The sequence below is a fragment of the Pituophis catenifer genome, unplaced genomic scaffold (genome assembly GCF_029215685.1).
Source record: "Pituophis catenifer annectens isolate HBS135680 unplaced genomic scaffold, rPitCat1.0.hap2 SCAF_1, whole genome shotgun sequence".
In the NCBI taxonomy this organism is placed as follows: Eukaryota; Metazoa; Chordata; class Lepidosauria; order Squamata; family Colubridae; genus Pituophis; species Pituophis catenifer.
In genome coordinates this window covers 354694784-354755731 of record NW_027256881.1, presented here as the reverse complement: position 1 = coordinate 354755731, position 60948 = coordinate 354694784, and the positions used below count along the sequence as shown (strand labels likewise).

At 52.5% G+C, this 60948-nt stretch overlaps 4 protein-coding genes across 4 annotated transcripts in view; 1 reads left to right on the top strand and 3 right to left on the bottom strand.

Moving 5' to 3' along the window:
- Positions 1–1213: 1213 nt before the first annotated feature.
- Positions 1214–4136, bottom strand: ABHD8 (abhydrolase domain containing 8). The gene is made up of 4 exons (XM_070931952.1): positions 3436–4136; positions 2761–2931; positions 2181–2397; positions 1214–1369 (listed from the first exon to the last, which is right to left on the bottom strand). Exons 1-4 carry the CDS (start codon positions 4134–4136, stop codon positions 1214–1216), a joined length of 1245 nt encoding a protein of 414 aa, XP_070788053.1.
- A 12135-nt stretch (positions 4137–16271) lies between these two features.
- Positions 16272–18164, bottom strand: LOC139308424 (C-C motif chemokine 5-like). Its single transcript, XM_070931949.1, has 4 exons — positions 18091–18164; positions 17887–17925; positions 16646–16757; positions 16272–16415 (listed from the first exon to the last, which is right to left on the bottom strand). The coding sequence occupies exons 1-4, from the start codon at positions 18152–18154 to the stop codon at positions 16328–16330; spliced, it is 303 nt and encodes a 100-aa protein (XP_070788050.1). The 5' UTR covers positions 18155–18164; the 3' UTR covers positions 16272–16327.
- Positions 18165–26457: 8293 nt separating this feature from the next.
- Positions 26458–28332, top strand: LOC139308423 (C-C motif chemokine 5-like). The gene is made up of 4 exons (XM_070931948.1): positions 26458–26527; positions 26694–26732; positions 27845–27956; positions 28187–28332. The coding sequence occupies exons 1-4, from the start codon at positions 26464–26466 to the stop codon at positions 28272–28274; spliced, it is 303 nt and encodes a 100-aa protein (XP_070788049.1). The 5' UTR covers positions 26458–26463; the 3' UTR covers positions 28275–28332.
- Positions 28333–43372: 15040 nt separating this feature from the next.
- Positions 43373–60948, bottom strand: part of LOC139308425 (excitatory amino acid transporter 5-like) — a 21651-nt gene continuing 4075 nt past the window's right edge. Inside the window, 11 exon segments of the mRNA XM_070931951.1 lie at positions 43373–43480; positions 43567–43657; positions 45628–45762; positions 48424–48618; positions 50147–50214; positions 50216–50381; positions 51485–51584; positions 53775–53997; positions 54524–54566; positions 55414–55626; positions 59569–59648. Coding sequence (XP_070788052.1) covers positions 43373–43480; positions 43567–43657; positions 45628–45762; positions 48424–48618; positions 50147–50214; positions 50216–50381; positions 51485–51584; positions 53775–53997; positions 54524–54566; positions 55414–55626; positions 59569–59648 — 1422 coding nt within the window.

Genomic DNA, 60948 nt, shown 5'->3' with positions numbered 1-60948 from the left:
CAGTGTTCCAAGCAGAAGAGAAAATACGTTTTTTTGTCTTTTGTGTTTCATTTTTTTTAATGCTCTTGTCTTATGTCAATATTTTTTTTTTGTATTTTAATCCTTTGAATAAAATTGGGGGAGAAAAGAAAGTGGGTGCTTTTCCCAACAGTTGTGGTCATAAATTGAGGAACCAGCTGCATTTCTGCCCAAAGGGGAAGGGGCCGAGAAAAGCTCTCCAAGCCCCCCCCCCATGTGAAATTCCCAGCCTCTGGACTCCGTTCCGGAAAGAGGCCAAAGCCGAAGCAGGAATCCCCAAATGGCACCGAACTCTCCTGCTGATGCCCGGCTGCCAACCCTCCAAGTGGAGAGCTGGCCCCATTTACCCTGCAATACCGTTGGGGAGGGGAGGGGGGTAGATGCAACTTTGCAAAGTTTATTTACAAACACCGTGGGGAGGGGCACAGGTGAGGGAGGGGGCAGGGGTCTGGACCCCCATCTTGGGCTGAACTCCAGCATCTCCTAACTTGGAAAGAAGCGATGTGGGGAGGGGGTGACAGCCTCTCCCCCCTCTGGTGGGCTCCAACCACATTCAGTGCCAGCATTCTTGGGATTGCAGCCCCCAGTCCTTGGGATGGGGGGGGCAGAGGCTGGTGAGGATTCTGACAAGACAAGGATGCAAGGGGTTGGAGCAGCCTGGCCCCCGCTCTGCCCCCAGGCTGGGCTGCTGGGGGGCTTCGGCCCCACGTCCTTCTCTTCCACCAGCAGCGTGGGAGAATTCAGCCTGCAAATTCCCACCACCTCTTCAGACGCAGCTGCGGTGGGGCAGAAAACATCAAACGTCAGCGGTCCACACGGGCACCCTTCCACCCGCATGCCCGCTCCGAGAGGGCACCCCCTTGGCCCAGTCCAGGCATCAGGAAGGAAGCCCCAGCATCCCTTTGCAGAGACTCCAGAGCCCATCATCCTGCTGCAAGAAGCAAAGCAGCTTCTGCCCGTCCACCTCTCTTCTCTGCCTGAAGTTTTGGGGGTGCTGATAGTTGCTGGCTGCTGTCCTTCGGTTCAAGGGTTCCCCGCATTCCAGCTACGTACCCCCCACCGGGCCCCCCAAGCAGGGAGACAAAGCACCGTCTCCCCATCCGTGACAACTCTCGGCATCCACCGTAAGAAACTCTCCTTGGGCAGCCACCAGAGCGTGGCCCCGGGACCCTCAGAATGGACCCCCATCCACCAGCTACTTCTTTCCCACTGGGGGGCCCTCTTCAGAGGGGAGGGGCTCGGGCTCCCAGAGCAGGAACTCGTGCAGGAGGGTGTTGACCGTCTCCGGACACTCCAACATCACCATGTGGCTCCCTTCGTCTATCACCTTCAGGAAGGCCAGCAGCAGGATCTGGGGGCGAAAAGGGCAGGGAGGGGGGTCAGTCAGGTGGCCTGCAGGTTGGGGAGCCCTTGGGGAGGGGGCTTCAGGAGCACCCCAGCTGTGTATGGGGCTGCTCTTCTGCTCTCTCAGTGCATCTGCATTCTCCCTTGAACTGCAGAGGACAATATCTTGTCTCTCTGTGTATGTGTGTGTGTGTGTGTGTGTGTGTGTTTCACTTGCAGCTTTGTGCAAGCTGCCCTTATCTTGCCTGAAACCCCCCTCCCCCCCAAGAAAGGCAGTTGATGCCCCCCTCCCGAGACTGTCATGCGCTGCTTTGCTGCTCTGAACCAATGCAGCTTTTCTGACCCACAAGCTGGAAGTCGTGACCAGCTGGCAATCTGCCCCCCCCACCCCAGTGAGACCTTGACTTAAATTTTAATTTGGGGGGGGGAATTGGGAGGGCTGATGTGCTTCCCACACAGATTATCCAGACTGGACAAACTTCACCTCCACCGAAATGGCCCTCAGCCCCCCCCTCCTGTGTCCCTCCTGCAATCAGGTGAACAGCATCTCCGCCTTCTTCGCAAGCCCCTCCCTCTCTCATAGGCCCCTCCCTGAATTCCATCCAGCCAATCTTGCTGTGTCTGGGCCCATCTGCCTGAAGGGGACCCTGACCCCCCCACACCCTTCCTGGGCATCTCAACCGAGCAGCCTCCCAGGGCAGCAAAGGAGACCCTCCCCTTGGAGACGCCTCGGGTGTCACTCAAGGGGAAGCCATCAGGGGCTCCCTGGGGGCTAAGAGGGTTTGGGGGGGGCGTGGGACAGGGCCCCGTAGCTGTACCTCCGCCATGCGCTGGTCCTCCTCCACGGGCACAAACTTGTCGTGCATGCCATGTACCAGCAACACGGGCACGGTCAGCTCAGCGTGGTAGACCTCGTCCCCCTCCGGCCAGTACTGCCCGCTCATCATGGCCCTCAGGACGAAGGAGGAGACGTTGAAGGCGTTGCCCTCCTTCAGCAGCTGCTTCTCCTTGGCACCCTGGCGGGCAAAGCCGGCTCTGCCAGGGAGAAGGGCACGGGATTAGCATGGGGGGCAGGGGGAAAGGGGGTAAGCCAATGGGGAGCCCGGAGGAGAGGGGTGGTTCAAGGCCATCTGGGCCCCCAAACAGACGGGCAGGGCCTGGGAGGGTCCAGGGGGGGAAAGATGCCCATGGGGAGACCTGCCCCCCTCGTCCCTGACCCCAGAGGCTCCCTTGCGGAAGCTCCAGGCCAGGCAGGGTGAGAGAGTGCCTGGAACGGGAGCTGCTGCTGCCGCCATCACCATCCTCAGGGCAGCCACGCAGGTCCGGTGGGCAGCCCAGTTGTGGCAGGGGAGCTCTGCCCACTCCCCCCCCCGTCCCCATCCTCCCCCGGAGGCTCACTTGAGGAAACTCCAGGCCAGGCAGGGCGAGAGGCAGCGCAGCAGGCAGGGGGGCATGTTGAAGATGGAGCAGAGGCTGGGCTCCAGGGCGGTGGGCCCCCCTCCGTTCACCATGATGACTTTGTGCACCAGATCCGGGTATTCGTGGGCCAGGAAGGTGCAGAAGGAGACCCTGAGACGGAGGACACGCAGGGCGGGCAATGAGACGCGGCGAAGGTGGCCTCTCCGTCCCTTGTAGGGAAGCGGAGAGCCTCCATGTTCAGAGGCACTCTACGCAGGTCGTCCTCCACTTCACTTAGTGACCGTTTGAAATTACGACAGGGCAGAAAAAAGAGACCTAGGGCCGTTTGGCACCTGTACGGCCACCGCAGTTTCCCCCCACGGACATCATGTGATTAAAATTGGGATGCTCTTGCAGGGTCCCGGGACCCCCTTTTGCGACCTTCTGATGAGCAAAATCAATGGGGGAAGCCAGATCCGCTTAACAACCATGCAACTAACAACTGCATCGCTTTGCTTAATGACCGCAGCAAAAAAACCCACTGTAAAATCAGAGGTAATGCACTTCATCGTCTTGCTTAGCGATGTAAATTCTGCTCCCGATTCTGGTTCTAAGTCGAGGACTACCTGCCCGCAAGAAACCTCCAGGAGAGCCCCTGTCCCCGTTCCCTCTTACCCGTAGGAGTGTCCAATCAGGATGTTCCTTTTCTTGGCGTATCGCTTGAAGAGGCTGCGCAGGTCTTCCGCCAAGGCGTAGAAAGTGTAGGCGGCCGCGATCTGGGGGGCAGAGCTGGCCCCGTGCCCAGCCAGGTCGGGGGCCACCACCTCGTAGCCCAGCTTGGTGAAGAAGTCCACCTGCTCCTTCCAGATGTCCGAAGAGCCGCCCACCCCGTGGATGAAGAAGAGCACCACGTCCCGGTGGGTCCCCTTGCAGCTGCCGATGTACTTGGTGCAGTCGATGTGCACCACTTTCTTGGGCTTCTGCCGGCGGCGTTTGAGAGCCGGTCCCCCGCCGGCTGTGGGGGTCCCTGCGGCTGGATTCGCATCTGAGACTTCTGCCTCAGCTGCGGCCTGAGCCTCAGCGCCATTCTGCGGGACGTCCGGCTGCACCGCCTCGGCCAGGTTCTCGATGACCATCTGGCCATTGCGGTACACGGCGATCCGGCGCTTGCAGTGCACGGCGCCCGTCTTCTGGGGTTCCTCCTCTGTGCCGGGGGGTCGGGAGGGGGCCACGTGCTTCACCCGCAGGACCCGCCCGGGCTTGACCTCCACGAAGCTGTAGCCGTCGCTGGACTCGACGGGCTCCAGGGGCCCCACCACGTTCGGCGCCTTGCCCAGCAGGCAGCAGAGGAGCCCATCAGCGATGCTGGTCAACATGGCGACTCCTGGGGTCCTGGGGGAAGAAGGGATCAGGCAGATGTTCATTGGGGCATCGCATCCCAAAAGGAGACGCACAACATCCCTGGCAGGTAGGCTACCTTTGCTGCTGTTAGGGCAGTCAGTGCCAGGCAGGCAGAAGGGCCACTCACGGAGAATATTTGTAGCTCGGGGTGGAAACGAGGAGTCCTTGGCGCTCTCTGAGCTGGCTTGTTTTCTTCCAGACGTTTCATGACCCAGCTAGGTAATATCATCAGTGCTAGAAGGGAGTGACCACACTCCTTACTAGCACTGATGATGTTACCTAGTTGGGTCATTAAACATCTGCAGGAAAACCATTCGCTGAGAGAGCCCCAAGGAGCCCTCGGAGGGACCTTGGCACCTTTCTCAGCTGCCACCAACCTGTTGACGTCCCTGTGGGTGAGCCGCTGCTCAAAGGGGGCCCTGGGGCCACACGCCTCCTCCCCCCTCTTCAATGGGTGCCTTTCCCATACAGGAAGTCCTCGACTTACGACGACAATTGAGTTCCTAAGTGAGACATTTGTTAATGAATTCTGCCCCATTTTATGACTTTTCTTGCCACAATTATGAAGTGAACCGCTGCAGTTGTTAAGTGAGTCACATGGTTGTTAAGTGAATCTGGCTTCCCCATTGACTTTGCTTGCCAGAAAGTTGCAAAGTAGGATCACGTGACCCCGGGATACGGGCAACGGTCATAAATATGAATCGGTTGCCAAATTTTGATCATGGGAACATGGCGAGACTGCAACGGACGTAAGTGTGAAAAACGATCATCAATCACCTTTTCCAGTGCCGTTTTAATTTTGAATGATCACTAAATGAATGGTTGTAAGTCGAGGACTACCTGCACATGCAAAATGCCCAGGGGGTGTGTCAGCGAGAGAAAAGGGAGCCCCCTCCCCGGCTGCCACAGGCCTGAGTGGCTTTTGGGTCTCCAAAATGACCCTCCAGGCTGCAGACTCAGATCAGAAAGATGGAGAGAACTTGGCACATGAACCTCTCTCTCTTTCTCTCTTTCTGACTCTTTTTCTCACTCTCTCTCTCTCTCCACTCTTTCTCTCTTTCCCTGATACTTTTTCTTTCTTTCTTTCGTTTTCTTTCTTTCTTTCTTTCTTTCTTTCTTTCTTTCTTTCTTTCTTTCTTTCTTTCTTTCTTTCTTTCTTTCTTTCTTTCTTTCTTTCTTCTTTCTTTCTTTCTCTTCCTTACTTCCTTTTCTTTTCTTTTTCTTTCTTTTTTCTCTCCCTCTCTCTCTCCATTCTCTCTTTCTCACTTTCTCTCTCTCTCTTTCCCTTTCTGACTTTCTCTTAATGACTTTCTTTTTCTTTCTTTCTCTTTCTTTCTCTCTCACCATTCTCTCTCTCTCTCTCTCTTTCTGACACTTTTTCTTGTTCCCTCTCCCTCTCTCTCTCCATTCTCTTTCTTTCTCTTTCTGACTCTCTTACTTTTTCCTTCTTTCCCTTTCTGACTCTCTCTCTCTCTCTCTGCTGCCCCTTATTTTAACTTAAAAAAACTGAGCTTAGCGGCCTGAGTGAATTGGGCATGGAGTGGGCGGAGAAGGGGGAGGGTTGCTGGAGGGTCCAGGCCAGACCCCCACCCCCTGCATCACCCACTTCTTGACCTTTGCAACTGAGGCTTTCTGTGTCCAGCAGCACCATGGCTGCGTTTGAGTAGCAGGCAGAGGGGTGCCTCTCTTTCTGTCAGGTGGGGGGACACAACTCCTGTCACAATGCACCCGGGGACGCAGGTGGGAATCACCCAGGCTGGGCCATCAGAGGGGGAATCCTCGGCACAGAGCTTCTGCTGGACATCAAGAAACCCCCGAGGACACCCCCAGCCCCAGGATGGGTCTGCAGACCAAGAAGGACCTCCGGGGATCTCCCCCTTAAATCCACTCCTGCTTCTCCTATTTGAATCACGGAATTTGTGACATAGTTAAGACAACTGTTGTGGTCCAGCAGCAGCCTGAGGAGCTGGCAGCGGAGTCGGACAGCGGTGAGGCTGAGGAAGAACATGGGTCACTCCGAGCGAGCCCCCCCTTAATTCCCAGGAAGCGGCTGTCCACCAGGACCCCTCCCTGCAAGATATGGATGGGAGTGATTCCTCATGGTTTGGCTCTTACACACCCACGTGCTCCTGCTTTGTGCCCTGCACTTACAGGTGTGAAAGAGGCAGCCGTTTTGTGATGGTGGCAGATCGCAACCGATGCAATGTTGGCAAAAGGACCAGAACGAGAGCCGGTTTCCATGCCAACAGGATGAAGCCTTGAAAAAGCACCAGGATCAAAGTGGGATAGGCCCTGTTGGGGCTCATAAAAGCAGACGGGAACTGTAGTCCTTGGGAGACATGCCCTCCAACAAGTGGGCTCCCTCCTTGCTCCTTCTGGTCTCCAATCCAGCCAGTGAGGCTCGGGGTGTGAGAGAGGGAAGGAGTTAAAATGTTTGTTCCAGAGCAGGGGTCTCCAACCTTGGCAACTTTAAGACTTGTGGACTTCAACTCCCAGCTTTGCTGGCTGAGGAATTCTGGGAGTTGAAAACCACAAGTCTTAAGGTTGCCAAGGTTGGAGACCCCTGTCCCAGAGAGTATCAGTCAAGGAGGCAAGCAGGTTCCTGCAAGTTCCTAGACCTCTTGAACCACAGAAGTATCCTAAAATGTTATCTTCGCCTGGCTCAGAGCAACTGGGCAGCGGATAGCTTCTCCCCGCTCTCTGGGGGTGTGGCGGGAGTGGGGCTTGGACCTGGGCAGGGAGAGGAAGGGGCGTTTCCCCTGCCTTTCAGGCAGAAGGGCAGAATCGAGATATCAGGAGAAGGGTTAGTGCCACTTTATAAGGCCCTGGAAAGGCCACACGGAGTGGCTGTTTACCTGCTATCCATCCCCTTCCATCCCTTTGAGGAAAGTTAGCACCCACCTCTCTCCTAGAAGAATTAAATATTTTGAGAAATATTAAAAACACAGAATATTATATTTCCCTGGATGAGAAATGGAGAAACATGCCCTTGGAAAGCAGCCCCCACCTTCCTTAATAGCACACAGCAGATGTCAGCACTTAAGAGATAAAGAGATGGCTAGCTCTATTCATAAGCAAATCTCCTCGCCCAAGATCCAACAAAGGTCGGATTAGCACTCAGCCACAATAGGAATTGCCCAAAGCCCCTTCATTGCGCCACCCCCAGCAAACTTCAACCAAACTTAGCTCAGACAAACATAACCCCTACATGGCCCCATGGGAGTCTGACAACAACCAATAGAATGCATGTTCTTGCACAGGAACAGGAAGCTCAAGTGCAAAGCCCAAGAGAAGGTATAAAAACCCCTCACTCTCAATGCAGGGTTCCAAGTAACACCCCCAACGAAAAGAAGACTCCGAGGCTTGAAGTTCCTCAAAGTTCCATTTTATTAGAGATGTCATATTGGCACATCTGGGAAAACCCGAATCTGAAAGCTTCCAGGTTTCCCCCACCCAACAGAAAGTCCAAGTCCCTTCCCTCTGCACCCACATGTCCATCACGTGGTCCAATCAAACCACTGTCCCAACTGGAGATGCCTCCCAGTCACACCACGCCAGGTGCAGGGCAAAATGTCCTTGACTCTCCGAGAAAGGAATGTTATTATGACTATATATCACCCATGCTCCAGACAATCCCCCCTCCCAGTTTCCCACAGCAGGATATGTGGCAGGCCTGAAGGCTCAATGCAAAAGATGGCTTCCAGGCCTGACACTCAACTCCATCTGGTCAGCTGTCCAGAATCACGCGTACTTGGTGGTTTGACTTCATCAATAAATGGACCCTCTTTCCAATCGTTTTGTCTCCAGTCCAGTGCCTTTCTCCTGGCTTGGAATGGAACCAGGTGGCTATTTCTTCCCACACCTTCGTCCTTTCAAAGCCAACCACAAGTCTAACCTTTGATCCATCCAGCAGCTGCCACGCTGGGTGGGATTTTGTGGGAGGTGCCACGGAAGAGAATTCAGGCCTGGCAATATGGCTGCCCGTTGCCTCTGCCAACCCTGTCTCCCATCTGGGGCACCTTCTGAACCCAGCCCCCCCGAAATGCAGGAGACCATTGTTAAAAGAAAACAGAGTGGAAGAGGAAGAGGGGCGGATGCTGGTATCCATGGAGACCAGGGCAGGCTTGGGTACCACTCTCTCCGGCTGGAAGGAAGAAGTTGCCAATTGCGATTGCATAACCAGCTGGTTGAATCAGAAAGGGGGTGAGTTGCATAAGCCTCCCTCCCCATCCTTTTAGGGGGGGGTCTTCAGACCCCCAAAAGGGAAAAACCTAGCGATTCTGAGGGGTTTCATGTTTCGTTCAAGTGACCTCCTCAATGCCAGTTGGGTCACGAAACATCTGCAACAAAACAACCAAGTTCAGAGAGCATCAAGGACCCTTCAATCCTCCTCCTCTCTACAAGCCCCCTCCCTTCTAGCACTGAAGATGTTACCTAATTGGGTAATGAAACACCTGCAAAAAAAACTTGCTGAGTTTAGACAGCCCCAAATACCCACAGCTGTCCTCTTCCCCCTCCTCCAACCCATTCCCTTCTGGTCCTGATGACATTACCTAGCTGGGTCCTGAAACGTCTGCGAGAAAATAACTAAGCTCAGAAAGCACCAAGGACCCTGCAATTCAGCCCTGAGCCTCAAAGGTTCTCCTGTCTTGGTACTTCAGAGGCTAATTAAGAAGCAAACGCTGGCATTAAATGTCACCTCCTGGCTAGGAGCCATTTGCATTCAGGGTCAGACTACAAGCTCCAGGGTGGGTCTCCGGTTGAGGTCATCTTGGGCTGGTGGGTCTGGGATTCTGCTGAAGAAAGCCCCACCTTTCTTCCCCCCCATACATCAGGGTTCAATGGGGCTCTGAGGGTCTCCACCATGTACAGCTGGGAGAGGGAACCACCAGCAACCCTCCCACGGTGAAGTCCTCTTCCTGAAGGCCCCCCCATTGGCCCCCCAGATGCCTCAGTGGCCCAAATGGGAACAGGAGCAGCCCCGTTTCCTCACCCCTCTCCAGGCCTGGGAGGGGGCTGCAGTTGGGCAGCTTCCAGCAAGGACCCCCCCCCCGCACCTCCCTACCCTGCAGGCTTGGTATCATTTTTCTCTCCCCTCCATCTTTTTCCAAGCAACGAATAAAACTTGGGTCAGCAAAAGGAACCAGAACAGAGGCAGCAGGCTTTGGATCTCCCAGGATGCTTTTCTTCTTCGGTGAGGTGGGGGACATCAATAACAATTTTGTGCTTCTTTCTTACCCCCCCCTTTCTCTTCCTGACCCCTCAAATATACTGGTGGCCATGAGCAAGTCTGCAAATGTTTCACACACCTGCAAATCATTTTTTTAAAAAAAGAACTGTGGTTTGGGTACTGATTGTAATTTTATTTTATTTTTTATTATTTTTTGCCATTTTGAGATTTGCTCTGGGCCTCCTTCCAGAGTTAGGTTTTTCTGCAACGGAGCAATATCCAATTTCAGTTCAGATGCCGAAGGAAGCGCTTGCAATGCAGCCCCCAGCTTTTTAGCAGATGTTTTCAAAACATTGGCTGTCTGGGGACGAGAGAAACGGCCTTCATTGGATTCATGAAACCGGTAATTAAGTGCCAATAATCACCTGCATTGTTGTTGTTAAAAAACACAGGAGCATGGATCTATTAGGTGGAAGGGGTCAGCAAAGCATAGGGCTTCCTTGGAGAATTTAATAAGTGCCACTTTATAAAACCTTAGTAATGCCACACTTGGAATACAGCACCCAGTTTTGGTCACCACACTATAAAAAAGAGGTTGAGACTCTAGAAAGAGTGCAGAGAAGAGCAACCAGGATGATGAGGGGACTGGAGACTAAAACATACAATGAACGGTTACAGGAACTGGGCCTGGCTGGTCCAGTGAAGAGAAGAGAAGGACCAGGGGAGACAGGATAGCATCTTCCAATATTTGAGGGGCTGCCCCAGAGAGGAGGAAGGGGGTCAAGCTATTTTCCAAGGTACCTGAAGGCCAGACAAGGAACAATGGATGGAAACTGACCAAGGAGAGATTCAACCTGGAAAGAAGGAGGAATTTTCTGACAGTGAGAACCATCAACCCGTGGAACAGAAGTTGCCTTCGGAAGTTGTGGGAGCTTCATCACTGGAAACTTTCAAGAAGAGACTGGGCTGCCATTTGTCAGAAATGGTGTAGGATCTTCTGCTTGGGTGCGGGGTTGGACTAGATGACCTACAAGGTCCCTTCCAACTCTGTTAATCTGTAATCTGAACTGGGTCTGGCTAACTAGTCTAAAGAAAAGAAGAATTAGGGGTGACACGATAGCAGTGTTCCAGTATCTGAGGGGCTGCCACAGAGAAGAGGGGATCAAGTTATTTTCCAAAGCACCAGAGGGCAGGACAAGGAACAATGAATGGAAACTAATCAAGGAGAAAAGCAACCTGGAATTAAGGAGAAACTTCCTAACAGTGAGGACAATTAACCAGTGGAACTGCTTGCCTCCATCACTGGAGGTTTTCAAGGAGAAATTGGGCAGCCACTTGTCAGGAATAGCCTAGGGTCTCCTGCTTGTGCAGGGGGTCGGACTAGAAGACCTCCAGGGTACCTTCCAACTTGATATTCTGATGTGTTTTGATGTAAATATTGTTCCAGGACTGTGGGATGCCTGGGGGAAGACTGAGACATGCTGGGGTGTAGGATACCTAAAGGATGGAGAAGCTGTGGGTGGTGGAGGGGAGCCCCACAACGCCTTGCCTTGCGAGGGAAGATTTTATATCTATTCATGGGCTCAACATTATTTTGCGGTTCCAAGCCACCTGGGAAAGAGGCTCCTGGCAGTTTGAATGGGCGGCTCAGTTGCTCCTTAAATCCTAAACCTGCGGAGCCCCCTCGCCCCCTTCAAAGCTGCCGCCAAATCCTCCTTGGAGGAAGTCAGTGGGAGCCCAAGGACACTTTCACGCAGGACGCATCCCGGTGCCGGAGCCTGGCTCTCCCCAAAGCAGCTGGTAGCCCTTCCAAGGACCGAATTCAGGAGCCGGATCGAAGCGGCTGCAATTACAGCAGCCCGATTGATCCAGCCGCCCCAGGTATTGATTTTGGGGCTGGAACGGTGAAACTCAAAACGTTAAATCAGCCATGCAGCTTTCCAGTCGGCCCGGGGTTGGAGGGTCCTCCAAAGCCTCCGAGGAAGGTCGAAGCCCCCTTGAAGCGCTTGCAAATCACAGACGCCTCAGCCACGCGCAATCTCCTTGACGGCTCTGCAAGCAGCAGCAGGTTTGGGACGTGCGAATGGAGCCCCTCATCGGAGATCACAGCCGCCCTGCGGGGGTCCCCCCCTCCCCCCTTCAGGGAACAGCAGGGACGCCCGACCTTGGAGCCTTGTGGACTTCAACTCCCAGAATTCCCCACCCAGCGATGGCATTTGGATCGGCCCAGGGAGGGGGGAGGGTCGTCCCTGGAGGAACAAAAGGTCTTTAAGGCAGGATTCTTCTCATCCGATGGCAGGAATAGGGGTCATTTGGCCAGGTGAGACCAAAACGCCAGGCCCTCCAGGGGAGAGGAGAGGAGAGGAGAGGAGCTGGAAGGGACCTTGAGGGTCATCTAGTCCAACCCCCTGCTCAAGCAGGAGACCCTAGACCATTTCAGACAATCTCTTCTTAAACACCTCCAGTGTTGGAGCCCCCACAACTTCTGGTAGCGAGCAGTTCCAATGATTAATCGTTCTCCCTATTTCCAGGCTGTTTCTCTCTCCTTGGTTCGTTTCTATCCGTGGCTTCTTATCCTGCCTCCATGTTCCCCCTGAAAGGCCCTGTCAGGTTCAGACTCCCGAGCCTTGTATGTGTGTCTCTGTGTGTGTCTCTCTCTCTGTGTGTGTGCAACGCCCCCTCCCCCTCCCCATTTCCCCCATCTCTTGAATGCTGGTTGAAGCAACCAAGGAAACCATTTTCCCTGACCTAGATTTTCCCTGCCAATGCTGCCTTTATGTAACTGAATGTCAGCTGAAGGGGAGGGAAGTGCGGAGGCAGAGGCAGAATCCACTTGCAGGACGGGTTTGTGCTTGCGTGTCTTTTCCTCACCCCACAGCGACTTAAAGCAGGAGCATCTGCCCCCCCCCAAAAAAAACCCACCTTGAGGCCTTCCCAGCTGGCAGTGAAGAGCAGGTGGGCCCTCTCTGCTCCACTGGTTTTGAAAGAAGCTCTTCTACAGAGACAGTCAGCTGGCAAGGACACTGCAGGGTCAGACCCAGAGGCTCTCCCACCCACAGCAGCAGCAGTCAGCCTGATCCCCACCCCAGGAGCAGGACACGAAGGACCACCCCTTCCCCCCTCCTGCTGCCCTCTCCAGCTGCTGGGATGGGGCAGCAGAAGATGGGCCCTTGAGGGCTCCTCTGAGCAACCTCTGGGTCCTGCTCTCCTGGGCTGGCACCTGCCCTGCCCTCCCACCCTCCTGCCTGCCCTGGAGGAGATGCTTCCTCTCCTTGCAGGCTTCGCACACACACACACACACTCCTGTCCCACAGGAGAAGGCATGCAAAATATAAAACCGGATGGGTGCAGGGAGAAGAGGGGGTGCACGAAGCAGGGTTTTGGGGATCCCTCGCCAGGGAACAGCAGAGCCAGGATCTGCTCTCAGTGGGTGGCATCAACCAGCATGGAATTAATTCAGGGGTCTCCCACCTCTGCCATTTTAAGACTTGTGGCTCTGCTGGCTGGGGAATTCTGGGAGTTGAAGTCCACACGTCTTAAGGAGGCTGAAGTTGGAGACACCGCCAGCGAGGACTGGCTAAGGGCCCCTGGAAAGGAGAGCCGGGCAGATGCCTTTTCCTGGCACCCAGGCCTGGGTGGCTAACCTGGAAGGCATTTGGGGGAGACCTGCAGGGGCCTTCCCTTCCCTGCTTCCCTCGGAGGGCCACGCAGGAGGCCGGGGTGCCCTCTGGGTCCCTCTTCTGGGCCCCCGGACTACAAGGCCCAGGCCAGGTGCCCAACCTGCCAGGATGGAGGGATGGAGTTCCCACGGAATTAATGACTTTCACCAACAACTCAAGGCAGTGAACGCATCCAAGGCCTCTTCCTCCCCCTATTTTCCCCACAACAGCAACCCTGTGAGGTCGATCGGCCTGAGAGAACAGGACCGGCCCAAAGTCACCCCACAATAAGAGGCAGCCGATAAGATAGTCCTTGACTTACGACGGTCCACCTAGCGACTGTTCAAAGTTACAATGGCACTGAACGGCACTAGGACCCTTTTCCGCACTTATGACCGTTGCAGCATCCCCGCGGTTACATGATTTACATTCAGTGACAACTGACTCACATTTATGATGGTCGCAGCATCCAGAGGTTCACGTGATCTCCTTTTGCGACCTTCTGACAAGCAGAGCCAGTGGGGGAGCAGCCACGTGGCTCTTCTCCCAAAGGGGCTTCATGCCCCAAGGCCAAAGCAACGGGAATGCTGCAGTTGGCACTCGCTGGGCACTCCTGCCATTTGCACTGGGGCAGAGCTGCCAACGCTGCACAATCTGTTCAGTGGCTGCCAGGCAGCATCAATTATGCAGGAGGCTTGAAGTTCACTCACAGTCGGCAAACCTCCCTCTACACACACACACACAGACACACACACACATACACCTGCCCCCAGCAGTTGCTTAAGGACTAGAAACTTTATGTAAAGCATGAAATCGCAGGTTGCAAAGCCCAACCCCCAGCTAAAACCAGGAGATTCCTCAGGCTGTTCTGCTTTGCCTTGAAACCCCCGAGGGATGGACTCTCTCTCTCTCCCCCCACGGGGGCAGCTTTTCTATGGATTCACACAGGGAAGGAAATTCCTCCAGATTTTGAATTTAGATTTCCAGAAAATTTCCATTCCATTCTCTAGCTTCCAAATTGAAGCCCCCGCACCCCGATTTTCTGTGCACCAGCATCTGCACAGTGTCCCATTCTGAAGGGGGCAGCTTCACCTGCCCTTTTTAAGCCATGCAGCCAGGTGAGGGGAAAAGCCCCCCAAGACTCCAGGAAGCCCCCCTACCCGTGCAGGGCGGGAGTGGGGTGCCTCCTCTGGGGCTCTGCAAAGCCTCCCCGCACCTAAGACCAGGCCTCCCCCCGAATGGGGCAGAGGAGAGAAGCGGAGAGCCCCCCCCCTCGCGCAGCGGGGCCAAGGACGGGTCAGTGCTGGGCGCTTCTTATGCGCTGATCCGCTTAGCCAGCCTCGGAGGAGGCGAAGGAGGCCGCTCCGGTGGGGAGGGGGGGGCGGGGGGGGGCCTGCAGCGCCCGGGGGTTCATCCCACCCTCAGCCCAGCCGGGGCTCCGCCCACCGAGGGACACCCCAAGGCCGGGGGCGGCCGAGGGACCGGAGCCGGCTGTCCGTTCAGCACCCGCGGCCGAGGCGGATGGGCCGGGGGGCTTCTTCCCGCAGCAGCCCCGCCGCCTCTTCCCGCCCCGGGCATCGACCCTCCGGGCTCCGCAGCCGCCGCCAAGCCGGCTGGAGGGCTCTCGGGGGGCTCCGGCTGACGGTCGGGATGGCCGTCGGGGAAGGGTCGGCGTCTCCCCCCGCGCTGCCCGTCCGCCGCCCTCACCTCTGCTCCGCCGGCCGGTCCCTTCAGCGCAGCGCCGCCGGCCCGGTCCGCCCCCTCCGGGCGGCGGGGGTCGAGCGTGGGCGGGGGTCCCTCCGGCCGGGCCGGCCGCTTGCGAGGGGTCTGGGGGCGGCGGCGGCTGGAGCTCTGCCCGCGTCTCGGCTCGGCCCCTCCGCAGCCATAGCAATCGCCCGCAAAGCCCTCCTGGCTGGGGGAGGGGCGGGGAGGGCGGCGCTTCCCGAGAGCCTCCTTCTGCAAGCGGGCGCCCGCCGGGGATTGCCTAGCGCCGCCTTCGCAGGGTGCTCGCTCGGTCGGCTGCGAGCGGGAGTCCGGAGTCCGACGGGGAGAAACGGGCGAGGGGCCGATGGTCTACGGGGGCCAGGCCATCCCGCTGCCCCCGACCGCCCCTCTTGGCCTTCCCGGGCCCGACTCCTTGTCCAGGGGCTGCCCAGACCCCCCTCGAGTGCCCCCCCAGCTCTGCCCCCCGTGCATCTGCCCCCACCCCCTGCTCCCCCAGGCCGGGAGGGCTTTAGGGCAGCCGGCTTGCGGGGAGGGCGGGGCAGCTGCTGGGGAAGGGGCTCTGCTCTTTCCCGGGGGCAGCACCTCTCCCCGCCATGCCAAGGGCCGTGGAGCAAAGCCAAGATCCCTCCGGAGAAAGGGGGCCACGAGGAGATCCAACTCGGCCGGTTTCCCGGCCCCGCGGAAACGAAGCGAGCGGCGCCAGCAGGCGAAGGGGGGGAGAGAGAGAAGTCTTGCCCCCCCAAGGGCGCCGCTTGTGTGGTGGGGTCAAGTGGTCGCTCTTCTTGGCCACTTCAGCACCCTGGACTTCAACGTCCCGAATTCCCCAGGAAGCCACTTCTGAAAGGCTGCATTTCAGGGTAAGGGTCTGCCGGTTCTCCCCCTGGACCTGGAGCGCCCCCAACCCAATCCCGCCTCCTGGGTTTCAGGGCTCTGAAGAGACCCTAAAGCCCAGCTCGATATCCTGAAGGGTACTGGGGGGGGGATGGAGATATTGCCCACCCCTGCTTTTCTCTTACAAGCCCCCCTTTAAATGGGGAGACGGGAACTCTGGAGGGGAGGGGCCTCCGACCAAGGAGAAACCCCAGTTGTTCATCCCCCCCATCTGTCCACCGCCCCCCGACCGCCCCCCCCCCCCGTGTAATCGTGTGACCTCCGAGGTCCCCTTTGGAAAGAGACCCTGGAGAGCAGCGGAAGGGAAAGGAAGCCCACGCAAGGGAGGGGTGAGAGGGGAGCCCCTGGGCCCCTGTTTCTCCACCTGGGAAACTGGAAGAAGGTTGGACTTCAACTCCCAGAAGTCTGTGCTGGCTGTGGAATTCTGGGAGTTGAAGTCCACCCTTCTCAAGTCGAGGAGGAAAACGAAGTTCTTGGCAGCTTCTCGCTCTCTCTCTCTCTCTCTCTCTCTCTCTCTCTCTCTCTCACACACACACACACACACACACACACACACACACACACACGTTAGCCTAATTCCGCTGGGTGATAATAAACAGAAGGCACTCTGCACATGCTTCAGGGTACAGCACTCCCTTTAATAATGGTTTTTTTTCTCCTTTGATTATGGGCGTCTGCCAAGAGGGGGGGTTGTTTTGCTCTCCCCTCGCACGGAAAACGTTTAGTGTGGGCTGAGGTCACGGATGCGATCCTGGACCCATTGCTCTGAGGGATTGGCGCACCTCTCTAAATCTCTTTTTGTCACGAACCTGCAAAGGAGAAATGTCTGCTTTTAATCAAGACTAGCTCAATGCATCTCAACCGTGGGCGTTTTAAGAGGGGTGAACTGCAACTCCTGGCTGGGGAATTCTGGGAGTTGAAGTCCCCCCCTCTTAAAACACCCAAGGTTGAGACACACCGATTTAGCCCTTGGGTGAGAAAGAAGTTCAGAAATTCTGAATCTCTTGCAAAGTTGAACCACGTTTCCTGGGAAACTTACACGACGGCAGACTTGCTGCATCTCCCGTTGGTGTAGTAGAAAGATTTCAAGTTTTTCAGTGGGATGGGGCGTCTCACGAAGTCAAAGCAGCAGGAGTTGGGCCCCGGATCCACTGGGGAAGGAAAGAGAGAAGAGAATGGAGACGTTCTCCAGCCACCCAGGAGTGGGCAGGAAACTCTCTGCCTTGAGATTAGCAGCTCAAGAGCAACCAAAATGGTTTATTTATTTATTTATTTTATTGATTTATTTGTTTCCATTTCTATACCGCCCTTCTCCAATAGGACTCAGGGTGGTGAACAGCCAGAGTAAAAACAGAACATACAAAATTTAAAAGCAATTTAAAATAATTAATTATTTTGGCCGTAAATTAAAACAACCCAATTTAAAATCAATTTAAAATTTTAACTCAAGCCAGCCCAGCTAGTTGAAATAAATAGGTTTTCAGGGCCCGACCAAAAATCCGGAGGTCTGTTATTGTACGTATCTCTGGGGGGAGGTTGTTCCAGAGGGTGGGCGCCGCCACAGAGAAGGCTCTCCCCCCGGGGGTCACCAGCCGACATTGTCTGGTTAAGAGGCTGCAGGCTAAAGCATACAAAGAACGTTTGCAGGAATTGGCTTTGTCTAGTTTAACGAAAAGAAGGATTGGGGGGGGGACATGCAGCCTCCCAGTATTTGAGGGGCTGCCACAAGGAAGAGGGAACAATCTAGCAGTGGGACTGCTTGCCACCAGAAGCTGTGAATGCTCCAACGCTGCAGGTTTTCAAGAAGAGATTGGAAAGCCACTTGTCAGGAATGGTACCCAGGTCTCCTGCTTAGACGTGGGGTTGGACTAGAAGACCTCTGAGGTCCCTATGATTATATTCTTTAAGTGATAGAAAAAACGTGTGCTTGTGTGGAGACCCTCCCAGCAGGAGACCTTCCCCGCCACAAGCAAGGATGCTGCTCAGCTCAGACCCTTCTGCACAGCTGGCCTTGCGTTCTCGGGGTCCCCAGCTGTGCCCCATTACACGGGGACAGGGGCCAAGGCCTGCCATGGGGGACCCTGCCTTCAACCCCACCTGCCGTTGGAGCAGCAGCCCCCTCCCCCATCTCCCCCCGTCTCTGCCTGTCTCAACCCTGGTCTGGCCCAGCAACATGGCAGTGGGGCAGGAGGCACCCCAGAGGGAGAGGCTGGGCTAGGAGCGCCCAGGTCAGGAGGCAGAGTTGGGGTGATTTTCGGATGCTGGAAAGGGGAGACTTACCATTCCGGTCTCTGGGCTGGGTGGGTTCGGGGGCTGCACCTGAAAGAGAGAGGCGGAGGGGGGCCTTGTAACTCCTTCAGCTCCCCCCCTCTTGCCCCCACGGCTGAGAGCGGAGCTGCTGGTGCCAGGGGAAAGCCCTTCAGGGGGGCTCTGGGGGTCAAGAGAGGGTGGGCCGGAGGGGGCCCCACGGAATGAAGGACTCACTGGGACCCTCGACAGCCAGGGCGACGGAGACCACCAGGAACAGAAAGGCGAAGAGGCTCTTCATCTTCAAAGAGGGCAGGAAGGGCAGCTCCGGTCTGATCTCTCTGGCATCGGCACTGGCGCCCAGAGGCCTCTTTATAGAAACCGGCAGCTGCAGCCAGGGGAAACACGTGGGGGGCTCCACCAGCAGGGTGTGGCCACGAAGGCTGTGTTGCCAGGGAGACGCCCGGATGCATCCCTCCCTCCCTCCCTCCCCCCATCCCTTTATCCATCCATCCATCTATCCCTCCATCCCTCTATTCCTCCATCCCTCTATCCATCCCTCCCTCCTTCCATCCCTCCCTCCATTCCTTCCTCCCTCCATCCCTTCCTCCCTCCATCCATTCCTCCCTCCATCCATCCATCCATCCATCCATCCATCCATCCATCCATCCATCCACTGACCTCAGAGACGGTGTTTGCAATGTTCTGAAGAAGAATCCGTTCTGGTGGGAATCCATTTCCTGCACACCCTCATTTCTGAATATGAGCCAAGGCTCCAACGTTTTCTGCAAGAGCCACAAAGATGATGAGGGGACTGGAGGCTAAAACTTATGATGAACGGTTGCAGGAACTGGGCCTGGCTAGTCTGATGAAAAGAAGGACCAGGGGTGACAGGATAGCAGTCTTCCAATATCTCAGGGGCTCCTCCCTGTGGCAGCCCCTCAAATATGGAAGACTGCTCTCATGTCTCCCCTGGTCCTTCTCTTCACTAGACTAGCCAGGCCCAGTTCCTGCAACCGTTCTTCGTATGTTTTAGCCTCTGGTCCCCTCATCCTCTTGGTTGCTCTTCTCTGCACTTTTTCTAGAGTCTCAACCTCTTTTTTATAGTGTGGTCACCAAAACTGGATGCAGTGCTCTAGGTGTGGCCTTACTAAGGCTTTGTAGAGCGGTATTAGTACCTCCCTTGAACTTGATTGTATCCCCCTGTTAATGCAGTTTAGGATTGCATTGGCTTTTCTGGCTGCCGCTGCACACGGCTGGCTCCTATTTAGCTGGTTGTCCACTAAGACTCCCAGATCCCATTCACAGTCACTGCTATTAAGCCCGGTTTCCCCCAGTCTCTATCTGTGCTTTTGGTTTTGGGCTGAACTGATCTAGGGACTGAAATCCCTCCAATTTCTTTGCCGCTCCCTTTCAGAGGGTGACAGGGCTGGAGAAGAACCGAGGCTCTTGGGGCTTTTCCACCAGGACCCTGCCGAGACCAGGACAGCCACCTTCTCTTTGCTTCCCTTCTCAAAGGAAGGAAGGATCAAAGGCTGAAACACAAAGGCTGAGGAACGGCTGCAGGATTTGGGTCTGGCCAGTCGAAAGAAAAGAAGAATCAGGGGAGAGGTGATAGTAGCATTCCAGTGTTGGAGGGGCTGCCAGAAAGAAGAGGGGGGTCAACCGATTTCCCAATGAAGGCGAGACAAGAAACAATGGTTGGAAACTAATCAAGGAGAGAAGCCACCTCCTGACAGGGAGCACAATTCACCAGTGGAGGAGAAGTTGCCTCCAGGAGTTTTGGCTGCTCCAACACCGGAGGCTTTTCAAAAGAGATTCGGCAGCCATTTCTCTGGAATGGGAGAGAGTTTCCTGCCTGAGCAGGGGGTTGGACTAGAAGACCTCCAAAGGCCCTTCCAGCTCTATTCTGATTCTAAAGAAAATTGTCAGGTTTTATTCCACTGCTTCCAGCCCAGATCTGCAGCTTATTGAGATGGTTTTGGGGTTCCTCTCTGTCTTCTAGAATATTAACAGTCTCACGCAATTCTGCCTGATCTGCTCAAGCGGACACCTCTCCTCCACCTTCTCACCATTCGTGGAAACGTGGGAGTGCGGAGGAGCCGAGGGGAACGCCTGGCACCTGCCCCCTCCCCTCCCCTCCCCTCTCCGTGGAGGGGTGCCCATGGAGGGCCTGTTGGGAGCCAGCCAGCCAGCCAGAGGGCTCCTCCTTAGTCCTCGTGCCCTGCAGCCCACAAAAACCGAGCCTGCAAAAAAGGATGCTGCGAGATACTTTATCGAGGCCTTGCTCAAGCCAAGATATCTTTTATTTACAACCATTTCTCAATCTTTTCAGGAAGCAGTTTGATCCAAACGGGAGATATGATAAGGCAGCAAGATCAGTTCCTGGCAACCCCACTGAACCCCCCCTCCCCCCATGACTTCTGCTAATTGTGGTGCTGTTTTCAAAGTTCCTTTCTGATTGAGCAGCTCCAGAACTTTCCACGAAGTCAACATTTTGCTGAAGCCATTTTTTAAACGCCGAGATCTGCATTCCTTGTAAAAGAAGGAATCTGCCTTGCCAACTAAAGGACGACATCCGGGAGGAGAAGAAAGGATTCCAGAAGTGAATCTAGCAGCTCAAGGGTTGGGGGTCGCCAAAACAACTTTGGATCCCTGGACTGTGGTCTCCACGGCCTCCATGATGGGCTGCTGGCAAGGGATGGGCTGCACCTCACAAAGACTGGGAAGAAGGTTTTCTCAACTTATCAAGGGCTCTTGGAACTCAGATTGAGGGGGGAGGGTGACCAATCTGTAGGATCTCATCTTCCTTATCTTCTCATCTTTTCCATCTACCGTACTACCTTCTCCTATTGGTATCTTATGGTTTATCCCTTGCTATTTGTATCGTATGATTAATGATTGTAACTATGATTTATGATCCATAACCTATCACTTTTCTTATCTGTGGAGATTCTCAGTTTATCTCTATGGAGATTTTCTTGTTTGTATGTACACTGAGAGCGTCTGTAGCGGAGATAAATTCCTTGTGTGTCCAATCACATTTGGCCCATAAAGAATAAAGAATATTCCATTCTGCTTTGATCTGGCAAGGTGGACGCATACACTCTGAGTCCTGTCAATCAAGTGGTGCCACCTCTCAGGACCTCAGAGAGATGCCTGCCCTCTGGAAGGAGCTTCCCCTGGGGTTGGGTGGCCTTCCGACAGGCTCCGAGGCTTTGAGCCAGAGCAAACGGAGCCCCTTGAGGGGTGTAAGGTGTGTGTTGCTCATCAGATCTCCAAAATGGTCCAGGTTCTCCTGCTTGAACAGGGGGTTGGACTAGAAGACCTCCAAGGTCCCTTCCAACTCTACTCTGATTGGTTGATTGATTGATTGATTGATTGATTGATTGATTGATTGATTGTAGCCTACTGTCTCCTGCTTGAGCTAGGTTGGACTAGAAGACCTCCAAGGTCCCTTCCCACCCTGTTTATTGCCTGTTTGTTGGGTCTCTTTGTGCCGTAGGTCTCTTAGAGCCAGTCAAAGCCCAGAGGCCTCTAAGACTGATACACCCATAAACAATGTTCAGGTTTGCCTTTATATGTAAAACCTTATTCGCCACCAGACGTTCCAGCAAAATCCACAGAAAGTAACAGCCGTCCTGCCCGTTCAGTGCCTCCCCCTCCTTCTCACCAGATCCCTCTGTGCCAGGATGTGCTTGGGCTTCTCCCTCCCAGCCACTGCCAACAAGGCCCCTGGCCCGAAGCATTTATTCCTGCATTTATCCATTTATAGAGCCGCCCCAACTCAATAGGTGACTCTGGGCGGCAAAAACAGAATTAAAACTGAACAAAAACAACAATAAACAACTATAAAAATTAAAATAACAGCAACTGAGGAACCAAAATCCCCATTAACTACCTGGACGAGGGAGTGGGTCCTTGCACCTTCTGGGGGCCCGAGGAGACCCCTGGGCTCCAGCCTAGAACCGGGGCTTACGAAAAGCCAGTTGGGTTGGGGTCATTCTGCTTTCCGGAGGGAGAATGTCCCCCGAGGTGGATGTCCCCTGCAATTGTTAAGTTAGTCACACAGCTGTTAAGTGACTCGTTGTTGTGACTTAAGGGATCATGTGACCCTGGGACACTGCGACCATCATAAATGTGAATCAGTTGCCAAGCAAACACTCTTCAAGGGCAGGCCTGTGCAGAGCGCACTGCAGTAATCCAGACGAGAGGTGACAAGGGCATGGATGATGGTGAGCAGGGCCTCTCGGTCTCAGAATTGGCGCAGTTGCCAACCAGAAGCTGTGCTGCCATCTGCCTTTTGAGCAGGCACCCTGAGTCCATGAGGACCCCCAGATTATCCTGGCTGAAGCAGTACCCCCCCCTCCCACCTGGTCTTGGAAGAGAAGTGGCCTTCGGAAGTCGTGGGAGCTTCATCCCTGGAGGCTTTCCAGAAGAGAGTGGACTGCCATTGGTCAGAAACGGTGTAGGGTCTCCTGCTTGGGCGGGGGGCTGGACTAGATGACCTACAAGGTCCCTTCCAACTGTGTGATTCTGTTCTGTCTTGCTTGGTTGAGCTGAAGGGGCTGCACCCCATCCAGGCCTCCACAGCACAAGCGCCACTCAGGCCGCCTGCGGTGGAGATAAAACCTGGATATCATCCGCATGTTGGTGGTATCTCACCCCAAGCTGTCCAACATGCTGCCTGGAGCCTTCCGGGAGCTGAAGTCCACCCAGCTTCTTGTCCCTTTGGGTTAGCAACACTGTTCTCTCTCTCATTCTCTCCCTCCATCGTTTTTTAACAGATTAACACAGTTGGAAGGGACCTTGTAGGTCATCTAGTCCAACCCCCCACCCAAGCAGAAAATTTCTCCTTATTTCCAGGTTGAATCTCTCCTTGTTCAGTTTCCATCCATTATTCCTTGTCAGGCCTAGAGGTGGTTTAGAAAATAGCTTGACCCCCTTCCTCCTCTCTGTGGCAGCCCCTCAAGTATTGGAAGACAGCTATCCTGTCTCCCCTGGTCCTTCTCTTCACTAGACTAGCCATGACCAGTTCCTGTAATCGTTCTTCGTATGTTTTAGTCTCCAGTCCCCTCATCATCCTGGTTGCTCTTCTCTGCACTTTTTCTAGAGTCTCAACATCTTTTTTATAGTGTGCTGACCAAAACTGGATGCAGGACTCTAGGTGTGGTCTTACTAAGGCTTTAGTAAGTAAGTGGTATTAGTATCTCCCTTGATCTTGGTTTTTGTAGCAATATAGTTGTCCTTTACATACATTGCAACTCCACCTCCTCTTTTATGCGGTCTGGTATTTTTGAACAGTTTGTATGTTTCTATCAGTATGTTCCAGTCGTGGGTTTCAACCCACAAAGTTTCTGTTATTCCAACTATATCATATCTACATTCATGTATTAATAGAATAGAATAGAATAGAATTTTTTATTGGCCAAGTGTGACTGGACACACAAGGAATTCGTCTTTGGTGCATACGCTCTCAGTGTACATAAAAGAAAAGATACGTTCATCAAGAATCATAAGGTACAACACTTAATGATAGTCATAGGGTGCAAATAAGCAATCAGGAAACAATATCAATATAAATCCTAAGGATACCAGCAACAAGGTTACAGTCATGCAGTCATAAGTGGGAGGAGATGGGTGGTGGGAATGATGAGAAAATTAATAGTAGTGCAGACTTAGTGAATCGTTTGACAGTGTTGAGGGAATTATTTGTTTAGCAGAGTGATGGTGTTGGGGAAAAAACTGTCCTTGTGTCTAGTTGTTCTGGTGTGCAATGCTCCATAGCGTCGTTTTGAGGGTAGGAGTTGAAACAGTTGATGTCCAGGATGTGAGGGGTCTGTAGATATTTTCCCAGCCCTCTTTTTGACTTGTGCAGTATTCGGGTCCTCCATGGAAGGCAGGTTGGTAGCAACTTCCAAGATGGCGCTGCTGAAGGTTGCCTTGGTGAAATGCTCTCTAATAGTTCAAGTTCACTCTGTTTGTTCCCCAGACTTTGTGCACTTGAGATCTTGATGTCTGACTCTGGGTAGGTCTCCTACTTGATGTTTGAGTTTGTCTTCCTTCCCATCCCTCCATTATTTGACTTGATTTCTAGGGGTTTTTGCTTGAAATTAGATCCTGGAGATCCTACAGATTGGTCACCCTCCCCCCTCAATCTGAGTTCCAAGAGCCCTTGATAAGTTGAGAAAACCTTCTTCCCGGTCTTTGTGAGGTGCAGCCCATCCCTTGCCAGCAGCCCATCATGGAGGCCGTGGAGACCACGGTCCAGGGATCCAAAGTTGTTTTGGCGACCCCCAACCCTTGAGCTGCTAGATTCACTTCTAGAATCCTTTCTTCTCTTCCCGGATGTCGTCCTTTAGTTGGCAAGGCAGATTCCTTCTTTTACAAGGAATGCAGATCTCGGCGTTTTACAAATGGCTTCAGCAAAATGTTGACTTCGTGGAAAGTTCTGGAGCTGCTCATGCAGAAAGGAACTTTGAAAACAGCACCACAATTAGCAGAAGTCATGGGGGGAGGGGGGGTTCAGTGGGGTTGCCAGGAACTGATCTTGCTGCCTTATCATATCTCCCGTTTGGATCAAACTGCTTCCTGAAAAGATTGAGAAATGGTTGTAAATAAAAGATATCTTGGCTTGAGCAAGGCCTCGATAAAGTATCTCGCAGCATCCTTTTTTGCAGGCTCGGTTTTTGTGGGCTGCAGGGCACGAGGACTAAGGAGGAGCCCTCTGGCTGGCTGGCTGGCTGGCTCCCAACAGGCCCTCCACGGGCACCCCTCCATGGAGCGGGGAGGGGAGGGGAGGGGGCAGGTGCCAGGCGTTCCCCTCGGCTCCTCCGCACTCCCACGTTTCCACCAATGGTGAGAAGGTGGAGGAGAGGTGTCCGCTTGAGCAGATCAGGCAGAATTGCGTGAGACTGTTAATATTCTAGAAGACAGAGAGGAACCCCAAAACCATCTCAATAAGCTGCAGATCTGGGCTGGAAGCAGTGGAATAAAACCTGACAATTTTCTTTAGAATCAGAATAGAGCTGGAAGGGCCTTTGGAGGTCTTCTAGTCCAACCCCCTGCTCAGGCAGGAAACTCTCTCCCATTCCAGAGAAATGGCTGCCGAATCTCTTTTGAAAAGCCTCCGGTGTTGGAGCAGCCAAAACTCCTGGAGGCAACTTCTCCTCCACTGGTGAATTGTGCTCCCTGTCAGGAGGTGGCTTCTCTCCTTGATTAGTTTCCAACCATTGTTTCTTGTCTCGCCTTCGTTGGGAAATCGGTTGACCCCCCTCTTCTTTCTGGCAGCCCCTCCAACACTGGAATGCTACTATCACCTCTCCCCTGATTCTTCTTTTCTTTCGACTGGCCAGACCCAAATCCTGCAGCCGTTCCTCAGCCTTTGTGTTTCAGCCTTTGATCCTTCCTTCCTTTGAGAAGGGAAGCAAAGAGAAGGTGGCTGTCCTGGTCTCGGCAGGGTCCTGGTGGAAAAGCCCCAAGAGCCTCGGTTCTTCTCCAGCCCTGTCACCCTCTGAAAGGGAGCGGCAAAGAAATTGGAGGGATTTCAGTCCCTAGATCAGTTCAGCCCAAAACCAAAAGCACAGATAGAGACTGGGGGAAACCGGGCTTAATAGCAGTGACTGTGAGAGGGATCTGGGAGTCTTAGTGGACAACCAGCTAAATAGGAGCCAGCCGTGTGCAGCGGCAGCCAGAAAAGCCAGTGCAATCCTAAACTGCATTAACAGGGGGATACAATCAAGTTCAAGGGAGGTACTAATACCGCTCTACAAAGCCTTAGGAAGGCCACACCTAGAGTACTTTATCCAGTTTTGGTCATAAAAAAGAGGTTGAGACTCTAAGAAAGAGTGCAGAGAAGAGCAACCAGGATGATGAGGGGACTGGAGGCTCAAACATGCGATGAACGGTTGCAGGAACTGGGCCTGGCTAGTCTAGTGAAGAGAAGGACCAGGGGAGACAGGAGAGCAGTCTTCCATATTTGAGGGGCTGCCACAGGGAGGAGCCCCTGAGATATTGGAAGACTGCTATCCTGTCACCCCTGGTCCTTCTTTTCATCAGACTAGCCAGGCCCAGTTCCTGCAACCGTTCATCATAAGTTTTAGCCTCCAGTCCCCTCATCATCTTTGTGGCTCTTGCAGAAAACGTTGGAGCCTTGGCTCATATTCAGAAATGAGGGTGTGCAGGAAATGGATTCCCACCAGAACGGATTCTTCTTCAGAACATTGCAAACACCGTCTCTGAGGTCGGTGGATGGATGGATGGATGGATGGAGGGATGGAGGGAGGGAGAGAGGGATGGATGGAGGGAGGAAGGAATGGAGGGATGGATGGAGGGAGGGAGGGATGGATAGAGGGAGGGAGGAATAGAGGGATGGAGGAATAGAGGGATGGAGGGATAGAGGGATGGAGGGATAGAGGGATGGGGGGAGGGAGGGAGGGATGCATCCGGGCGTCTCCCTGGCAACACAGCCTTCGTGGCCACACCCTGCTGGTGGAGCCCCCCACGTGTTTCCCGTGGCTGCAGCTGCCGGTTTCTATAAAGAGGCCTCTGGGCGCCAGTGCCGATGCCAGAGAGATCAGACCGGAGCTGCCCTTCCTGCCCTCTTTGAAGATGAAGAGCCTCTTCGCCTTTCTGTTCCTGGTGGTCTCCGTCGCCCTGGCTGTCGAGGGTCCCAGTGAGTCCTCCACTCCGTGGGGCCCCCTCCGGCCCACCCTCTCTTGACCCCCAGAGCCCCCCTGAAGGGCTTTCTCCTGGCACCAGCGGCTCCGCTCTCAGCCGTGGGGGCAAGAGGGGGGGAGCTGAAGGAGTTACAAGGCCCCCCCTCCGCCTCTCTCTTTCAGGTGCAGCCCCCGAACCCACCCAGCCCAGAGACCAGCATGGTAAGTCTCCCCTTTCCAGCATCCGAAAATCACCCCAACTCTGCCTCCTGACCTGGGCGCTCCTAGCCCAGCCTCTCCCTCTGGGGTGCCTCCTGCCCCTCTGCCATGTTGCTGGGCCAGACCAGGGTTGAGACAGGCAGAGACGGGGGGAGATGGGGGGGGCTGCTGCTCCAACGGCAGGTGGGGTTGAAGGCAGGGTCCCCCATGGCAGGGCTTGTAATGGGGCACAGCTGGGGACCCCGAGAATGCAAGGCCAGCTGTGCAGAAGGGTCTGAGCTGAGCAGCATCCTTGCTTGTGGCGGGGAAGGTCTCCTGCTGGGAGGGTCTCCACACAAGCACACGTTTTTTCTATCACTTAAAAAATATAATCATAGGGACCTCAGAGGTCTTCTAGTCCAACCCCACGTCTAAGCAGGAGACCTGGGTACCATTCCTGACAAGTGGCTTTCCAATCTCTTCTTGAAAACCTGCAGCGTTGGAGCATTCACAGCTTCTGGTGGCAAGCAGTCCCACTGCTTGATTGTTCCCTCTTTCTTGTGGCAGCCCCTCAAATACTGGGAGGCTGCATGTCCCCCCCCCCCAATCCTTCTTTTCGTTAAACTAGACAAAGCCAATTCCTGCAAACGTTCTTTGTATGCTTTAGCCTGCAGCCTCTTAACCAGACAATGTCGGCTGGCGACCCCCAGGGGGAGAGCCTTCTCTGTGGCGGCGCCCACCCTCTGGAACAACCTCCCCCCAGAGATACGTATAATAACAGACCTCCGGATTTTTCGTCGGGCCCTGAAAACCTATTTATTTCAACTAGCTGGGCTGGCTTGAGTTAAAATTTTAAATTGATTTTAAATTGGAATTGTTTTAATTACGGCCAAAATATTTAATTATTTTAAATTGCTTTTAAATTTTGTATGTCCTGTTTTTACTCTGGCTGTTCACCGCCCTGAGTCCTATTGGAGAAGGGCGGTATAGAAATGGAAACAAATAAATCAATAAAATAAATAAATAAATAAACCATTTTGGTTGCTCTTGAGCTGCCAATCTCAAGGCAGAGAGTTTCCTGCCCACTCCTGGCTGGCTGGAGAACGTCTCCATTCTCTTCTCTCTTTCTTCCCCAGTGGATCCTGGGCCCAACTCCTGCTGCTTTGACTTCGTGAGACGCCCCATCCCACTGAAAAACTTGAAATCTTTCTACTACACCAACGGGAGATGCAGCAAGTCTGCTGTCGTGTAAGTTTCCCAGGAAACGTGGTTCAACTTTGCAAGAGATTCAGAATTTCTGAACTTCTTTCTCACCCAAGGGCTAAATCGGTGTGTCTCAACCTTGGGTGTTTTAAGAGGGGGGGACTTCAACTCCCAGAATTCCCCAGCCAGGAGTTGCAGTTCACCCCTCTTAAAACGCCCACGGTTGAGATGCATTGAGCTAGTCTTGATTAAAAGCAGACATTTCTCCTTTGCAGGTTCGTGACAAAAAGAGATTTAGAGAGGTGCGCCAATCCCTCAGAGCAATGGGTCCAGGATCGCATCCGTGACCTCAGCCCACACTAAACGTTTTCCGTGCGAGGGGAGAGCAAAACAACCCCCCCTCTTGGCAGAAGCCCATAATCAAAGGAGAAAAAAAACCATTATTAAAGGGAGTGCTGTACCCTGAAGCATGTGCAGAGTGCCTTCTGTTTATTATCACCCAGCGGAATTAGGCTAACGTGTGTGTGTGTGTGTGTGTGTGTGTGTGTGTGTGTGTGTGTGTGTGAGAGAGAGAGAGAGAGAGAGAGAGAGAGAGAGCGAGAAGCTGCCAAGAACTTCGTTTTCCTCCTCGACTTGAGAAGGGTGGACTTCAACTCCCAGAATTCCACAGCCAGCACAGACTTCTGGGAGTTGAAGTCCAACCTTCTTCCAGTTTCCCAGGTGGAGAAACAGGGGCCCAGGGGCTCCCCTCTCACCCCTCCGTTGCGTGGGCTTCCTTTCCCTTCCGCTGCTCTCCGGGGTCTCTTTCCAAAGGGGACCCCGGAGGTCACACGATTACACGGGGGGGGGGCGGTCGGTCGGGGGGCGGTGGACAGATGGGGGGGATGAACAACTGGGGTTTCTCCTTGGTCGGAGGCCCCTCCCCTCCAGAGTTCCCCTCTCCCCATTTAAAGGGGGGCTTGTAAGAGAAAAGCAGGGGTGGGCAATATCTCCATTCCCCTCCCCCAGTACCCTTCAGGATATCGAGCTGGTCTTTAGGGTCTCTTTAGGGTCTACTGAAACCCAGGAGGCGGGATTGGGTTGGGGGCGCTCCAGGTCCAGGGGGAGAACCGGCAGACCCTTACCCTGAAATGCAGCCTTTCAGAAGTGGCTTCCTGGGGAATTCGGGACGTTGAAGTCCAGGGTGCTGAAGTGGCCAAGAAGAGCGACCACTTGCCCCCACCACACAAGCGGCGCCCTTGGGGGGGGGGCAAGACCTCTCTCCCCCCCCTTCGCCTGCTGGCGCCGCTCGCTTCGTTTCCGTGGGGCCGGGAAACCGGCCGAGTTGGATCTCCTCGTGGCCCCCTTTCTCCGGAGGGATCTTGGCTTTGCTCCACGGCCCTTGGCATGGCGGGGAGAGGTGCTGCCCCCGGGAAAGAGCAGAGCCCCTTCCCCAGCAGCTGCCCCGCCCTCCCCGCAAGCCGGCTGCCCTAGAGCCCTCCCGGCCTGGGGGAACAGGGGGTGGGGGCAGATGCACGGGGGGCAGAGCTGGGGGGGCACTCGAGGGGGGTCTGGGCAGCCCCGGGATGGCCAAGGGGGGCGGTCGGGGGCAGCGGGATGGCCTGGCCCCCATAGACCGCCGGCCCCTCGCCCGTTTCTCCCCGCCGGACTCCGGACTCCCGCTCGCAGCCGACCGAGCGAGCGCCCTGCGAAGGCGGCGCTGGCCGATCCCTGCCGGGCGCCCGCTTGCAGAAGGAGACGCTTCGGATGCTGAGGGGACTGGAGACTAAAAGAAAGGATGAACGGTTGCAGGACCTCGGCATGGCTAGTCTAGAAGAGAAGGACCAGGGGAGACAGGAGAGCAGAGTTCCAATACTTGAGGGGCTGCCACAGAGAGGAGGAAGGGGGTCCACCTCTTCTCCAAAGCACCCGGAGGCCAGACAAGGAACAATGGATGGAAACCGATCAAGGAGAGATTCAACCTAGAAATTAGGAGACGTTTTCTGACAGTGAGAACAATCAACCCATGGAACAGAAGCTGCCTTCGGAAGTTGTGGGAGCTTCATCCCTGGAAGCTTTGAAGGAGAGACTGGACAGCCATCTGTCAGAAATGGTGGAGGGTCTCCTGCTTTGGGTGGGGTTGGTTGGTCTAGATGACCTCTAAGGTCCCTTCCAAGTCTTCTGTTATTCCATTCGTGTCAAGCCTTTCTTTCCTCTACATTCAACCAGCTTCTCATTTTTGGGGGGTTTTTGGAAGAAAAGATGGAGGCCAGCCAACGTTTGACTTTCATTTTAACTGGCAACAACCCAGGGCTGACTCCCGACTACAGGGACCCCCAGCAGAAAGAGAGGGCCTGGGTTCCTGGGGTTCTGGGGGAACCACGGGAAGACCCGAAATATCAGGCTAAGAGGTATTGGTTGCCTTGGGGAACATGTATCTTGGGTGGTTGCTAGGAGTTGATGGCTGGAATGTGAGAATTATTTAATAACTTCCAGGTTCAGTCCACGGTGCTGGTGGTGGCCTATCAAGCTCTTCGTGCCATGGGGCCAGGAGATTTACAGTATCAGGTTTTCCTCAATCATTAAGGAGCACCACCAACCGCACCTGTCCTACAGAACATCAGCCCCTCCCCAGACTTTTTTTAATTTATCAAATTTATAGGCTGCCCATCTTGCTGTCTAAGGGACACTGAGATTGAATTGCCCTCCTCAGTCCTGGCGGCTGAGAAGTTTAGGCTCCAGGCTTGTGGGTCAGAATGGCTGTGCTGCAGCCTGTAAATTAGTCTTGGTTAAATATCTGTATTGTAACTCTAGGTGGTTGGAGTATCATCTATGTATCTATATCTATCTATCTATCTATACCTATCTACCTACCTATCTCTATCTATCTCTATCTATCTAGCCATCCATCCATCTCTATCTTATCTTATCTCTTGCTCTCGCTCTACCTCTCTCTATCTTCATCTCTCCCTCTCTCTGTGTGTGTATATATGTGTGTGTGTGAATACAAACACACACACACACACACACACACACACACACACACAGAGAGAGAGAGAGAGAGAGAGAGAGAGAGAGAGAGAGAGAGAGAGAGAGAGAGTATCATCATCTCCCCTGCTGATTTTCTCTATTTTATATTTTTCGGGGGCTTTTAATTCTTCTTTAAAGAATGTAATTCCTTTTTATTGAAATTTAAATTCTCTTTTAAAACTGCTGTTAGCCACCAGAGTCACTCGTTCAAGACAGGCAGCCATATAAGTGGAATAAAAAGAAAAATTAACAATGGGACAATGTGTGTTTTTCCCCTCTTCCCTTTTTCAGCTTTCTAAGAAACGGGAAGAGGGCCGGGCAGGGCCTTTGTCTTCCTGTGAATGCTGACCGGGATTGCACAAGCAACGCACAGTCTGGAGCCCTGGGCTATTTTCAGAACTGGCGCTGTACCTGCTAACGGCAGTGAGTCATCATCATCACACTTAAGGTGTTGGTTATGATCCCCCAACCCTCCAAGGGCTGGGACTCAGGACATCGGAGGCGTTTCTTCTCCTGCAGGAATTGCGTCCCTCTTCTCCAACCTAAAGGCTTTATTGTTCAGATGGAAAGATTCTCTCTTTACGTGGCAATGAGCTTAGATTCCCAGGACCAGATGCATTGCATCTGGGGCTTCTGGTGGAACCTGCGGATGGCCTGCCCAAACTTTTAATACTAACACTGAAAGATCCTGCTGAACAGATTTTATTTTTATTTATTTATTTTGTCAAGCATGTATTAGATAACAGATATAAGTATAAACATAATTATGAATACATGAAATGGATATGAATAAAAGGGGACATTAGATGGTAGGCATCCTGGTATGCTTATGCAGGCCCCTTACAGACCTCTTAGGAATGGGGTGAGGTCAACAGTAGACAGTCTAAGGTTAAAGTTTTGGAGGTTTGGAGAAGAAACCACAGAGTCAGGCAGTGTATTCCAGGCATTGACCACTCTCTTACTTACGTCATATTTTCTACAATTGAGTTTGGAGCAGTTTATCTTAAGTTTGTACTTATTGTGTGCTTGTGTATTGTTGTGGTTGAAGCTGAAGTAGTCATTGACAGGTAGGACATTGTAGCAGATAATTTTATGTACTACGCTTAGGTCGGACCATAGATGGCGAAGTTCTAAGACCAACATTTCAAGTCCAGTGGCATAAGGTATTCTGTTGTGAGCAGAGGAGTGGAGGACTCTTCTCGTGAAATACCTCTGGACTCACTCAATTGTATCAATGTCCGATATACAGTGCAGATTCCAGACAGACCAGCTGTATTTAAGAATTGGCCTAGCAAAGGTTTTGTATGCCCTAGTTAACAGTACAATGTTACCGGAGAATAATATAAGTTAAATTATAAGATACCTATATGGGCAATACCCAGACATATGATAGAGAATATAAGTGTAGAACAAAAGCAAGAGGTGATTACCTATAAAGAGCTTCTTAAAATGGAAGGGGGTATATTGCATTTAAAGTCCTTAAATGCATTAACAGAAGAAAGGATAATTCAAACTTGGTTTCAGTATGGACAGCTGCAAGCTAGATGGAAAGAAGATCAGAGAATCGGTATCATGTGGAACGAGGAAAATTTGGTAAAACAAATTAGAGATCAAAGCCAAATGCATATAAAAGGATTATATAATATATTGATAGAAATAGATTCAGAAACGGAATTAGTTAAGGATTGTATGATAAAATGGGCACAAAATATTCAGGAACCAATAATGTTGGAAACTTGGGAAAAAATATGGGTTAGAAATGTGAAATTTACGCAAGCGCAAAATTTAAGAGAAAATTTTTATAAAATGTTTTACAGATGGCATTTAGACCCTAAAAAGCTAGCCTGTATGTATCCGAATTTGCAATCTAAGTGTTGGAGATGTGATTGTGATGATGCCATCTATTATCATATATGGTGGACTTGTAAAAAAGTTAAAGCATTTTGGATAAAAATATGGTGGATTATCCAAAATATTCTTAAAAAGAAGATAAGGTTTACTCCACAGTTGTTTTTGCTGGGCAGAATTACAGATTGTATGGTTATAGAGACTAAATTGATTTTGAATTTAATAACTGCAGCTAGACTTTTGGTGGCGCAATATTGGAAGAAGGAAGATTTGCCTACGATTGAAGAATGGACACTAAAAGTAGCAAATTTAGCAGAAATGGCAAAAATTTCAGCATATTTGAAAGACTATTCACAAGAAAGATATATATTGGAATGGAGAAGATGGATTGATTATATTCAAAACAAATATCGAACTAAAAAGTATCAAATAGCTTATGAATGAATAGAAAAATTAAGAGTGTTCATATTTAGTTAAGTAAAAGGGGAGTTAAAGTGTGAAGGGGGGGATAAGAGTCCATAGATAGCTAGCTTAGCTTAGTATATGATTGTTAATTGTTATACCTTGTATTTTGTTCCGGGAAGTTCGGGGGTGGGGTGGGGGAGGGGAGGGTAAGGAAGGGAGGGGGGGGATGGGGAAATATTTGTAAATTTTTTTGTAAAACTCTTTAATTAAAAAAAAATGTTACAGGAGAAGAAGCTTTGCAAGATTAAGTTAATAACTCTTAATGCCATTTTGGCAATGCTGTTACAGTGAGCTCTGGTGCTTAGATCGTTTGATATGAGTGCTCCAAGGTCCTTGAAAGAGTGAGGGTCATCTGTGAGGTCATATCTGCTCAGCTTGTATTTGGTGTTCTGTTTTTTTTTTGCCAATGTGTAAGACGGAGCATTTGTTGGTTGAGATTTGGAGTTGCCAATTGTTTGACCATCCTGACACATAGTCGAGGCTGCTTTGTAGGGCAGCAGCATTGTCGGTGGTGTTGAATAGTTTAACGTTGCCAGCGAAGAGGACGCAGTTGCTTATAATATGATCACAAAGGTCATTTATGTAAGGTCCTAAAACGCTGCCTTGGGGGACACCGCTGTTCACAGGTTCCCATGGGCGTTCCCTATTTTGATCACTTGTTGCCTCTTTGAGATGAACATGTTTGAGATGTTTGAGATGAAGCACCAGATCTTTGGGGGAGACCAGAGGTTGTCTTGGTCTACAAAAAGGGGAAGTTCCAGCCAGCAGCTGATCTTTTACTGATATCTGAAAAAGATTTCAAGCCGACGATAACAATCTTGGTGAGCATCTGGAAAACAGGGTGGCCTTCAGCAGAGGTTGGTGAGCGTTTCTGAGAACAAATCTCACCAGAGACCCCTTATCTCCTCCCCAGGCGCCTTATCTTGTGTTCAGAGGGCTTCCAAGACCATCCGGAGATTAATCTTGCTTTCAACCAAGTAGCGCTCAAAACGCCTCATGACTTCCTGATCGGGAAGGGACTTCAACGCAGGTTCTTGGGGCCTGGCCTTTTTGCAAGTCTGAAGATACAATTCTGAAGAACATTGGTTGCATCGTGACATGCTCCAAATTGGTCACCTGTGAATCCGCTGGCAACAATGCAGCTTCCAGAAGCTCGATGGACAGTTGGAGGCTCTTCTTGAAATTCTCCTTTATGACGATGTCAGCAAGATTGATGCCAACATCTTCCTCAATGATGTAGATGAGGGGATACAAGGGGAACTGATCAAATTTGCAGACGACACCAAGCTGGCAGGAATAGCCGATACCCCAGAAGACAAGCTCAGGATCCCAAAGGATCTCGACAGACTTGAATAATGGGGCCTTTCTAATAAAATGCAGTTCAGTGGTGAGAAAAGCAAAGTTTTTCACTTAGGTAAGAAAAACCAAGGATATAGGTGCAAAGATGCAGAAAAACCAAAGATACAGATTAGGCGAAACCTGATGATGTTATCTAGTTGGGTAATGAAACGCCAGCAAGAAAACAACCCAGCTCAGGGAGCACCCAGGAGCCCTCAGTTCAACCCTGAGCGACAATAAGTTCATGGGCTGACTTATTCACCTGAGGCTCTTCAGAGGGAGATTCACCCTGGAAATAAGGAGGGATTTCCTGACAGAGAGAATGTTTATCTGGAACGGCTCGTCTCCTGGCGTTGTGGGTGCTCCATGGCTGGAGGTTCTCAAAAAAGATGGGACAGCCATTTGTCCAGGATCCTACCTTGGGCAGGAGGTTGGACTAGAAGACCTCCAAAGTCTGATCCAAACCTCTGATTCTATGATCCCGTAGAAAGTAAGTGCCCACCCCTCTCCTAGAAGGATGTAGGATGTACCTTCCGCCGCGAGTTGAAGACGCTTTTATTTCATCAAGCTGGCCTCGCCTAAATCTTCTCCCTTTTAAGTGTAAATTCTAAATTTTTAATGTATTTTAAAATATGGGTATCTTAAATTATGGGTATTAATTCAGCCAAATTTATTTAATTCATTTTATTCGATTTTAAATTTTGTATATCTATGTGTTTTATTTCATGGCTGTGCACCGCCCTGAGTCCTTCGGGAGTAGGGCGGTATAGAAATTCAATAATAAATAAATAAATAAATAAATGTAATGTTTTAGGAAATATTTTAAAAGGCAGAATATTATACTTCCCTTGATGAGAAATGGACAAACATGTTTTTAGAGGCAGGAAGCAGACTCACTCTTAATAGCCCCCACCTTCCTTAATAGCCCTCAGCAGATGTCAGCACTTAAGAGATAAAGAGATAGATAGCTCTATTCATAAGCAAAGTCCCTGCAGCAAGGTCTGAAACAAAGGTAGGGTTTAGTCCTCAGCCACAATAGGAATTGCCCAACAAGCCCCTTCATTGTGTCAGCCGACCAAACATCAACCAAATTTAGCTCAGACAAACATGACCCCATATGACCCCATGGGAGTCTGACAACAACCAATAGAATGCATGTTCTTGCACAGGAACAGGAAGCTCAAGTGCAAAGCCCAAGAGAAAAAAACTCTGGATGGGCTCTAGCAACGTTGCATAGTAATAGATGCGCCTGAAAGAATCCAGGCAGTGTAGCAATGGGAAGGGGAAAGGAACCTGCAGCCTGTCTCCCCCTCACATACCACCCTTCCTAGGGCTCTCTGTGGGATCCAGCACGGGAGACCCCGTGCAAATCGGAGCGACCAAGAGATCCCCAGGAGAGAAGCAAAGGATCAGGGATCCTGGCTTTCCTGAAAGAGAACACAGAGCAATCAGGAGAGCCCCACCCGGTGAAAGTGCTGGTGTCAGACACAGCAACACAAGGCAGAACTTGCAAAGTCAACAGAGCCCCACGGAGTCAGCAGCTGACTCAGTCTGAGGGTTTGTTGTGGTTTTCTACAAAATTTCAGACTTCCGCAGGACCTTCTAAGAAACGACACTTGGATTTTTGCAGCCCTTTCCCAGAAGGACTGCTAAAATCGGAATAACAGAATTAAAACAGAATAACAGAGTTGGAAGGGACCTTGGAGGTCTTCTAGTCCAGCCCCCTGCTCAAGCAAGAGACCCTCGACCATTTCAGACAATCTCTTCTTAAACACCTCCAGTGTTGGAGCCCCCACAACTTCTGGTAGCGAGCAGTTCCAATGATTAATCGTTCTCACAGATTTCTCCCTATTTTCTAGGCTGTTTCTCTCTCCTTGGTTCGTTTCTATCCGTGGCTTCTTATCCTGCCTCCACCTTCCCCCTGAAAGGCCCCGTCAAGTTCAGACTCCCCAGCCTTGCGTGCGTGTGTGCGTGCCCCCCCCACCTCACCCACGATTCTTGTAAACGTGGAGCAAAAGTATGAGGTGGCAGCGATGTCAGACTCTCTAGACGCAAAGGTAAACAGGTCAATAAAAGGGGATATTTGCAGCTCTGGGGAGAACTGTGGGGTCCTTAGTGCTCTCTGAGCTCTGTTGTTTCTTTGCAGGCATTTCATGACCTGCCTAGGTAGCATCATCAGTGCTAGGAGGGAAGGGGGGTTACAGAGTGGAGGAGAAAGAGAGAAGGAGAAGAGGGACAAGGAGGAGGAGGAGGAGAGGAAGAAGGAGGAGGAGTAAAGGGAAAGAAAAGGACTGGGGGTCCTTGGTGATTTCTGAGATGTGTCATTTTCTTTCAGACGTTTCATGACCCGACTAGGTAGCATCATCAGTGCAGGTGAAGGTTCGATACACTGGAAAAACTACCCAGAGTCAGAAAATTCACGGGAGACAGCAACGGACCTGCAGGCACCACAAATGGTACCCTGCTTTCACGACCACTACTCCAACCAGCCCCATCCTGGGCAAGCACCAGCCTTGCAGGAATCAGGCACTGACCAGTACGAGGGGGACGGCTTCTCCCATGGGGCAGAGGCAGCCTTGGGAACAGCGAGAGACCCAGGGGAGGATCATGAAGCAGCTCCTTCCACGTGTGTGTGTGTGTGTGTGTGTGTGTGTGTGTGTGTGTGTGTGTAAGACAGATTCCCAATGGAGGGGCAGTTGTCACTTCAACTAGAGCAGATGATTGATGAGATCATCTCGGGGAATTACCAGGAGAAGAGGTGTGTGTGTGTGTGTGTGTGTGTGTGTGTGATACTGCCACATTTTGTTCTCACAGCCCACGGCCTCTTTCCCCTGGGAGCCTGGGGAGGGGGGAAGGGGAGTCTGAAGGGGAGGGTGATGTAATGGTGTGTGGGAAAGACCTTGAGAGAGAGGAGGAAGGAACAGAGGCTGCCTAGGGAGCAATAAGAGAAGAGAAGAGAAGAGGAGAGGAGAGGAGAGGAGAGGAGGGGAGGGGAGGGGAGGGGAGGGGAGGGGAGGAGAGGAGAGGAGAAGAGAAGAGAAGAGAAGAGAAGAGAAGAGAAGAGAAGAGAAGAGAAGAGAAGAGAAGAGAAGAGAAGAGAAGAGAAGAGAAGAGAAGAGAAGAGAAGAGAAGAGAAGAGGAGGCCCTCAGCTGCATAACAGGCAGAGAGAGAAACCCAGGAGGGACCTTCCCTGCCTTATCAGGCTGTGAAAGCCATAGTGGGAGACTCATAATTTCAGACTTGCAAGATTCTCTCAATGTAGCTTTACAGTAAAGCAGACTTAATTCATGTCACGTTTCCTGTCTAGTCTACCTGGGAAGGTGGGCAGGATGTTGAGAGAGAACCCCGATATACCAACATCTTTGATACGACTTTCAATACGACTTTCATCTATTTCATCTCTCCTGTCTGGACCTTTCTAGCCTCCGAAGACCAGGTAAGGACTTTGATGGCATCTCCTGCATAGTTGTGACAGGGGGAGATATATAAATTCAGGATATTGCGCCCGGAAGTGGCAGATAACCTCCCTCTGCTGTTTCTTATACTGTAGATCTGAAAAAGCAGGAGGAAGAGTAGCAGCACTCCTCCCAGCACCCTCTACCTCGAAGATCACCAGGCCAACCTCCCCTCACCACACAATTTTTTTTTTAATTTGATTTATATGCCGCCCTTCTCCGGAGACTCAGGGCGGCTTACAATGCGCTAAGCAATAGCCTTCATACTTTTGTATATTTTATACAAAGTCAGCTTATTGCCCCCACAACTGATTTTACCTACCTTAGAAAGGATGGAAGGCTGAGTAAACCTTGAGCCTGGGGAGATTTGAACTTGCAGTAATTGCAGGCAGCAGATGTAAGTGGATGTTAATTAGTCTGCTGAGCCACCAGAGCCACAATCCCCCACTGAGGAAGGAGTGCCCTCCTTCAAACCACAGTCCCCACAGGGAGTCCACTAAGACACCCTGATTGATGGCATCAAAAGCCCCGCCCCCAATAAAAGGACCAGGTGAGTCATGCCACCTCTACCTAGGTCTCCACCCAGGTCCATCAAGAAACAAACCAACGCCATCCCAGTCCCACAACCACGCCTGAACTCTTCCTTTAAAAGGTCCACTTTTGTTGTGGCTTGTTGGCCGCTGGCCCCTCCAGAGGCTGAATCAGAGGAGGAGGAGGAGGAGGCGTGGGAGTCTGGGTCAGCTTCAGGGCAACCTGGGAGCTCCGAGGGGAAAGAGGGAATGGAGCTGGCAGAGAGAGAGAGAGAGAGGCTGAGCCTGGGCCGTCCGTCAGCCCTCTGATGAAGAGTCAACAGCCCCCAGAAGTTGGAGGTGGCTGATGAGGAAGAGGAGGAACAGCCGGGTCCAGTGCCTGATGCACGGATGCGCAGAGGGCAGAGGAGAGGAGAGCAGTGGAAATCTGTGGGCTGGTCCTTGGGAGGGAAGAGCCACTGCTGCTAGCAAAGCCCAACCCTAGCTCTGGGGAGAAAAGGCAGGGGGCGGAGATGAATAGATGTGGCAGACAACTATTCATCTCCCTGCTGGACAGACTTGTTAGCCCGCGGTGAGAGAGAAACTTTTTGCCGAGGCTGTTGGCGCTCCTAATAAAGGGATCTTTGAGTTAAATGCAGAGGGTTTGTCGTGTTTGGGGAGCTGGGCCAGAACAACTTCATACATGGTCTTGTGAAGATGGTTCATTATCACCGTCTTGACAAAATTGGCAACTGCAGGACAGACGAAACTCCCTAAGAGCAGTAGATCCAAGCATGGCCTCTTCGGAAGGGTCCAGACCCCCCACCTCCTTCAAGGACGCTGCACAAAGAACGTCCACCACCTTCTGGATCCAGCTGGCGACCTCTCCTCACAAAAGCCAAGAGGTGCAGGGGTCCAACAAATGAGTAGAAGAGGCCCACCTGGAAAGCATCCTCGCTATAGGCCAGAAGGAGATTCAGATCTCCTGGCGAGATGGGACCCTCGTTGCCACCGAAGCCTTTTCCATATGGACTCCTCAAGGCTGGGGCAAAACTGGAGCAACTTTATTGGCAATGTGCTGTGCCAGCTTGGTCGCGGTGGTCAGCCGGGCAATCTCTCTGTTAACATTTCCTGCCCAGGTGGAGAGGATGAAGCCACTGAATGGCAGCCCAGGAAAACATTAAAGAAGAAAAATGAAACCACGTCACCTCCCTCATCACCATGGTAATGCAGGAGAAAGGAGGAAAGAGAAGGAAAGGGTTTGAGACCCAAGCGTCGCGCGATGGGGTGAGTTCCCATTGCTCGCCTCAACCTAGCCGTTCTAAAGCATGTAAATGCGAATAGATAAATAGGTACCACCTCGGTGGGAAGGTTACAGCGTTCCACAAAGCTTTGGCGTATAGCCATGCTGGTCACAGGACTACAGAAGTGTCTTTGGACAATGCTGCCCCCCTTGGCCAAGAAATGGACATGAGCACCGTACCCTTGAACCAAACTCACCTGGACACGGGAAGCCTCTTACTATTATACCAATATAAAACAACTCAGAAAAAAAATGTAGAAAATTATTTTATGAATATTGCTGATGTAGTTATTTACATTTATTTTCGGGGGTGATCATGATTAGCATGATGGTGCAGTGGCTAGAATGCAGTACTTCAGGCTACTTCTGCTGACTGCTGGCTGACTGCAGTTTGGCAGTTCGAATCTCACCAGTTCCAGCCTTCCATCCTTACTTCGGAGGTCGGTAAAATGAGGACTGAGGTTATTGGGGGCAATAGGCTGACTCTGTAAACTGCTTAGAGGGGGCCATAAAGCACTGTGAAGCGGTATGTAAGTCTAAGCGCTACGGCCATTGCGATTAAAAGAACAGATACTCTCTAGGAGAGGGCTCTCCAACCTTGGCAACTTTATGACTTGTGGACTTCAACTCCCAGAATTCCTCAGCCAGTGCATTCTGGCTGAGGAATTCTGGGAGTTGTTCCTGCTCTAGGAACAACGTCATTACTATGAGAAAATAGAAACTTTGAAGTTGACCAAATTAACCTCTGTAAGCAGCCTGGAGTCACTGAGAATCAGTTGGGGGGCCATATAAATTTGCTGAAATAAATAAATTCAGCCAGAGTTTGAGGCACTCCCAGATAAACATGGAATGTACCACAATCATTTTGTAGATGTCTTTCTTTCCATCCAATCTCTTTCTGTCTGTCTGTCTGTCTCTCTGGAAAGCCCTGGCTCAGCGCTGGAGTGATTTCTTAAGTCTGTCTAGAAAATTGTGCATGTTGAACATTTCCGTCAGTTGCACAGCTGGCGAGAGATGCAACATGGCAAGTGGCTTCTTCTTTCGCTTCTTCTTTTTCCTTCCATCTTTTCTAGCATGACTGATTTTTTTCCAAGCCTTTTGTCTGAAGAACATGATCATTTGAAATCAATCATTTCTGCCACGAGAGAATACCTGAGGTTAATTTGCCCTGTAATCCATTTGTTTGCTTTCTTGGCCACCCGTGCTCTTCTCAAGAGCTTCCTCCAACAACACCAAAGTTCAAAAACATCAGTCGTTGAGGCCACTTGGAGGTCTGTCTGTGTCCTCAGGCTCACTCTGGTGTTCAACAGTGAAGGGACCCAGCAGGACGGAAAACATCCTGCAGAATGCACAGCTCCACAACACAATTCCTTCGGCAGCTCCACACCCATTTGCACCACTCAGGGGACCCCGAGGACACAGACAAACCTCCAGGTGGCCTCAAAAACTCCCTAAAAAGGATGCAAACGACCGGCTGTCTGCAAGGAGTATCAATCCTTCCATTCCCCACCACCCAGTCGGAGCTGAAGGAGCTTCTTGGATGAGAAGTGAAACGTCTTCAAAGAAATCCCAGAAAGTCCAGTTGCCTCTTGAAGAAAAAAAAAAGCACCTTTAGGTCTGCACCGTTTGTTGTAACTCCATTCTGAATTCTGAGGCTGGTCGTTCTATCGTTATTTTAGTTTTCTTTATATTTAATATCTCTCCCTTTTTTCACTCTGTTCCTTGAACTTTTATCACTAGGAGCTGTTCCTGTGCATTTTTTGGCCATCAAGATAGCATCATCACAGGCTACCAAGGTTGTTGATGTCCCTCCCTCCACTTTTAAGGCCTGCTCATCTTCTTACAATCCAGCTTCCTTAATATCTACTCTACACAGAGGTGGACTAAATAAGGGGAGTGGATTTAGACCTGTCCCCCTCCCCCAAATTTGCCAGCCTGGAGCCCGTCTGCTTCTCCATGTTCTGGCCATCTTGAGGCTTCCTGACCTCCACCTCGGCTTCTTCCCAGGACCTTCTGGGATTCTCCTGACGTCATGGCACCACTTGACATGATTAACACAAAGCCCTTCCTATAATTGTTGAAGCCTTGTGGAATTCCCTGGCTTTCTCAATCACCCAGCATGTCCCACGTCCCTCAGCTTTTCCGAAGGCGGATGTTCCTGGTCCTCTCCATCAAAATCGTGACTCTGTTTTCACAGACATGTTAAAGTGATCGGGCCAAACGATGAGCTCAGTCAGCATCATTTCCCAGAGCCAGCAGAGGAAAAGTCTTCAGCCGCTCACTCAAAATATTGGAAATGGGAGTTGAGGTGGTTCTGTTTGAGATTTCAGGACCCTTGGATCCCCCCTGACGGAGCAAAGACCCTTCAGAAATGAGCAATCCCTTCACGGAGTTAGTGATAGGACGGAAGGTCTCTTCATGTCCTGCTGAAGTTCCTGCTTGGGGCCAGAACAGATCCTGGGCTGGGTTTCACCTGCAAAGGTGAGAACTGCAGAGAGAGGCATCTCTTCTGGAAGTCACCCATACTGGCTGTGCCCAGCTACATTTTTTTTTTAATCAACCACAGATGTGAATTGATGCATAAAACCCCTGGAACAGTTTAAAACATTCCCGCTTCGGTGGCAGAGAGGAGGTGCCACATTAGGACTGGGAAACATCTGAATCAGCCCCACAACCCCGCTCTGCTGTGCCTCAGGGGCTCCCCAGACCCTCCCCAGAAATTCTTCCCTGCAGCCTCTCAGTGTGAGCTCAGCCAGGTCACCCGCTGAGTCCCTCCTGCCCCTGGTCGTCTCTGCTTTCTGCCCCTTTCCACGGGGAAGTTGGAAGGGGCCTTGGAGGTCTTCTAGTCCAACCCCCTGCTTCAGCAGGAGAGCCTCTACCATTCCAGAAAAGTGGCTGTCCAATCTCTTCTTAAAGACCTCCAGTGATGGAGCATCCACAACTTCTGGAGGAAAATTTTTCCCACTGATTGATTGTTCTCCATGGACTCACAACTCTCAGCCTCTGCTGCCAACTGTGTGTGTGTGTTTATGTGAGCAGGCTTGTGCCATCAAGGACGAGCTAGTCAGAGAGGATACTTGTGGGAAGCACTTGGCAAGCCCCCCCCCCCGGGTGCCTGGACCCCCGGAAGGGTTGCAGCCTGCTGGCAAAGATGCCTCCTCTTTGGTGTCATCCCCTCCCCCTACTTAGAAAAGACACTTCTTAGTTTTTAGAACTGGAACGCTGGCCGGTGTGTTAGAAGGCGTCTCAGGGATAAGGACTAAGAAAGCTGATGGAAAGTTTTTGCTTTCGTTATGAAAAAAAAAATTAAAATAAAAAAGGAGCCAACAGTCCAATATCCAGTTTCCAGGAAGTTCCGGCAACCTCTGAGGCGTCTCTTCTGGTGGGCCCCGATCTTGGCTTCCCCTAAAGGGCTTCCGGGAGAGCAGAGTCAGGGCGGGTGGCTCCTCACTCTTCCTTCTTGGGGGTCCTGGAGAGTCAAAGGGAGCAACCCCAGCCCTGGCCCCCTGGACGTGGCGGGTGGTGGGAAGCCTTCACACCTCGCAGATGCAGTGACCGTTCTGTCCAGGAAGGGCCTCCTCCATCCCTTGCGCCCCGGGCTCCTGAGGTTGGGGAGAGACCAGCCTCTCATTCACGGGGTCCTTGGTGTGGGAAGGAGAAAGGAGAGAATGAATAAAGCCTCCCTCGGTGCTCAGGGGGCTTCTGCTCCAACCGTTTCTGGGGTTACCTTTGGGGCGAACTCCTTCTGGAAGATGTGAGCTATGATCCCGGCGGCCAGTGCGTCACCCAGGACGTTGGTCATGGTGCGTAACCGGTCCCTGGGGAGGGAAGCGCAGAGGGATCAATTGGGGATCCTTCCCTCACAGGAGACCCCAGGAGGCAGAGAACTGATGTCTCCCTCAGAAGGAACATCTGGAGTTTCCACATCTGCCTGGGGTCCCAAAGGTGCAACTGTCCAGAGGCAACTGGACTTTCTGGGTTTTTTTCTTTGAAGACATTTTGCTTCTCCTCCAAGGAGCTTCTCCAGCTCTGACTGGATGGTGGGGGATGGAAGGATTGATACCCATTGCAGACAGCTGGTCCTTTGCCTCCTTTTGGAGGGTCCTTGAGGCCACTTGGAGGTTTATGTCACCTGAGTGGTGCAAATGGGGGTTGGGGCCTTCTTGGGACTTTAGACCTGAGGACATCATCTATCTACAGTCTACAACACTTTTCTTTCAGCAGTTCCAAGGTGACCCTGAGGACACAGGTAAACCTCCACGTGGCCTCCAGGACTCTCCAAAAGGATGCAAAGGACCAGCTCTGCCTGCAAGGAGTATCAATCCTTCCCTTCCCCACCATCCAGTCAGAGCTGAAGAAGCTCCTTGGATGAGAAGCGAAACGTCTTCAAAGAAAGAACAAAGGAAGTCTTGAAAAAGGCACCTTTGGGACAACCCTGACCTGGATGACGGAGAATCTCCCCAGACCTCCATTCTGGGTGTTCTCCAAGAGGCATCAGTGCTGGTTCCTGCCAGGCTGAACATCAGCTGAACTCCCACCAGGGTGACTGTGAGGGATGGTCAGGAGCTGCCATCTTGGTTCTTTGGACCGGCCCCTGTGGACCCCTTTCCCTCAGGCAGAAAGCAGCCCCCCTCCCCCCTCGTTGCTCCTAAGTGTACCCGGTTCCTGTAGATTGCTTCCACAATCTGTTAACAGGGACGCCTGCAAAGCCACGCAAAACCCACACTTATAGAGGCAGCCCTCGACTTATGACCACAATGGATTCCAACATTTACGTTGGTAAGTGAAACATTTGCTAAGGAGGTTTGTCCCATTGTATGGCTTTCCTTGCCACCGTTGTTGAGAGAAGTTAGTGACACGGTTGTTAAGCGAATCTGGATTCCCCATTGACTTTGTTTGCCAGAAGGCCGCACAAGGGGATCGGGATACTGCGACCGTCATAAATATGAATCAGTGGCCAAGCGTCTGAATTTTGATCCCGTGACCCTGGGGAGGCCAAAATGGTTGTAAGTGTGAAAGTCACTTTTTTCAGTGCTGTTGTAACTTCCAACAGTCAGAAAATGAACAGTCGTAAGTCAGGGACTACCTGTACACACACACACACACACACACACACACACACACACACACACACACACACACACAGCTTTTCAGGCAGAGGAAGGGAAAGCTGGCCCAAAGACCCCATTAGGGAAGGGGCCTACATAGGTAAGTATGTAAATGAATAAATCCAGAATAGGAGGGAAGAAAGAAAGAAAGAAAGAAAGAAAGAAAGAAAGAAAGAAAGAAAGAAAGAAAGAAAGAAGGAAGGAAGGAAGGAAGGAAGGAAGGAAGGAAGGAAGGAAGGAAGGAAAAGGAAGGAAGGAAGGAAGGAAGGAAAAGGAAGGAAAAGGAAGGAAGGAAGGAAAAGAGAAAGGAGAGAGAAAGAAAGAAAAATGAATGAATGAATGAATGAAGGAAGGAAGGAAGGAAGGAAGGAAGGAAGATCCCCGCCCACCTCTCACTCTGTGGGAGAATGGGGCTTAGCTCTCTTCCTCCTGTAGAGTTCATGCTTGTTTACTTGCAGACGTTTCATTGTCCAACAACCTGTGACCATCCTTACTGCCTGCTTATACTGATGGCATTACCGAGTTGGGTCATGAAACGTCTGCAAACAAACCTCCAGCTGAGAGAGCACCAAAGACCCCAATCTGAGCTGTGCATCCCTTTTGTCCTTCCCTGCCTGTCACAACCCCCGGAGCCTTCCCGAGACGCACAGAAGCCGGCCGGCTGGAAGCGGGAGACTCACAGGGCCCAGTCGATGGCGACGATCAGCGTGATGTCTTCGGTGGGGAGGCCGACGGAGGTGAGCACGATGACCATGGTGACGAGGCCCGACTGAGGAATCCCAGCGGCCCCGATGCTGGCGGCCGTGGCGGTGATGCTGTGGGGACAGAGAGAAGCAGAGGGCTGGGCTGTGCCGGGCAGCCGTGCCAGCGGGACTTTGCTAAATAATGCTCGGCCGTAGGCAATTGACAAGCCACAGCTGACCAACACACATGTAAAATTACCCCAAATATCATCATCATCTTCTTCTTTTAAGGACCCCATAATCCCTTGTGGGGTGGAGCCTGGGCAACTGAATGGAGCTGAGTGTATACTGGCCGGATGCCCTTCCTGTCGCCATTGCGGTATTTTATTCAGCAGACACAATCTCATCGTGCCCCGAGAGAGAAATATCTGCCTCTAGCTAGGATCGAACTCACAGCCTCCTGATTGTGAGGTGAGAGCTTCACCTTTAGGCCACCACACCACTCGTAAAATTACCCCAAAGATCATCCCGGTCGGGGCTGGATGTCAGCACTCCAAACTACATTCGTTCCAGTGCTGACATAAGGAGGAGAAGAGGGGGCAGCTGGCAAGAGGATGCTTGACTTTTCACCTACTTATTTTCCCTGAAGATAATATCCCCTAGGAGATGGGATGGGAGGGGGGACATTCCTGGGAGCTGAAGTAGTAGATATGGGGAGAGTGATTTGGAAGATGGCCAATGAGACGCAGAGAATTGGGGAACAGAAAGGGAAGGTTTGGGGTCAGGAAGTCAGTGTTGGCTACGACATAATCGGGGACAGATTGTCGTGCTTAATAAATGAAAGATTTCATCAAAGACTATTTGTTTGGAAATGCAATTTATTTGAGATGACATCGAAACCTGACAACTACAGTGTTGGCGAACCTTTTCGGCATGAGTGCAGAAACGGAAGTGTGTGCGCCGGAAACCGGAAAAGGAGTTGCCCGACACACATCCGCGTGCTGGGAAGATGATCTTCCGGTTTCCACATGCGCACCGGCCAAGTGGTTTTCACGCACGCATGTGCTCCAGAAACCGGAAGACCAGGTTGCCAATGTGCATGTGCGTACCGGAAACCAAAGAGTGTCAAAATTCAAATGTTAAAATTTGCCTGGGTCATGGGGGGAAGGGGTGGCGGGGTGGCGGGAGGCACCAGAGCTGTCAGCAGTGGGGGAGGGATGAGTTCCGCATGCGGGGACCATCTGCTGGCTCCGCCTAGCCTTTTGGGAGTCCTTGTGCCTTTCAGGGTGGTGGGACATCCTCACTGACCACCCAGTTCCATAGCCCCGGACAGGGAAAGAATGTTGGGCAGGGAATGGCGCCTCTCTCACTGGAAAGCTGGAGCCTCTTCCTGGCCTCGAAGGGAAGGGGCGTCAGTGTTCCCAGGGCTCGGGTTGGGGGGTCAGCAGGTGGGAGAGCTTTGCCCCAACTCTGGCCGGGATGAAGCGTCCCCCCCCCAGCCCGCCACCGAGAACAAGTCAGCACAGCCCCACCTTCCCACCACTTCTGCCAAGGGAGCGCGACTGCTTCCCTGCTGGTGTGCCTCTTACCCCACTGCAGGACAGACGTTCCTCCTACACGGACTCAGCTCCTGCGCAGCCCCACTGCCCCAGAAGACCAGCAGCAGACCGAGCCGGCCAGGTGCTCCAGACCGTGGACGTACATCAATGCCATGGGCTGGAGGGCTGGGGCTGCGCAAGAAGCCCACTCGGGCAGGGAAGGAGGGAAGCCCCGGCCCGCCCATCCTGGTCAACAGCTCTGCTCCCCTAGGAAGCGACCACCGGGATCCCCTCTCCGCGTCTTTAGGCACGCGAGCCAATGCCCATTGCTCTTCTGGGTTCTGGCGTGCTGGCCAGGTGGTCTTCACGTGCGCTGGAACACCAGAAACCGGATAATCTTCCAGTTTCTGGCATGTGCATGTTCACCGACCAGCTGATTTCTTCGTGCCAGAAACTGGAAGACCAGGTGGCCGGCATGCATATGATTATACGCGCCAGGCAGCTGCTCTTCTGGTTCCCAGCGCTGCCACATGCATGAAGATCCGGTGGCTGGCACACTGGAACCCGGAAGAGGAATGGGTGACGGCTCGCATGCCCAGAGAGATGGCTCTGTGTGCCACTTCCGGCACACGTGCCAGAGGTTCTCCATCATTGGCCTACTCCATTCTGTTTAGCACTGGGGGGACTTCGCTCTTCTTCTAGTTAATCCTGCAGCATCTCCCCCCCCCATCAAGAGGGTCCGTAAAGACCTTGATTTACATCAAATTACATTATATTAACTCTTAAGCTTGCGTAACAAAGCACAGTGGCCCTCAGGGGCGTCTGCAGTCGTGGTCCAAATGGCCCAGGGAGTGGCTTTGCTCATGGAAACCGTTGCACACACAACCATATTGGGGCTCCAACTGCACAGCCACAGCGGCAATCCTTTGCAGAGACCCTGATGCTTTGAAGGGCTCAGATGAACTACGGGCCAACTGAGAACTGAGAAGGAGAAGTTTTCTGAGGACAATTAACCCGTGGAACAGAAGTTGCCTCCAAAAGTCGTGGGAGCTCCATCTCTGGAGGTTTTAAAGAAGAGGCTGGACTGCCGTTTGTCAGGAATGGTGAAGGGTCTCCTGTTTGGGCAGGGTGGGGGTGGACTAGATGACCTACAAGGTCCCTTCCAACTCTTAGACTTCTTCTAATCATGGCAGCGGCCTCTGAAATAGTCGAAGGGCTGAGGTGGCTGCTGGGCAGAGGAGAAGACGATCCTTACCTGATGGTGATGAGCTGTCCCAGGTCGAGGTCGTACTCGTTCACCTGGGCGATGAAGATGGCGGCCACCGCCTCGTAGAGCGCGGTCCCGTCCATGTTGATGGTCGCTCCGACCGGGAGGATGAAACGGACGATGCGCTTGTCAATCCGGTTGTTCTCCAGGAGACACCGCAGGGTGATGGGCAGCGTGGCTGAGCTGGGAGAGAGAGAGGGGGCCACTTGTTAGGGGAAGCCCTGTTCCCCCCAGCACTGAGAGAGAGGGTGGGGGGGACACACAACAGACACAACCAGGGAGGAGGAAAGGCAGTGTCATCAACACAACTGCGGGGACAGATGAGGGCTCGGAAAACGTTTCCGTGTATCCACCCTCCGTCCTCAAGACACAAACCTTCCTACGAAGTTCAGATGCCTTGAAGACGTGGGAACGAGCTACGGGGAAGGCCCTGGGCATGAAGGGGAAAGCCAAAAGATTCCCGTCCTTCCCCCACTTGAAATTCCTCTGCAAGAGCTTCAAGGGCTTGGAAGGACCAATGTTGAGTTTAATGAAAAGTAGATAGGAGCATTCCAGTATCTGAGGGTCTGCCCCAAAGAAAAGGGGGTACACATATTCTCCAAAGCCCCCGAGGGCAGGACAAGAAGCAACAAGTGGAAACTAATCAAGAGAGAAGCAACCTGGAACTAAGGAGAAACTTCCAAACAAGGAGAACAATTAACCAGTGGAACAGCTTGCCACTAGAAGTTGTGGGTGCTTCATCACTGGAGGTTCCTAAGAGGAGACTGGACGGCCACCTGTCTGGAATGGGACAGGGCCTCTTGCTCAAGCAGGGGGCTGGACTGGAAGACCTCCCAAGGTCCCTTCCAACTCTTATTCTGCTAAAGCTGGACAGGGAGCTCCACTGGAGGAGACCAATGGGACCCAAGCTGCTTCCTCCTCATCTTGAAATGTTACTGAGATACTCCCAGGAATGCTGCTCCCTTCACATTGGTCCTCAGGATCTGGCTTTGACAGGTAAACTGCCTCTGAACAGGGGAGCTTCATTTAATGACTGACATAGGGACGAATGTCTATGGAGAGTCTCAGTCCTCCAGGTCACGGTTGTCCCAAAGGGGCTTTTTCAGGAGGCAACTGGACTTTCTGGTTATTCTTGAAAGACGTTTCGCTTCTCATCCAAGAAGCTTCCTCAGCTCTGACAGGATAGTGGGGAATGGAAGGATTGATATTCCTGGCAGACAGCTGGTCATTTGCATCCTTTTAGAGGGTCGTTGAGGCTGCTTGGAGGTTTGTCTGTGTCCTCAGGGTCACCGGAGTGGTGCAAATGGTTCTTGTAGTCTGCAATTATTCTGGAAATCCGAGAAAAATTGCAGGCTACAGGAACCATTTGCACCACTCTGGTGACTCTGAGGACAGAGATAAAAACCTCCAAGCGGCCTCAACGGCTCTCTATAAAGGGTGCCAAATGACCTGCAAGGAGCATCAATCCTTCCAAACGTCTTCCAAGAAAAACCAGGAAGTCCAGTTGCTTCCTTAAAAAGCACCTTGGGGATCGGGACGAATGAGTCGCCTTGCTAGATCTCTCCGCTGGCTGCCCTTGGAGACGGCAGAGGCTTCCTAGGCCGGTGGGTCCTTCAAGCGGACGGCATGGTGCCCACTATGCCCCGTGGGAAGCAGAAGGCAAAAGAGGGACCCCCGCAGCCTGTTGGCTGCCCCTGGGGGGGGTTCATACCTGGACGAGGTGGCCAGGGCGATCAGCAGGGCCTGGAGAATTCCCCGGATGAAGGGGAAGGGGTTTTTTCCGGGTCAGGATGAGGAAGAGGAGGGGCAGGAAGCAAAGGGCGTGGATGGCCAGCCCGGTCACCACCGTCATGGCGTAGAGGCCCAGCTTCTTCCCCGTCAGTGCTGGGTTTTCCATCTCCAAGATCTTCCCGGCGATCAAGAAGACGATCCCGAAAGGGAAGTACCTGCACACAGGAGGCAGCAGAATCGGCCCAGGGAGACTGGCAGGAGGCAGCCCCCCCCCCCTCTTCTGGGCAAGGGCGAGTGGGAGCAGAGGCAGGATCCCCAGGGCATGATGGGGGAGGGGCGGCTGGATGGAGAGGCAGGCAGGTGTCCGGGCGGAGGGGAAAGGAGGGCTGATCAAGGCCACCTCCCCTCTGAGGTCCAGGACAACTGATGGTCCAGTTGCCAGAGGCTCCTGATGGTCACCAGGAGACCTCATAGCAGAGAGGTCTCCACAGGGGCCAACCGGGGATCCCCAGGACAAGGGCTGGTGCCCCACATTCTCTTAGGAGGTTCAGCAAAAAATTTGCCCCCCCCCCAGTTATATTTCTTCTGTCCAGAGTTCTGTGGGCTCCTTGGCCCCACCAGCAATCCTGGCAAATAGCCACAAGGACTTTCTCCTCCTCCTCCTCCTCCATATCTCCCACTACCCTGAAGGTGGCACAGCTGGGCATGAGAAGAGAAGCCCCTTTGACGAGAGAAGGTGGGAAAAAAGGGAAGTTCCCTGGGAACTTCTCCGGGTGAAATGAGTGACCCAGGGAGGCCTCAATGTTTTTGCTTGCAATCGCCACCTTGGTGAGCCTGGGCACAGCTGGCCCACTGGCCCAGGGTAGAGCTGGGGCAGCCTAAGGGAGGGCCGGATAGGAAGGAGGCCACTGCATAGCGGGTGGTGAAAGAGACAGGGGCAGTTTGGTAGTGACAGAGCTGCACATTTCTCTTAATGTAGCCATACAATAATGATCTACATGGCAAGCCTGCCATTTTCCAAGAGTTTCTACAAATCACCAACCTGGCACACGCCTTCCTGGCAGGTGTGTAAACCACCAGCTCTAACACGGATTGGCATTGTGCCCAGCTTCCACAGGCTGACCTCGCAGCCCCCAATGAAAGGGGCTGCCCCAGACCTTCCCCCCACTTTCAGGTCTGGGACTGACACCCCTAACATGACTGGGGAATCTGGGAGGGGGGCTGAAAAGGCTGGCAGGGTGGGGTCTTGAGCCGGCTGCCAGTCTGATGGCAGGGGGCAACGCCGCTTGGCCCGGGGGGCGGGGGGGCTCGGACTCACCACGTCGCCATGGCCACGATCTTCATTACGGCCTCGTTCAGGCACTGGCACACGTTAACCAGGGGGGCCCCACGCTCCCCCATCTTCCCCAGGAGGAGGCCTGGAAGGAGAAGATGGGTCAGGTCCTCGTTACTGGGGACCCCCTCCATTCTTGACTGGGAGGCCACCGGGAGTCCCTGGCTGTGGCTCAACGGAGAAGACGAAAACCAGACCGGAAGGGAAGGGAAGGGAAGGGAAGGAAGGAAGGAAGAAAGGAAAGAAGGAAGGTGGGCAATTCCCGGCCACGAAAACATCTCAAAGTCTTGCAGAGATGAAGACCACCCAAAGGGCCCCTCCCTCCACTGTTGAGCTGCCACAAGGGAAGAGCCAGCCATGCAGGGGCAGAATCGGGAGGTGACTTGAAAATGGGCTTCCTTAGGCACTTCCACCTCCCTGCCAAGCTCACTGACAGGACTGCAGAAGGGTTGTGCTGTCAGAACTCCTGTCACACAACACTTCGCATTGATGGCATCCTGCCATAAAAAGGAGGGGGGGGCTGAGTGGGGAGTAGATCAGGGAGGGGGGATGACAGCAACCAGACTGGGTGCCCATCAGAGACAACGGGTCGAGAGATCCAAGGGCACGAGGGGCAGAACGGAAGGCAAACACCCACCAAAGAGAGTCTATGGCCGTGATGGCGAACCTACAGGTGGCATGCGGAGCTGTATCTGTGGGCACGCAAGTGTTGCCCTACTCAGCTCCAGCGTGCATATGCGCACCGGCCAGCTAATTTTCGGGCCTTCCGGGCCCAGCTGAAGTCGAGAAATGGGCTGTTTCCGGCCTCTGGAGGGCCTCCCGGGTGGGGGAGGGAAGGCTGTTTTTGCCCTCCCCAGGCTCCAAGAAAGACTCTGGAGCCTGGGGAGGGCAGAAAACAGGCTTACCGGGCCCACCGGGCCATCACGTGCCAAAAGTGGGGGTAGCGCGGGGGGTCACGTGTGCATGTGCGGAGGGTGGGGCACATTGAATTATGGGTATGGGCACATGCATGCACGAACCCCCCGCATGATCTCCACTTTTGGCACACGACAGCCAAAAGGTTAGCCATCCCTGGTCTAGGGAGATTCTCTGTCACCCAGGCCATGGCTGCCCCCAAAGGTGGGTTTTTTCCAGAGGCAGCTGGACTTTCTGGTTCTTTCTTTGAAGACGTTTTGCTTCTCATCCAAGAAGTTTCTTTCAGCTCTGACTGGATGGGGAAGGACTGAAACTCCTTGGAGACAAAGCTGGTCCTTGGCATCCTTTTGGAGGGTCCTTGAGGCCACCTGGAGGTTTACCTGTGTCCTCAGGGTCACCTGAGTGGTGGAAATAGGGGTGGGGCCTTCTTGGAGCTGCTGGAAGGACTGGGTTGTAGACTGGAGAGAGATGATGTCGTATCCCTCCCCCCCCTCTGTTGAGGGATCCAAGAGGCCATCTATTCCAAAAAGGAACAGCCCCCCCTCAAGAGAGGAGGGGGATAAGGATACAACATCATCTATCTCCAGTCTACAACCCAATCCCTTCAGCAGCTCCAAGAAGGCCCCGCCCCTATTTCCACCACTCAGGTGAGACCCTGAGGACACAGGTAAACCTCCAGGTGGCCTCAAAGGCTCTCCAAAAGGATGCCAAGGACCAGCTGTCTGCAAGGAGTATCGATCCTTCCATCCCCCACCATCCAGTCAGAGCTGAAGAAGCTCCTTGGAGGAGAAGCGAAACGTCTTCAGAAGAAAGAACAAAGGAAGTCCAGATGCCTCCTGAAGAAGCATCTTGGGGAGCCACCAGAGAGGCACCAAACTTTAAGACTGTTACCAAAACACCTGATTTGAGTGCTGCTGGACACTGGCCGGATGAGCAAGGAGGTGAGACTTGGGAGAAGGGAAAATTGCTGGGCTTAGGCAGGAATACTCAGATCTGGCTTTGCTCACGCTGTAACCACTTGGCCTTGGGGAAAGCAGACCTCTTCTCTACAAATGGAGTCAAGGGTCTTTCTTTCCTAGATGCCCAAGGGATGACATGGACTTCAGCACCCATAATCCCCAGCAGCATAGCTTCTGGGATGCGGCATCCAGGCCTGGAGGAGACCGATATCTCCTCTTATATGTTAACCAACGTATGTTGATTTCATAAGACTCTTGAGGATTTTCTTACATTTAATATTAAGGCACGGTGCTCACGGTCCTTCTTTTGGGGGGAAAAGGAAAGGGGGCAGGCCCCATTCCTCCCCCCAAGGGACCCCAGAGACCGGGGGGCTGCCCTGCCCCTAGCAGTGTCCACGTACCGACCGTGGCCGAGAAGAGGACGATGCCCAAGACGTTCATTTCGTTGTTGCTCCCAGGGAGCGCCTCGTAGATCATTTCCGGCGAGGGAGTGATCTCCAGCAGAACGGGACGCTGGATCTCCGGGTTCCCGGGATCGGGCACCAAGTAAATGAAGCTGAAAGACGAGCTGGCCTTCTTCGGGATCCCGGAGGATTTCACTACGGGGACGAGGACAGTCCGATACTGGAAGGCAAAGCAAGCGGGGATTTCGGCTGGGATTTTACATGGTGGAAATCTTCTCTTAGGCTTGCAGGCTTAGGACCAAGGGCATCAGGTGTGGCTGAAAGGGTCCAGGGCCCCTCCTCCCTCCAGACCGATTTTGGCACCAGCCCTTCATGGGGGCCGACGATGAAGAAGAGAGGGAGGGAGGAGAAGGGGAGGGAGTGGTGGGCTCCCCTCAGATATCAAACGTATCCGATGGAGGCACCTGTCAGGAAGAGGCTGGGTTCCTGCACTGAGGAGGGAGGTGGACTAGATGACCACTAGGGCCCCCCTTGATCCAGGATCCTATAGGCGATTGGCTCCTCCCTGGTGCATCTGACTCTCGCTGTGGCCGGAAGCTCAAACCAGTCCAAAGGGGTTACTCAAATTCAGGGATGGGGGTGGAGGCCAGGTCACGGTATCCCCTCCCACCCCCACCCCCAAGTCTTAAGGGAGTGGCAGCTGAGACCCCGGAGTGACGAGAGGCCATTGTGGGCCAGGAGCTCACCTGCTGGAAGGAAGCCTCCACCAGGTTGGAAGGGAACATATTTCTGCAGAAGACAAGACGAAGAAGGATGGGTGAAGGAAAGGACCAGGGAGGAAGAATCAAACGTGTCGTAAGTCTTGAGTTTCTTTGCGCCCACAAGAGATCTCACTCCAGCCTGCCTTGAATGCCTTCTACTCGTATCTCCCGCTCATTTCCCTTCACTGTTAGTTGGCCGGATTCTTGCAGGATACACTCATTTCAACTGCCTGCATCTCCCGATTTCCCCGATGCGTGACCATTGGGCCAGGGCCCTTTTCTCCAGGGGGTGCGTGTGTGTGTGTGAGTCTTAATAAAGAGCCTCCCATCTTGCGATTAAAGCAAATCTTGGACCCAACGGATGATCCCCCTGGAGAAGAAGACCCCATTTGCCCCTCGCCCAGCCACGGGAGACTCAACCCATCTTCTCAACACTTTCAAGAAATTACCCACTTGCACCTTTGAAGTCAGAGGCCTCTAATGGAAGGCCCTCACGACTGTCATCCCCTCACCCTTTTCCTCTCCTCAGGGTCTTCACCTTCCGGTCTTTTGTCTCGGCCCCCAACAAGGGGAAATTATGACTTTTTAAATAATTTTACGAGCATTTAGCCAACCGGAGCCATTCCGTAAAAGGAGGCCACGTTCTCTTCGGCCACCAAAGGTCTCCAGCCTTCGCAGTCAGGCGGTCTCTGCACCATGGATAAATCCTTCGGCCGGGTCCCGACGGGTCAAGCTGCAGCCTGAGCCGACCGCTGCCCTCCCTGCACGATGCCCCTCGGGCACTGCCAGGTAATCCCCGTCTAAAGCTGAAGAGCTGCCTTGAACCCGCTGCCCGCCCAGGGCCGAGGGAGGGTGGCCGGGCTGGGCGCGGCTACCTGATGAGGTCCAGCAGGGCATCGGCCGAGCTGAGCACCACTTTGCCCACCGAGTGCTCCTCCTTCTGGGCAGCGGCGCCCGGGTGGATGATGATGACCAGCACGATGCCTGTGGTGACGGCTACGAAGGTGGTCCAAAGGTAGTAGGTGATGGTCAGCAGGCCCATCTTGCCGCAGACTCGGGAGTCCATGGTGGCCAAGCCGGACATCAGGCTGCAGGGGGCAGAGGCAGACGGGCAGAGACTGGCATGGGGATGGGGGCAAGGCCAGCTGGGCTGGGGGTCGCCCCCCTCCTCTACGTGCAAGGGAACAGCAAGGGCTCAGGTCGTCAGCAGGGTGAGGTCAAAAAAGGCAAGATGGCGGCCACAATGGTTGCAATCCAGCTCTCGATCTTCCTGGTCAAGCTCGGGGGGGGGGGAAACGCTTCCATCTCCTCCCGGGGGCTCCCACAGGCTATCTATGGGTCACCAGGAGGTTTTTTTAAGAAGAGGCTGGACAGCCATTTGTCTCAAGTGGTCTAGGGTTTCCTACCTGAGCAGGGGGCTGGACTAGAAGACCTCCAAGGTCCCTTCCAACTCCGCTGTTCTATAAAACTTTAATTCTGCCATTGTGCTGAGAGGGAACATAAGGCGGGATGTGGGGGGGGGGTGGCGAGACGATTGAAGTAAATGAATGAATAAATAAACAAACAAACATTTCTTTGTCTGGGCAGACAAAGCCCAGGGTCCCAGGGTCTCCCCCAGAGGGAAACCCACCCACCCCCATTTCTGAAGCATGGATGGGTGAGACCTGAGCCCGGTCATCTCAGGCCATCCGCCTTCGTCAGAGGATCTAATCTCCGGAGGTGAGGCTGATCTCATTAGCGGAAAACAGACCGTGGGGGGGGGGCCTAATCGAAAGATGCTAAGCAGTGGGGAGGGGAGGGGAGGGGAGGGGAGGGGAGGAGCTCCTGCACATGGACTCACAGCCGGGGTGGCAGGTGGCAGACCTTGGCTGACCTCAAAGGGTCAGCCTTGTGTGGGGTCAAACCTGATGGACCCTCGGAAGGGAAACCAACGGAGGAAAGGGGCCTCCTTCTGTCTGGAGCTGAAGGGAAATGGGGGGCTCTGCACCCTGGAAGGGGTTGCACAGCCTGGAGGCAAACTGGGCTTGGGGGAGGAAGCCAAAAGAGAGACAGTTTGGTCTAGGGGTGAAGGCACCATGCTAGAAACTGGGAGTTCTAGTCCCGCTTTAGGCATGAAAGCCGCCTGGGTGACTTTGAGCCAATCACCAGGGGACTGGGAGTTCTAGTCCCGCCTTAGGCATGAAAAGTGACTGGGTGACTTTGAGCCAATCACCAGGAGACTGGGAGTTCTAGTCCCACTTTAGGCATGAAAAGTGGCTGGGTGACTTTGAGCCAATCACCAGGAGACTGGGAGTTCTAGTCCCGCCTTAGACATGAAAAATGGCTGGGTGACTTTGAGCCAATCACCAGGAGACTGGGAGTTCTAGTCCCGCCTTAGGCATGAAAAGTGGCTGGGTGACTGTGAGCCAATCACCAGAAGACTGGGAGTTCTAGTCCCGCCTTAGGCATGAAAAGTGGCTGGGTGACTTTGAGCCAATCACCAGGGGACTGGGAGTTCTAGTCCCGCCTTAGGCATGAAAAGTGGCTGGGTGACTTTGAGCCAATCACCAGGAGACTGGGAGTTCTAGTCCCGCCTTAGGCATGAAAAGTGGCTGGGTGACTTTGGGCCAATCACCAGGGGACTGGGAGTTCTAGTCCCGCCTTAGGCATGAAAAGTGGCTGGGTGACTTTGAGCCAATCACCAGGAGACGGGGAGTTCTAGTCCTGCCTTAGGCCCAAAGGCTACCTGGCTGATTTAGGGACAGTCCCTCTCTCTCACCTCAACCGTCTTCACAGGGTTGTTGTTGTAGGGAAAATAGGGGGAAGGAATATTAGGTACGTTAGCCACCTTGAGTTTATAAAAATAATAAAGGTGGGATAGAAATAAATAAATAAATATCAAAAAGAAAGCCGCCTGGGTGACTTTGGGCCAATCACCAGGAGACTGGGAGTTCTAGTCCCACCTTAGACATGAAAGCCAGCTGGGTGACTTTGGGCCAGTCCTTCTCTCTCAGCCAAACCTACCTCCCAGGGTTGTTGTGGTAGGGAAAATAAAAGAGGAAGGAGTATAAGGTATATTTGCCGCCTAGACTTATTTATAAAAATAATAAAGGCAAAATTGTAAACAAAAATCTAAAAAAAAATGCTTGGGTCACCTTCAAACTTAAGGAAGGAAGGAAGGAAGGAAGGAAGGAAGGAAGGAAGGAAGGAAGGAAGGAAGGAAGGAAGGAAGGGCCTGGGGCATCAGGTCCCCCCGAGAGGGCCAGGAGACAGACAGAGGGCGCCAGCCCAGGCCTGACTGAGGATGGCTAAGCATTAAGGAGCTTTCGTGGTTTGTTGTGTGAACCCAAATAAATAGGGGGTGTTTTATTACAGCTGCTAAGTTTCAGCCACCCAGCTGCCCTGGGGTGTCTCCGAATCAGAAACTTTTGGGCATGGTCCGGTCAGTTTCCAAAGACTGGGAGTTCTCTGTACGTTTCTTGCCTCGCATGGTGTTTGTTTTGGGGGAAACTGGCTTGGATTGAGAGGAGGAGGGACAAAAGACATAAGCCCCAGCAGAGTCCTGGCTCAGTGGCCCCACAGATGATGTGCGGAGAACGCCTGGCCACTGAGCCGGAGAAAAAGGCCCACCGACGTCTCGTAAGGACTGGCTGGGCCATGAATCCGGACAGGAGGATTTGGCAGCGAGTCGCAACAGAGGCAGAAAGGGAAGTAGATTATGGCGTGGGAAAATAAAAAGGAGAAACTTTAAACTTGGGAAATTACAATAAAGGCTGGATTAGAACAGTTTTCCTCAAGCTTGGTCACTTTTAAGACAACTGGATTTCTACTCTCAGAATTCCCCAGCTGGCTGTGTAGAAATTAGTTGAGGTTTTCTAGAAGTCTATGTTGAAGCTAGTTGGTGTTAGTTGAAATCTAGAAGTCTATGTAGAAGTTACTTGAATTTCTTTTAGAAGTCTATGTAGAAGCTAATTGAAGTCTAGAAGTCTATGTAGAAGCTGATTGAAATTAGTTAAAGTCAAGAAGTCTATGTAGAAGTTGATTGAAGTTAGTTGAAGTCTACATAAAAGTTAGTTGAAGTTAGTTGAAGTTTATGTAGAAGTTGATTGAAGTTTTTTAGAAGTCTATGTAAAAGTTAGTTGTAGTTAGTTGAAGTCGAGAAATCTACGTAGAAGTTGATTGAAGTTTTTTAGAAGTCTATGTAAAAGTTAGTTGAAGTCTACATAAAAGTTAGTTGAAGTTAGTTGAAGTTTTCTAGAAGTCTATGTAAAAGTTAGTTGAAGTCTACATAAAAGTTAGTTGAAGTTAGTTGAAGTTTTCTAGAAGTCTATGTAAAAGTTAGTTGAAGTCTACATAAAAGTTAGTTGAAGTTAGTTGAAGTTTTCTAGAAGTCTATGTAAAAGTTAGTTGAAGTCTACATAAAAGTTAGTTGAAGTTAGTTGAAGTTTATGTAGAAGTTGATTGAAGTATTTTAGGTCTATGTAAAAGTTAGTTGAAGTTAGTTGAAGTCTAGAAATCTATGTAGAAGTTAGTTGAAGTTTTCTAGAAGTCTATGTTGAAATCTACTTGTCTTAAAGTGGCCAAGCTTGACAAACACTGTACTGGACAAAGGCTGCCAAATCCAGGACCTTAACTTGGGGTCACCAACTCCCCCCCTCCAAGAGACCAGGGGTCGAACAATCGTCTTATGCCAGCAGCTTTGGCTCCAAAGAGCTTGGCCTGCCCTTGGCCCCGTGCCCTCCAGGTGCCTGGCATCAGATCAAACTCTGACCAAGTTTACTTTCCATCTTTCCCACAGGATTATAGCTGCAATACAAAAACAGAACCAGCTGTTCCAGGAGAAACTTCACAGCCCCTGCAATTCAAAAGTTTTGCTTCCCGGCGGGGTAACTGGCGTGACTTGTGACCCCAGCTGCCAAGCAGAGTTTGCTCGTTCTTCCATGCCAAGTAGCAATTATTCCCGCCAGCCGGCCGGGCGACACGAACCCTCCCGGAGCCTCTCCGATCCGCCTCCCCACACACCTGCCCTTCCCCAGGGGCGCCGCACTCACCTGGAGGTGATGAGCGGCAAAATTAGCATCTTCAGCATCCTCATCAGGAGTTCCCCGGGGAAGGAGAAATATTGTTTCGCCTGCAGACAGAAAGTAAACAGGTCAGGCTCCTGGGCTGCGTCCTTGGGGAGCAAAATGCAGCTGGGGCCCAAAACTTTTTCAGCAACTTCAGGAAGGGGGAAAAAAATCTCTTTTGAAGTGCATTTCCAAGTAGCCACGCAGGGGGGGCTGCTGCCCCATCCTGGCTGCTGGCTCTCCTGAGCTGGAGAAGCTCCCCAGGCTGCCCCCTCCCCACCTAGAGCCCACCACCCAAATTTCCTTCAGAAATTTCCTTTAAGCACTCCCATCCTTTAGCCCTGGGCATGGATAAATGCCAACTTTCCTCCGTACCTGAGTTTCCACCCCCCCCCCCTTTGGCATTGCTGGTAAACAGTCAGAAGGATTTCCCCTGCCCCCCCCCCCCGAAATCCTGAGCTGAGCAGCATCTGTTTTTCAGAAGGATGCTGTTGGAAAAGCTATCCTAAGCAAGGATCTCTCTCTCTTTAGGATCGGGGTGGGCCCTGTGCCCACCAAGTTACTCCAAATGCTGGGACGAGACGTCGGGGTGATGCACCCCTCCACTGCCAAGACCCCACATACACATGTACCCCTGCCAGCTATATGCACACACTGGGCCTGAATTTGCCTATGTTAGGGAGTTCACAAATCACAGTACATCAAACCACAAACTAACCAGAGTCTGGGTCCATATCAGATACTAAACCTAAGAAATCTGGGCATCATGTGCATGTAAAGGGGGGGTGGCCCCATTGAGGGCTGCAAAGAGTGGGTAAGGGGGGGGGTTATCCATCCTGCAGGAAGTTTATCCCATTTTTGCCAGCCTCTGACTGGCACTCCTTCCTTCCCCCTTTGCCACAAACTGGGCCTGTTTTTAGATTTTTTAAAAAAATCCCATCTTTATTTTTCTTATAAAGATGGGATAACATCTTTATTAAGAAGAATAGGTGAACACACCTGACCCTCGTCCCAAAGGTGCTTTTATTGTAAAGGCAAATGGACTTTCCGGGTTTTTTTTCCAGGATGTTTCGCTTCTCGTCCAAGAAGCTTCTTCAGTTTGCAAAAAGTCTCAAGGAAAAATCAGAGAGTCCATTTGCCTTTATAATAAAAGCACCTTTGGGACGACCATCATGGATTCTGGAGGAAAGAGAGCCTCCCTTCCTCCCCGCCTCCTCTTTTCCCCACAACAACCCTGTCAGGTGGGCTGGGCTGAGAGAGCTACTGGCCCAAAACCCCCCAAACAGCTTTGACCTTAAGACGGGTGGGTGTGTCTTCCGTTGGTCTCCCACCTGCTGCTCCTCTTGAATGGAGAAGAAAGACTCC

What these genes read in the sequence shown, in the direction of transcription:
- ABHD8 (XM_070931952.1), bottom strand. Translation starts at nt 4,136, where the DNA reads ATGTTGACCAGCATCGCTGATGGGCTCCTCTGCTGCCTGCTGGGCAAG. An exon ending in CTGATTGGACACTCCTACGG is followed by an intron (nt 2,932 to 3,435) that starts GTAAGAGGGAAC and finishes CCTCCGTCTCAG; the next exon opens with GGTCTCCTTCTGCACCTTCC. An exon ending in CTGGCCTGGAGTTTCCTCAA is followed by an intron (nt 2,398 to 2,760) that starts GTGAGCCTCCGG and finishes TCTCCCTGGCAG; the next exon opens with AGCCGGCTTTGCCCGCCAGG.
- LOC139308424 (XM_070931949.1), bottom strand. Translation starts at nt 18,154, where the DNA reads ATGAAGAGCCTCTTCGCCTTTCTGTTCCTGGTGGTCTCCGTCGCCCTG. An exon ending in CCTGGCTGTCGAGGGTCCCA is followed by an intron (nt 17,926 to 18,090) that starts GTGAGTCCTTCA and finishes TCTCTCTTTCAG; the next exon opens with GTGCAGCCCCCGAACCCACC. An exon ending in TGCAGCAAGTCTGCCGTCGT is followed by an intron (nt 16,416 to 16,645) that starts GTAAGTTTCCCA and finishes TCTCCTTTGCAG; the next exon opens with GTTCGTGACAAAAAGAGATT.
- LOC139308423 (XM_070931948.1), top strand. Translation starts at nt 26,464, where the DNA reads ATGAAGAGCCTCTTCGCCTTTCTGTTCCTGGTGGTCTCCGTCGCCCTG. An exon ending in CCTGGCTGTCGAGGGTCCCA is followed by an intron (nt 26,528 to 26,693) that starts GTGAGTCCTCCA and finishes TCTCTCTTTCAG; the next exon opens with GTGCAGCCCCCGAACCCACC. An exon ending in CCAGCCCAGAGACCAGCATG is followed by an intron (nt 26,733 to 27,844) that starts GTAAGTCTCCCC and finishes TTTCTTCCCCAG; the next exon opens with TGGATCCTGGGCCCAACTCC.